Source organism: Urocampus carinirostris, chromosome 8, assembly GCF_059441175.1.
Source record: "Urocampus carinirostris isolate Australia breed hairy pipefish chromosome 8, RoL_Ucar_1.0, whole genome shotgun sequence".
NCBI lineage: Eukaryota > Metazoa > Chordata > Actinopteri > Syngnathiformes > Syngnathidae > Urocampus > Urocampus carinirostris.
The window spans coordinates 23,194,823-23,255,770 of record NC_142356.1 but is presented as its reverse complement, the minus strand read 5'-3'; the positions used below and the strand labels follow the sequence as shown (position 1 = coordinate 23,255,770).

General features: G+C 37.7%; 1 protein-coding gene across 1 annotated transcript; it reads right to left on the bottom strand.

Annotated features, from left to right (window-relative positions):
* Nucleotides 1-356: 356 nt before the first annotated feature.
* Nucleotides 357-28,316, bottom strand: ednraa (endothelin receptor type Aa). The gene is made up of 8 exons (XM_088342016.1): nt 28,085-28,316; nt 24,940-25,418; nt 14,507-14,634; nt 8,374-8,572; nt 7,328-7,477; nt 5,634-5,767; nt 5,412-5,520; nt 357-3,278 (listed from the first exon to the last, which is right to left on the bottom strand). Exons 2-8 carry the CDS (start codon nt 25,372-25,374, stop codon nt 3,141-3,143), a joined length of 1,293 nt encoding a protein of 430 aa, XP_088198142.1. The 5' UTR covers nt 25,375-25,418; nt 28,085-28,316; the 3' UTR covers nt 357-3,140.
* Between the last annotated feature and the right edge of the window lie 32,632 nt (nt 28,317-60,948).

The window sequence follows — 60,948 nt, the reverse complement described above, 5'->3', positions numbered from 1 at the left end:
GAGCTGTTCTCCATGTTGTGTTTGCCTTTTTACCCTAAAATTATCACAACATAAATGAAGAAAACAAACGTGTTCCCGCAGCGTTGAAAAGGACCAAATCTCGAAACCCCATCAATCCCGTTTTTGGCAACACATGACAAACGATTTACTCTTCTCGAATTCCCACATCCTCTGCGAACGGAGATCAGGAAGCCTAAGGGCCTCGCCCGGTCACAGCAGGTCACCGTGTGCTCACAATCGCTCCCAGACGGCGTTTTCTCACAGATGCCGAATAGAGAAACGAGACCCACCAAGCCCCCTCCTCATTTTTGACTCCCCTGATGGAGCCCCTATTAGCACAGGCTGTGAAAATAAACTTACACTGGAACAAGATTTATTTTGATAAGAAGTGATGTTAACAATTCAAAAGCAGTGGCATCATTTTGCATATATTCAGACAGTCCTTTTCTACACAGTGTGCAAAACACCCCAACTTGAGATCATCACGCAACTTTTAAAATACTCTTACAAAAAATACGCTACATACACTGCTCAGAGAAGTGTTTGTATTTGCCTTTTGGGTTAATTACGTTTCCGGTGATTTTACCAAAAAGTGCAAATGGTACTGAAACAGTGAAAAGTTGGTAAGGTGCATTATGTTTAATACATGTTTGTGGGCATCCTCAGCTTTTTTTTGTTGGTATATTTTGATCGCATGCTGAAAAAAATGCGGGCGATAATGTACTATTACACTTCAAAAAATGCAAGCCAGAATAGCTATTTTGTCGCAAATGGTAATGGTATGAGAGATGTTCATGCTATGAAGCTAAAATATCTGATTAAGCTTTCCATGTTCTTTGGCTAACTACCTGCTAGTCAGTGACGTGCTGTCAGGGGAGGCAGAGAGGGCACAGCCTCTCCTAACATCATGGATATATAGAATTTGAATATATTAAAGGTTTATATTAATTCAGTGTTAAAGTTCTTTTTCATTTAACTTCCCAATTTCTGGGTTTGCTTTTTCAAAATAGCTGAATTTTGATATCATATTGTGAATATTAATGATGTTCTGGGCATCTGCAGAATTGGAGTTAGGCACGCAATTCTAATGCCTCGTGACAGAGGGCGATAGGAAGACCAAGGATTCTGATTTGGAACTGACATCCGCTCCAAAAAAATGGAATTAGTGATAGTATTAGAAGGCTAAAAGCAAGTCAACCATCCATTAATCCGTTTCTCATTGCATTGACTTTTTTCATAATCTCCTGATGATACTGATGCTTTTATTTTATTGGGCAGTAGCTCAGGAGGTAGAGCGATCGTTTTAGGATTAAGGGATCCCAGTTCGAATCCCGGCTTGTCCGTGTTACATGCCGAAGTGTCCTTGGGTAAGACACTGAAACCCCAATACCCCCAATAAGCAGGTTAGCGCCTTACATGGCTGCACAGATCACGGCCGCTATTGGGAAATGTGAAGCACAATGTAAAGCGCTTTGGGAAGTCATTGACTCGAAAAGCGCTATATAAAAAATGCAGAAATGCAGAGAGAGATCCAAAATGAGCAGCACATTGACTTGATTTATAAGTTAAGGTAAGACAACAAACCTTTTTTCTATGGTGCAATTTATAGATTGTTTTTTTTTTGCGTTGACATAGGTCCATTTATTTGAAAATCTGTCTGTGCCCCACTAAACACAAGCCTCATCGCACGTCACTACTGTAAACTAAATTCATTGGCTAGTTGGCCTAATAGTTTCTTTGGCTTATGTCGCAAAATCTGCCTGGCATCACACACAAACAGCAATATTGTTAATTCACACTCCAAAAAAACGCCCAATGGTAGCAAATTGTGATTTTGTGGAGGATATATATATATATATATATATATATATATATATATATATATATATATATATATATATATATATATATGCTAAGAATTATACATATCTGATTTAGCTTTCCGTTTGGTACCGCTAACCGCGTGCTAACCAAGCACACTGTCTAGTTGGAAAGACAGTGTTGCAAAACCTGCCAGGCAACACACACAGACAATCACATATTATTTCTCTAACCCCCTAATTACATAAATTGTTTTTTTACATGTGGGTGAAAATTGGCAAGAACTGTTCTAGCTGTTTTCATACATGGGGGCTAAGCCAGGTTACATAGCATGGATCCAGTTCTATTGTCTGTAAATACAGTGAGTAGAAAACAAACCAACAACATGCTCATTTATCCAGTAGTGAGTTAACATATTTGACAGAAAGGATTACTCATGTAGCAAAATGAGTTGCAGGCTACTGCATTTGTTGTTTTACTAATACTGCAGTGATTCACTCAAGAGTGGAAAACTGTAAGAAATCCACTGTATGTCCAATATGCTACCATATTTGCAACTTTGTCCAACTTTCTCTTCACTTTGGTAAAGAGGACTGTGTCAATATTGTATGAGATAAATGATACATGGAACTCCTCACCTTGGTTCAATAAAGTTGCTTTACAAGATGCCATAACATTACGTTAAACTATCTTTGCAATAGACATGGCTTAGTGAGTGTTTGGTGACAATTTCACATACAATGGGGTTAACCTTATTGTGAGTAATCCGCCTTTGTTCTTGATTAATATAATAAATGACAGTCAAAACAACACATCCATATTTTGAGTGTTGTGTGAGCTATAATAATGTAAAAACACAATGTAAATACACTCCTATGTGCCCCCTGCGACCAGTCGTTTGTGACATTTTCAAAGCTCAAAAAGTTGATGACACAATGAGGCTGAATTAATTACGAGTACATTCATGGGGCGTGTTTGACGGAGGATTCATCGCCACTAACACGCTTTCCTGTTTCCCGACTCCTGGGATAGACGCGAGCGCTCGTTTGCCGTCATTTCCTCCGACAGATGCTTGCCTCCCGTTGCGTCGAGTCGGTCTGCCCTTTTCTAACTGGGATTCTGACGTCATTTCACTGTTCAAATGCGACCTGTGACTCCAAGTGAGTCCTCGAGGCAACTTGTCCTGAATCCTTCTGTCCTCTTCTGATTTCATGCAAGGCGGTATCAGGAGTTCGAGTATATTTAAGAAAAAGTGTTGTACTATTGCATATGGAGTATTTTAGAAGAAGAATTGGTGAATAATAGTGTCAGAATGATAATCAGTCGCTGTCTTTTCGTAGGCTGCGGTCCGTGTTCAGGTTGTTGGGCTCGGGGCTTTTACACTGGACGCTAGTGCCGTTCATGGCTCCGATGCTGCTCAGCTGGCTGTCCGAGTAGCACCAGCAACACAAACACGACTGGGGGAACATGTGGAGAGAGAAGAGAGAATGTTTTAAGGATAGATTTGCAAAGAGGCTCATTTGTGTAATAGGGTAGACTTGATATCAGGCATCTTTTGTCCCGAGCTAAGCTGTTTAGAAACTATTTGAATTTGATTTCCAAATTCTCAGAATGTCCGCTTTTTAAAGCATATGAATTCCCCAAAGTTCTTTTATGTTTGTCTTTGAATTGATAAATATTCAAACATTTTGCTGATATATTTACAACAGAGGATGGTAACACATGGCTCGCAAGCCAGGTGTAGGTTTTTACATGAGTACAACTTGCTCAGCATTAAAATTCACATCTTTAATGCATTTAGATCATAAGTGCAACACCATGTTTCTGCCACTATCAGCAGCAGGGCTATAGCTGTTTTCAACCTTTAAGGCTGGTAAAAGGAAATGTCATCAGGATTTATTCCATGTATCTTTGGCAATGAGATGCATTAGAATACGCATGCAAATGTGAAATCTGCAGTCTACCATCCATCCATCCGTTTTCCGCGCCTTATCTCTGATTAATCAGTGGTCAACTCTTAAGCGTTGCGGCGGTAGTTCTACCCAACCGATGTGTCGCAACACCTGTCGTTGGGAGTCATTAGGCGATCAAACCCCGCAATTCCAACCCCAATGGCGAGCGCCAAGCAGGGAGGCAATAGGTACCAATGTTGTAAATCTAAGCTATATCTCGGCAGAGGCTCGAATCAGTGACTTCCCAGTCTCAGGGCGGGCACCCTACCCCAAGGCCACTGAGCTGGTATGACGTCTGCCTTCTACCATTTCCTGGATTTTTTTTCAAGTGTATAGTTTGCATAAATTATAAAAAATGGCAATCAACGATCAGCGATGCGCATGAGTTTTTTTTAAAATGTTTGTAGATTTTAAAGATGTCCAAAAATTTGCATCTATAAAACGGAATGCGAGACAAATAATGTCCACTCGATTACCAAGTTTAAAACTGTGACCATGTTTCAAAGCTGAAAGTAAAAACATCTGTATCTATCTAGATTGCAGTATTTAGTTACATTTTTACAATAAAACTATTCTCCTTCTTCTTTTCTGAGCCACATCGGTATTTTGAATTGTTAATAAGGTCGGTTTCCCATAATATTAGTTTAAACAAATGACCTGTTTTGGAATTGTAGAATAAAAAATAATCACATTCACTGGTCTTGGGGATCAGAAAATACTTATCTTTTTCTGATTTGATCGCTTTTATCAACCAAATACTAAGCATTTAGATGTGGATATAATATCCTTATTATGGACCTGGAAGTTTAACTAAGTTAAATGCATTTTAATCCCTTTGTCAAGCGTAACTTCAGGATGAATGTTCTCTGCGTGTGGTGGCGAGAAAGCTTTACACAAGAAAAAAATAATTGCCATTTCAACAAAGAAAGAATTGCAGCATTATGGTAACCATGAGGTAATGTGAATTGAGGCATTGTCATAGTTTATGGATGGGACCTTATTTTTTTAATAAAAACTGAAGATGCAGATCCAATCATATTGGCCTGGTTCTGTCCTGATACTGCTCCATTGGATAGGATTGGAGCATCCTTTATTGAAATAATAGTTTTTTTAAAACCCAACTTTTAGGACTGGAAGCAAGGAAAGAGCTTGCTGAGAGAGTTGATAAAAATATTCTGAGATGGTTTGGACATATGGAAAGAATGAATGAAGGCAGTTTGACTAAAAGAGTATGTAGTGCAGAAGTTGTTGGAAATAGAATTAGAGGAAAGCCCAAATATGGTTGGATGGATGGGGTGAAACATGCTCTGGATGTGAGGTCGTTTGATTTCCTAGATGCAAGAGTGTGTGGTCGGGATAAATATGAATGATAAATGATAGTTAAGAAAGTCTGATATTGACACATATGATGCGGAGGGGGTAAACCTATGCTGTAAGGCACCTCTGCTGAAGAAGGGTTACATCTCACAGCAACTCACTCACTTGTTGTGCTGTGGGCTTAATGTTCAGCGTCAGGTTGGGAAGAGCAATTAATGTTTGGTATGTTCTGGACTCTAGCTAACTCCCTCTAGAGGGTTTATGGCTTTGGTTTATTGACATTAATTGATTGAACTTTTTGTGTCAGTAGAATTGTTTTACCTTAAAGCAGTTTTTGAACTTTTTGCTGACAAAGTACAGGATGATGGGGTTGATGCAGGAGTTGATTGTTGCAAGGTTGATACTTAGATAGTCCATGACCAACAGGAAGCTGGGGATGTAGTATTAAAAAAACAAAAACATAAGGGTTGCTTCAGGTGTAAATATACTGCGTAATAATAAAAAAAAGTTGCATGCAGTGGTAAATGGTGGTCCTTGACTTACTTGAAAAGTTCACAGCGGGTTTCGTCGTTTTGGTAGTAAACCATCTTCTTCAGGATCCTGCTGAGGTGAAGTGGGAACCAGCAGAGGGCGAAAATCAGGACCAGGCAGAAGACGGCCTTGGCCACTTCCCTTCTCTGCAGTGAATGGGCGGAAAAGCATGAAAGTTTTTATTAGAGTGAAGAGGTCTTTGAAAAGCAAGGATGTTAGAGACAAACAAGTCCATCAAGAGTTTTGTTGAAACACTCCAATGCTTTGACAATCCTGTTTTTAAACTACCAAGATGTCCAAACTCTCTAAACATGTTTTATAGGGCTTTTTGGCTAACCAAACATAGGTATTTTCCGTTGGAGTGCATCCTTCATTTAATTTAGATATAACTATAAATGTCTCAGTTTTGTTTCTACCTGTTGCACCAACTCGGATGCTAGCTACTCCACTCTTCTCCCTTTATTCATCTGTTTTGTGTACTCTTTCTTTCAATGCTAGCTATTAATAATAATAATAATAATAATTTCCTTTGTATTGTCATTCTTTGTAACAATGTACACAGAACGAAATGTCGATACACCTGACCCGTTGTAGCGAGTCGATGCAGCCGCAGCCAGAGGGCGCTGCCATTATACCAATTAGGTATGTCTCGGTCGAGGCATTGAATCTAACATTTTGCACTGTATCTTTTGGAGTTTGAAAATATCTTGTTCTAATGCTTCCATTGGAACTTGATAACAGGCAAGCTAACTCACGAGGTATCTATTTATTTCTACCAAACCATTTTGTGGTGATTCTTAAGATGAATACTCTTTCCGTCTTTCTTTCTTTCTTTCTTTCTTTCTTTCTTTCTTTCTTTCTTTCTTTCTTTCTTTCTTTCTTTCTTTCTTTCTTTCTTTCTTTCTTTCTTTCTTTCTTTCTTCTAATAGTTGCAATCACTATCTGGTGATGTTAGCTGTATTTGTGGGTTATGAACAAAGGCCTGCAGACCGGACCATTTAAAAAAGTTGAAAGTTATCTGGAGGCTGCTTTTTATTCAAAAGATCCATTCCAAAGAGTTACAAATAAGTCTTTAAATAACTTGTGAATTGATTTGGTCTTCATTGGCTAAAACAACCACTTACTTTGGACAAAACTATCTACATGTTGAATGAGCTAAACATAAGATAATTTTAATAATCTATTTTTTTACGCTATCATGTGTAAACCAGGGGTCACCAACGTTGACTGCAGGCACCAGGTAGCCTTCTTGAACACCGAGTATCCCACAGACCATTTCTGAATGTAGCGCACCATTTTTATGTCATAGTAAATTTTAATTTTAACTAGCATGAGACATCAATGATGTGATCTGTGTGTTCAAATACATGATCGATTCTTCCAAAATTCTTTTTAAAAATAGTCTATACTTTATAGATGTTAATCACTCCGTGCCCTTATACAAAGAAGGTATTTTAGTGGTTGACTGGGCCTATTCTAGCCACAGTTTGAATAGTTATAACCTGGTGATAACATAATAATAACATAGTTACAACATTACATGTGGTATTTTAGGAATGCATATCAAACTGGTAGTGCAACATGCTAATCAGTAACAAAAAAATTAGTTCTTATCTGCAATAAGGTTGGTGCTCCCTGAAATGGACCAAACAATAGTTAAGCCAAAATAATTTAGGTGGGAATGAATAATTAATTATTAGACCGACCTGTTTTAAATGCTCGCTCAGGGCGATCCGCAGATTTCCGTTCCGGTTAAGCATTTCACAGGTCATCAAGGTATAGAAGATGGCAGTGCAGGTCAGGGGTACACAAAAGTAGAACCCAAACAGCCACCAGTCTTTTGCTTCTTTGTAAAACTAGGAAAACACACCCATATTAGCCATTTGCCAAAGAAGGCAAACATACTCAAAGGTTATACTACAGTTCAAGAATATAGTTAAACTTTTACATTTCACTTCAATCATATCACATATAAACAATCTTTAACGTTGAGAAACACACACAACTGTTTCATTTGCATACATTTTGTTTATTCTAAAAAACCTGAAACGTGTACGTAACTATTACTATAGAATAGCTACTTAACTTGCATTACAATAAATCAGGGCCAAGGTAAATGTCTGCTTGTTAACACTGTGATTTGTTGTAACCTTAGCTGTTTCTGATCCACAGCAGGTAGCAAAATTACAGTCCAATGAGATGTATAAAATATTCTGATATTGTGATGGTCAATCATGTTCTTCAGTCACAACCTTAATCAGAATGGCATGCTTGGATACGTGGGCCTTTAATGGACATGTGGAAAGTTTTGGGCCGAGTTACCTTTTCTTTACATTAATTATTCTGTCTTTGTACTTTGTTACGTCTTTGTTTATTTTTTACTGAGACGCTGGTGTGTTGTTTGTACTGTCTGAGAGTGATTACTCCATTAGGCTGCATATGGATTGAATCTCCACATGGCCTCAGGTTTTTGTGGATTCAGGTTTCAGGACTTGGTAATTGTCCCCAGCCTGTAATCAATGATATCCTTGGAGAGGAATGAGTTGCTGAGATAGGGACAACTACAATTAACTGAAGAACTACGCCTTTTGAGTACAAATCTAGACGGTCAATAGTAGAAAACAGGTGTGCGTCGAATCAGCTTTTTATTTTGGTTAATAGTCAAAATGAACTTCATGTGACACGTTTTTTTAAGAAGTAGCAAATTTTTGACACCGTTCCGCACAGATAAACAAGTGGTATGACGACCTACCACCATGAAGTCAGACTTCGGTTGCAGCATGCAGGTGTGCAAGCTTTGGTTTCGGTAGTTGAAGCTGACGATGTTAAAGCCCACGGCTTCGGGGATGGCCAGTACCATCGAGAGAACCCAAATTGAAAGAATTTCCATGACGGTAAAGAGTGGGATTCCGACGCCCTGCACTCGACTCCAAGATGCCACAGCTCTGTACCTGCCACACAGGAAGAAACAGAACGTTTATAACTCAAGATCAACAGTATCTAAAACTATTGGGTGCCAAGACCTTGGATCTGTTGTATGCCATCATCTAGAACATGCTGCTTGGGTCAACATTTTGGGTAGAAGGCTGTCAACTGGGCATTCTGCAATTACTTACATTTAATGTTGATGATGAGTGTTTATTATCTGTTGATGCCTTTGAAACATCCATTGCAGCCTGGTCACCCTTGAAATGTCCGTCCCCTTAACAAGCTTTCTTAATGTTCCTTATACTGAGGTTTTCCTAGTTTTTCCTTGCCCTCGTGTAGGGTTCAGATCAGTGGATGTTGTAATAGTTATCTGTGCAGTCCTATAAAACGTTTTGTGCTTAATGCCTACCCAAATAAATACAACTTGACTTGACTTAATATTGTAGTAGAACAACCACCAAAATTGGTTACCGCCTACTTCATCAAAATTGAAAAACAAAAATTATGAAAATGAATTCCCCCCCAAAAAAAACAAACAGACAAAATAAAATTCAGTATTACATATTTGATCATTTGTAAACAAAAAAAAAGAAATAAATAGATAAGTCAAATCAAATTGAGGCAAGTAGTAAAATGGTCATTTTTGACCCAGTTTGGTGTATTTTTGACCCAAGTGTTTTTAATGTGCCTAATGGTTCAGAATCATTTTTGCAGTGACATTTTTGCACACAAGTATTCCTCTGCTAGCAGGCCCCTAATTGCAATGAAATAATTTTATGACACCAAAAATGTACAATATAAGTCACCTGTACTGTTACTAGATATTGCACAACCAATATCCCTTATCAGTGTTGTGCGGTGAGGTTTGTCTGTCGAGGCACTGTCACACTTACAAATAAATGAACATCCATAGCAAATGTATCCATAGATAGGTAATCCTCTATTATGAAAAAAAAGCCCATGCAAGGAGTAAAAAACTAATGTATGGCTCGACTTGCGGTTAGCTTGTAAATACCATTACTAATTCTATTGTTTTGGTTTAGGTGTGCGCCAAATCAGAATATTTAATCTTACTATCACCCCCTGCCATGAGGCACGTGGCTTGCATGCCTCACCTTCCATCTGCAGACGCTTTGCACAGCACACATTACGTACTCACTTTATTAATAATGTGCAAAATATAATGTGAATATTCAGCAATTTTGAAATGGAAAATCCAACAATTGTTAAGTTAAATGAGAAATAGCCTTAACAAATAAATATAACCATTTAATATATTTTTGACTTTAATTTTTTATTTTATGTATTGATTATGATACCTCTTGATATATTCTAATCTTTATTTCTCATATTGGCATCTTGCAGCTAATGTTTTGTTTCACTCTCTTCCCGTTTAAACAACAGCGCACCAAGTAGCACCACATTAAACTGTCGAGTCAGCATGGCGCCCATCAAACTTTTAACGATTCATGTGGGAAGATAATCAATTGTTTATTTAAAATATCTAATATTTATCTACGTGATGCCGCCAAACAGACCCTGGCCCCCGTCTTTGGTTGAGAAGAGGGGTCCGCCCGTCGGCTTGTTTGCTTGTTTGTTTGATTAATAGAAAAGCTTGTTGAAAATGTTTTAGTAAACCAGGCATCAAGATTTTATGGACAAAACAATATATTTTTCATGGCACATTTGAATCTCTCTGTTCGACAACATGGCGGCATGTATATTTTACGAAATGCTAAACGAATCAGTCCTATTTCTTTCATTCTCTAATGTTGCAACTAGGAGTGTGGATATTTATGTAAAAGTAAGTTTAAAAATAACGATTTAACTCCTTTAAGTGAACGTAAACCTAAATAATTTTAATGTTTATATGTCACATGGGCATCTAATAGTTGAAACATGTCATTTTAATTATTATTTTGTTATTGGATATTATTTAAGAAATTAAAGCCAGCTGTCCCTTCCAACCCATTCAGAAGGCGGACATTTTTCTGTCCACCGCAAAAGGGTGGGCACAGTTCTATGTACCTACAAAGTACAACTAAATACAGTTATGATGGCACAGTCTAAAGCACAGAGTATGACAATACAGAAATTCCCCTCATTGAAATATTCTACCAACTGTATATACTTCCAATATTTGCAACTATTAAAAAATAGAAGGGCAACACGGCGCGGCGCAGTGGTTAGCACTTGTGCGGCACAATTCTGAGCTCATGAGATAGAACCTCCTGTGTGGAGTTTGCATGTTCTCCCCGTGCTTGCGTGGATTTAATCTGGGCACTCCGGTTTCCTCCCGCATTCCAAAAACATACATGTCAGGTAATTTGGCCGGTCCAAATTGTCCCTAGGTGTGAATGAGTGAGTGAGTTGTCTCTCTCTGTGTGCCCTGCATCTGGGTGGCAACCAGTTATGGGGTCCCAGCCCACTGCCCGAAGATAGCTGGGATGGGCTCCGGCACCCCCGCGACCATGCTGAGGATAAGCGGTGCAGATGATGGATGGATGGATGGATGGATTAAAAAAAGTATTAACACTAGGGGGTCAGTTTATATATGCATATTTGGTTGTATGGAGGCGTGGCTTATACAACACCGACAAAATCAATTGGGGAAAGTAGGAACAGAATTACGTTGAAAATGTGCTGAATTTTGGGCTTTTTAATTGTAATTTTTTTTTTGCAATAGACCATGCCTGGAGAAAACAGAATTAATATTTAAATGAAGTCGTTAGTAACTGTCTCTTATTACTGTTTTTCAGTAATGCACACAACACCAGTGCTCAGTTACCGACCAATCACAGTTTACCTACTGTATTTCCTGGAGCAGAGCTATGATTGATTATTATCAGCAGGCTGAACAACAGTGTTATCATTTGGACAGCAGATGCCAAAATTGCTGCAAGAAAAAATATTGATTGTTCTGCATACTGTAAATTTAAATCACACACACAGACACAGTAATGTTACATTTAAATGAGTTACAGTATGTCATTTTAAAGAAAATTTATTCGGATTCACTCATTCTTTAAGTACATCAGTGGGCAAACTTCTTGAGTCACGGGCCGCATTATGATGGAACCAAAACGCTATATTAATGCGTGTGTTTCTACGTACCCATAGAGTCTGGAATCTGATACCTCGGCAATACATGAGGAAAACAAGAATAACATAAGCGTATCCAATTTTCAAAGTTTCCATTCACGTGCAAATGTTACATTTTATTTTATATTTGTTTGTAAAAGGACCATTTACCGGAAATGGAAAACATTATAAAAGTATTAATTGATAAATACAATGGTAATTATAATTAACTGAAGCGAAGTTGTATAATATCTCCCTCTTTATGCACTAAATTTGATTATTTGCATTGAAATCCCCAAAATGCAATTGTCGAATTCAGAAGTGTTTCATTATTGAATGGGATTTTATAAATATTTTGATAAATAAATTGTATGAATAATAAAAAAAGTGATAGGACAGAAAGATGTCGCCAGCTATGTGAATGTTGGAATGTTGGCCATGAACGCAATAAAAATATAGTTTTTATGGGGCCCATACGAAAAGATTTTTTTTTTTCTAGCATTTTCCATATGAGGCCTCTGGGTCATAGTCTGACCACCCCTGCTCTAACAGTTCTTAAGTTGTAAAGTAGATGTCTATATTCTCTCAGTCATATACCATTACCTTTTTTGACAGCACAGCAGGGGGGGAAATGTTGGTGCACAACTTGATACTACCTTATTCCTCTTCTGTTGTGGGGGAAAACACTAATGTGTCTGTTGCCTGATTTTTGCTAAAGTTACTTTTTTTGATGAAAAAATCAAGCTAGTCAGTGGTAACCTCAAAATAGTTTTTTAACTGAATGTGTTTCTGATAAGAAAGATAATGAAAAAATATCATCCAAACTGTAGCCAACAACTCGTTTAGCCCTATGCAGGTAACAAACACGTTTTGACAAAATTAATTAAATGCACATGTATAATTTCTAATATATTGATTAAAAGAAAAATCAACCGAAGTGTACGTGTGTGTACACATTACGATACAGACTCAATCTTTAATTTCCTGGAGATTTACAATAACCCTGACCTTAACATAACCTCTTTTTTATCGAACTAAGTTTTTGCGAAAACAAGCTCTCCAACGCATCATAGCTGTTTCCCATAATAGAAGGTCATTAACCGAAAGCCTCACAGAGCCTGTTATCTCCCCGGTTGTGTCTGCCGCACTCGGCCGTCATTATTTTTTCCATGGCGGGGGCTTCTATTAACGATCACAGGGAGAGCGGAACTTGATCTCACTGCGCTCACTCTCAGGACTGCTTTGGATGCTATACATTACATTCGCAATGCATATTTAATGCACTAAATGTTTTAAAAATAGCAAGCCATTAATTGTAATGGAATGCAAAAGAATCATGAATCATCCTCCACATGAAATCAATGGGAACAATTTGTTTACCCTAAAGGAAAGTATGGAATGCATTGGCATGCCGTGGATTGTAAAACTACGCCTTCACAGCTCCATACCGAAATAGTGATGTGTCGTTCGTGAACTAACTAGCTCTTATTTCTTGGAAGTGAAATTTATTGGTGAGTGAGGGAGACATGAATTTGTCGCTTGGCCCCCGCCACACGCTCGGTTCTGAACACGGTCCTTTCGGGGAGCTCACACTAAGCAGGACCAGGGGAGGTTAGGGCAGGGGTATTGGGGGAGGGTCACGCTAAGGGGCCCTCGCGCCAGTCTTTTGTCATGAAGTTTCTAGCATAAACAGTATAAAATAACGCACATTGAGCAGTGATGTAACTCTGTGAGCTACACATATTAAAGAAAAAACCACAACAACAACTACCATTTTGCAAGCACATTTGCATTTGAACATTTATGTGGGGGAAACACTTTTCGCAGCATGAGAGCTAAATCTAAAAAGTAAAAATTATGTACTTATAACAAAAAATGCCCAAACAAAACGTTTTTTTCAACCGGGTGTGAAGCACGACAAACCTGAGCCTAAGCTCCGCACACCTGTCCCTTACAATCGTAAGACTTTAAATTGACTGCTGGGACAGCGCACTGCACCGGGTCATTGCATCTCCATTTCCCATTTGTTTGTTTTTTTAATGTTTGTGTATTGTCAGGTTTGATTTTTTTGGGCTATCTTATTTGCTTTGTGACCCTTTGCATGTTTGTAACTTTGTTCCTGGGTTTGTTATTAAATAGTCAGTTATGCATATTCCCTAAATGTATACTTAAATAGTTAATTTTTTTGCTTATTAAATTATTTTTGCTCTAGTATGGCATTTTCAGAGCTATCAAATACTCCTAACTTACTATGCCAGTTTATAGAAAATTACTCAAGACATATTCTATATTAAAACTCAAATCTAGAAAAAACTCAAGCAATGTTAATTTCTGTAAGAAAAATGTTGATTTTTTACAATAACTTTGATTGTTACAATATTAAACAGCTATATTCATACCAAAACTGTACAATAACGTTATTAATGATCGCTACTTTGTGGTTTGCAGTTTTTTTGCCTAAGAATAGCAATCTTAAATGCTATTAGGGAAAATATTTTACCATAATTAAAAATTCTATTTGGCAATTCTGGAAAAAGAAATTCAATATTTGGCATCTGTGCATATTGATAAACTTCAACGTCTACGATACATACATGGATTAGATTTCATCTGAGCTCTTGATCATCAAATAATGTAGTAAAACATTATTTCAAAAAGTATACGTCCTTTACAAGTTTGGAGGGCTCCAATTAGTTACTGCGCTAATTGTAAAAAAAATATTCATTCAGACATGGTGCATTCGACTGCTAGATAGCAGCGAATCCCAACAAATACAAAAGACAGACAATACTTTCTTGTGAATGACCAGTACTAGCTCTGCAATCGTCGGAAGATAGCGAACGACGTATTAAGCCGTCCTTGTGTTGAGTACTGACCTGTCAATGCTGAGAGCACAAAGGTTCAGGACGGTGATGCCCACTGATGCTTTTTGAAGGAAGGGAACCAGCTTGCACAGGAACAGACCGAAAGTATTGTAGTAAAAAGGCCACTGTGACGCCAGAAGCTGCACGAGAAAAATACAAATCACTGTCAGAAGCTATATAACTCAAAATTTTGAACATCCCTCTAATCCTAGAAGTTGGATTAAATACAATACTTAATCTTAAATCAGTCACTTTCAGTGATGACTGCAGACGTGAATTATTGAATATATATGTGAGTGAGTGAAATGTCAGTTGTTGATATACTTTTTCTTTAACTAGGGTCTTGGATAGACTAATGATAAATAGTTTTGCTGGAATACAGGAAACAGGGAAAAATCAAACATTTTTTATGAAACCAACAGTAATCATTAGGAAATATACCTTTTAATATTTTATTTGTGACAATGCAGAATGTCTTTCAGTTTTCTTTGCATATATAATTTTGTTCACAACAGTAAGATTAATACATACATTGATTACATCCAGGATAAAATACCATTCTATAAAAAAACTAACACAAAAGCTAATAAAGCTAATAAACTCTAAATTAAAATGGTAAATTTGCTTTAAAAGTAATTCACAACATAAAATAAAAAAACACATACCAAAAAAAGAATGCTATTTAAATCTATCACAATTACAATCCTGCAACAAACTATACATTTTCTTCATGCTTTCCCTTTCCTACTCTGTTAAAAACATACTTGAACAAATCGTATGCCTTTGGGAGAGTCATTAGCTTAGTTTAAGTGTTATTTGAATCAAACAAAGTGGTCTTATTGATATCAATATAGAGTATTTCATATACAGTATATAGAAAGATACAGCCATTTTTTCTAGTAGTCTGAGTTTAAATAACAAAAAACATTTTTTCTTGTTTGCCAAATAATTTTGCTCACTTTAAGTACGTTTTTATAATTTAAGTAGAAATTATGTTATTAGTAATTTAAGTACTGTTTATTTATTAAATAAGTCATACTTAAAGATTACTCAATACTTATACTAAATAAATAAATCCTTAAAATAAGCTAAATTATTGCTTCATATTTCATTGAATAAACCACAAAAAATATCTTGAATTAATAAAAAAAAAAAAAAAAAGAAACATTTTCTGCATTTTACATTGTATAAACTGCTCCAACTTCCGTGTACATTTAATTTTACGGGTCTGACTTTCAAAAAGGACATTGTGTGATATTAAGCCCTTCCTAGTGGTAAAAAACAAAATTTCATTCATTTAAAAAGAAAAAAACAACAATTATTTGAATAATAAGCAAACATAAACGAACTATCATATAAGTGTGCATTCTTCTTAAATACTCATAGGTCAAGAGATATGTATTTCTCTATATAATATTAGGCTTACCTAAAGGGTGTTAACGTGATTGTACACCATCTTGCTACTAATCGGTACCCCAAAAAAACAAAATCCTTGTAGAAGGCTGGAGAAAAAATAAGTAAAAAAATGGTGTGGTTTGGTCACTTTGAGTCTCCGTAGTGTTTATTCTTCCTTGTGTTTTGTAACACTGGCAATTGATGGTACAATTTGTTGCAACGACATCAAGCGCTCGATTATTACACAGTGCCCCTTTAACATTTTACTTCATAGTCAAAAATCATTAGAAGCTTTCAAAGTCGGGCAGAGATGCGTACTGCATGTAGTTTTGGGCACTTTCCCTACAAGAGGTAACCGAAATGCATCAATCCTAAGATAAGGCAAGAGAGCGCTATGTTGTAGCTTCCTGGAACTTCACATTGTGTACGCCAGCTGGTGAAGTTTTCCCACAGGCGAGAGGAAAAGCGCTCACGTCACTGTTTTGACTCTGCCGTGTGCTTTGATTATTTTAGGCTTCACCGTTGAAACTCCAAGGAAGAGGACGCAGGAGAAGCTTCAAAGTGGCCTTGGCATTTTGTTTAAGCGTTTTCCGCTTCTTAAGCTAAAGAGCTGCCGTGACACTCCCTTGAGCGTTTATCATCTTGAAAGCTCGAACTTTTGGAGTTTTGTGCTGGTTATTTTGGGTCTTTGTATTGATCTAAATGTTCTTGTTTCCAAGAGCACTTTTTTAAAGAGACACTGTGTATTATTTGACCACCAGATGTCACTGTGTAGTGGACTGCAGAAGTGGCTACTGAAAAGCACAAGGAAGAATCCAAATTACAGTGACCAAAACGCACCATTAGCTTTTCAATTTTTACCCAAGGTTTTTAAGGTTTTTAGGTACCCGCAGCAGCAAGATGGTGGACAATCATGTCAGCTCCTTCTCGGTGAGCATCATGTTATGTAAAATAAATACAACTTTCTTGACCTTTGCGTATTTAAAATAATGCACATTTATACATCCGTTCATGAATCTTGCTTATTAATCAAATCAATCTTGTTTTTAATAGTGAATGAAGGTGTTTTTTTTAACCACTAGGAGGCACTAAATAATAGAAAATGCCCCTTAAAAACAGTATATCAGTAATACAGGGAGTGTAGAATTGTTAGGCAAGTTGTATTTTTGAGGATTAATTTTATTATTGAACAACAACCATGTTCTTAATGAATCCAAAAGTCTCATTAATATCAAAGCTGAATATTTTGGAAGTTGGAGTGGGGCTTTTTTAGTTTTAGCTATTTTAGGAGGATATCTGTGTGTGCAGGTGACTATTACTGTGCATAATTATTAGGCAACTTAACAAAAAACAAATGTATACCCATTTCAATTATTTATTTTCATCAGGGAAACCAATATAACAGCTCAACATTCACAAATATACATTTCTGACATTCAAAAACAAATCAGTGACCAATATAGCCACCTTTCTTTGCAAGGACACTCAAAAGCCTGCCATCCATGGATTCTGTCAGTGCTTTGATCTGTTCACGATCAACATTGCGTGCAGCAGCAACCACAGCCTCCCAGACACTGTTCAGAGAGGTGTACTGTTTTCCCTCCTTGTAAATCTCACATTTAATGAGGGACCACAGGTTCTCTATGGGGTTCAGATCAGGTGAACAAGGAGGCCATGTCATTAGTTTTTCTTCTTTTAGACCCTTTCTTGCCAGCCACGCTGTGGAGTACTTGGATGCGTGTGATGGAGCGTTGTCCTGCATGAAAATCATGTTTTTCTTGAAGGATGCGGACTTCTTCCTGTACCACTGCTTGAAGAAGGTGTCTTCCAGAAACTGGCAGTAGGACTGGGAGTTGAGCTTGAGTCCATCCTCAACCCGAAAAGGCCCCACAAGCTCATCTTTGATGATACCAGCCCATACCAGTACCCCACCTCCACCTTGCTGGCGTCTGAGGCGGACTGGAGCTCTCTGCCCTTTACCGATCCAGCCACGGGCCCATCCATCTGGCCCATCAAGACTCACTCTCATTTCATCAGTCCATAAAACCTTAGAAAAATCCGTCTTGAGATTTTTCTTGGCCCAGTCTTGACGTTTCAGCTTGTGTGTCTTGTTCAGTGGTGGTCGTTTTTCAGCCTTTCTTACCTTGGCCATGTCTCTGAGTATTGCACACCTTGTGCTTTTGGGCACTCCAGTGATGTTGCAGCTCTGAAGTATGGCAAAACTGGTGGCAAGTGGCATCTTGGCAGCTGTACGCTTGACTTTTCTCAGTTCACGGGCAGTTATTTTGCGCCTTGGTTTTTCTACACGCTTCTTGCGACCCTGTTGACTATTTTGAATGTAACGCTTGATTGTTCGATGATCACGCTTCAGAAGCTTGGCAATTTTAAGAGTGCTGCATCCCTCTGCAAGATATCTCACTATTTTTGACTTTTCAGAGCCTGTCAAGTCCCTCTTCTGACCCATTTTGTCAAAGGAAAGGAAGTTGCCTAATAATTATGCACACCTGATATAGGGTGTTGATGTCATTAGACCACACTCCTTCTCATTACAGAGATGCACATCACCTGATATGCTTAATTGGTAGTAGGCTTTCGAGCCTATACAGCTTGGAGTAAGACAACATGCATAAAGAGGATGATGTGGTCAAAATACTCATTTGCCTAATAATTCTGCACTCCCTGTACAGCGTAGTTAATCCAGACTAGGTTAGGTTACATTTATTTAGATTAATGCATTTAAAAAAAAGGATACAAAACAACAGAAGCACATTGAATCATAAAAGTGAAAATAAATAAAATGAAATAAAGTTATGAGAGAAAGCAAGAGCCAAATGTTACATTGCGATGTTCCACCCAGTATTTTTCTTAACCAACAATTGAATTTTGCGGTATCCATTCATCCATCCATTATCTGCACCACATATCCTCAGTAGGGTTGCGGGGGTGCTGGAGCCCATCCCGGCTATCTTCGGGCAGTGGGCAGGGGACACCCTGAACTGGTTACCAGCCAGTTGCGGGGCACACAGAGACGGACAACTCACTCGCTCGTTCACACCAAGGGACAATTTGGACCGGCCAATTAACCTAGCATGCATGTTTTTGGGATGTGGGAGTAAATCGGAGTGCCTGGAGAAAACCCACGCTAGCACCAGGACAGCAAACTCCACACAGGTGGTTCAATCTCATGACCTCAGAACTGTGCCGCAAACGCGCTAACCACTGCACCGCCGTGCTGCCTATTTTTTGGTATATTCTACAATAATAATCTTAACCAAATATGCCAATTGCAAAATTAACTTACAGCATACCGTTTAACTAATGTGGGCAAAAATAGCAGGTTCATATCACTTGATATTTAGTATTGTTTTACACAATCTTGGTTACGCTGAAATACAGTACTTCCTGTTTTATTTATTTTCTTCCAAAATGACATGGGCTGAGCACCATTTAGTGAATGTCAAAATTAGATTAGAATAGAATAGAGTAGTCATTGATTTTGCCATTGATTATGTAGTGTACATTGTTCACGACACGATGAGACAGTTATCTATATTTATCTATTTGTTTATCCATTTATACAATTAACAAAGTTTTGGATGTGGGTTAACGGTCAAAAAATTTAAAATATGTACAGCCTCTTAATAATAATAACTGTTCTACCTTGGTCCTTTTTGGAACATATGCTGATTTCACAATCATTTTAGGGACACTGATTTTATTTTTCTATAATTTGCAAGCCAAATTTGTGACCATAAAGCACCATTTTCCTTCTATTAGTACCCCTAACAGTTATAGAGTGGACATTGATGTCAGCTCCTTCTAAGGTGAGGCTTATTATATTTATCTTATCTGATCTCGTCAATTTAATATAAATTAAATCAAATGTAATTCAATTTTAACTAATCCAATGTAATCTAGTCTAAACTGACCCTATCTAAACTGATTTAATTGTATCCAATATAAAGTGATCCTATCTATCTATCTATCTATCTATCTATCTATCTATCTATCTATCTATCTATCTATCTATCTATCTATCTATCTATCTATCTATCTATCTATCTATCTATCTATCTATCTATCTGTCTGTCTGTCTGTCTGTCTGTCTGTCTGTCTGTCTGTCTGTCTGTCTGTCTGTCTGTCTGTCTGTCTGTCTGTCTGTCTGTCTGTCTGTCTGTCTGTCTGTCTGTCTGTCTGTCTGTCTGTCTGTCTGTCTGTCTGTCTGTCTGTCTGTCTGTCTGTCTGTCTGTCTGTCTGTCTGTCTATCTATCTATCTATCTATCTATCTATCTATCTATCTATCTATCTATCTATCTATCTATCTATCTATCTATCTATCTATCTATCTATCTATCTATCTATCTATCTATCTATCTATCTGTCTGTCTGTCTGTCTGTCTGTCTGTCTGTCTGTCTGTCTGTCTGTCTGTCTGTCTGTCTGTCTGTCTGTCTGTCTGTCTGTCTGTCTGCCTGCCTGCCTGCCTGCCTGCCTGCCTGCCTGCCTGCCTGCCTGCCTGCCTGCCTGCCTGCCTGCCTGCCTGTCTGTCTGTCTGTCTGTCTGTCTGTCTGTCTGTCTGTCTGTCTGTCTGTCTGTCTGTCTGTCTGTCTGAATAAAAATAATAACCAACTTTATAAATCCCTATTTCTGTGTGTGTGTGTTTGTATCTGGTTTATAGGCTCCAAAAGAGATGAACCAGTTTTTGTGAACATTTACACAGTCATACTTTAGGCATCGAGGAGTGTCCTTATCTAGTTTTTATGTCAAGGCACCCCCAATAAATACCACCAGAATCGAAAAAAAACCCCAAAACATTGGCTTTCATGTACAAGTGGCTCTGAAACTGCATGTGATCATACTGCTCTTTGGCATTCCCTAGTGGCTCACTGGTGCTTTTTCAACACGGCCCCAAAAACCTTGGTCAAGTAGAATGTTCAGCAAACTTAAACCGGGCCATTATGCTTGAATAAAATAATTTATCAACTTACGACTTCGAGTATTAAAAAATAATAATGTTTACATGATAGTTCATGTATTTTGCTCAATACATCTAAAAAATCATCAAAAATCAATTGTACTTTTTTGTGTTTTTTTCGAGGAGGCAGTCAACAATACTCACTGTCCCTTTTAAGAAAGTTTTATTTACCAAAAATACAGGCTGTACCTAAATGTTCAGACTCGAATTCTAGATTTTAAAATCAGATTTAATTAGGTCTTAAACTCATGCAACAAACTAGTTGCTTTTGTCGAACAAATTAACGAACTAACTAGTTAGCAGCAGTCGTTTTAACCATCTGCACTTACCACCGAATTTAGTAAACCATTAATGGTGGCAAGTGTCGTTTGGGGTGTCCGTAAAAAGTTGAAAGTAGAGTTTTTTGTATGTTTTAAGAATACCCAACTTAGTTCAAAGATTCTTTATAATTTCTTCCACCACGCCTATTTGCTATTATCTTATTTTTAGCAACACTTTTCCTGGATTTGTATAACACATTAGGTAAAAGGAAAGGAAAGTGGAGGGGGAATTGAAGAGTAACTTTATGCTCGTTCTCACTGTTTTTTCTTAGTGTAGCGTGAAAACGGTGAGAGTAAGAAAAGGCCAATCCAAACCACAAAAAAAGAAAAGAAAAAAGAACAGTTTGGTCAAGGGTGTCTAAGAAATGCATTTAATTGATGAATGAACCGACTAAGGCTCCCATCATGAATTCAAGCCAGGAGATGTTGACAGAGAGTAACACCGTTTTAAAATGAAGACAGCACCTTTAAATATAGGTGAGGCTTGCACATTGTTCAAACTACAATTATAATATTGTTTTTTTGATTAATTCATTTTTTTCTTACCACTAGAAGGCGCTAAATAATAAACACTGTCCCTTTTAAACTGTGCGGTATGTAAGTTCTAAATGCAATAAAAGTTGCAAAAACAGACATTAAAAAATACAGACTAAAAGGTTGCTAAAAAGCCAAAAGGATCATAAAATGTAACTAGACTTGAGGGATCAACAAACCACTTGCTTTTTTTGGCCTTTAAAAAAAGTCGTTTATCTTCCCAGAGTGGCTATTTTCATAAGGCGTCCAGATAAGGATAGTGACTAATGTCCCAGGTCAGCTGGAGGCGACTCGCATGTGCGGCCAATGCTCGATTCCCGTGTTTATTTTAGCCTGGCGTATCCCAGCACCTCTCATCACCCATGCGACCACACGAGGGGGGCGTGCAATAGATAACGCCGCACCCACAGATTGCGCTTTCCCGTCCATTCGCGCCCTTTCCGGTCCCGACTGCGGTATGCCGCCTCACCAGATTGAATTGCTTGTCGAATTTTGATTTTGATTGTGCCATTGACATGTTCAGATTTGATCATTTTTTTCTGTTTTCATTATTGGACACCAAAAAAGGAGATTGTATAGGATACTGGTTTGTTATTTTTGACTGCTATACCTCGCTGTTATTTTGACTATTATGCACTGTTTACATCGTTGTCACTATCGGCCAATAATGTTGCAGTTGATTTTGATTTCTACACCCTTTAGGGAGGATATGCTTTTTGTGAAGTAGATTTACTACAATGAGAATGCTAATGGAAGGACTTTAGGAACACATTTGGAATTTGATATTGAGAGGATTTTTTTTACAGTCCTTTCCTGTTCTCCTTCCAAAATCATACTTAATTGATGTCTTCTCTCTTTATATTAAGTCTCTACTAAACTATTCTAATTTATTTGTCGTTATTGTTGTTGTTATTTATTCTTGATATGCATCTTAAGTAGTGCAAGGCTTCCTGATTATTGATAAAAAAATTCGGGAAATGAAAATATGTAAAAATGGAAAAAATGAAAATGAGGAAGCTACATAAACCACAAAACGAAGTAATAGAAAACAAAAGACTTATTCAAATAGGAGTGAGAAGAAGCATACCTCAAACTTCAAATTTATCAAGACTATATATATATATATATATATATATATACATTTTCAATCGAAATTGGTTGCAGGTGAGTTGATTATTATAATATTATGTATAAAAAATACAAGTTTTGCTTAGTTTTTTAGTGAAAGTTAATATGTAAGGGTTTTGCACATTGTGTATTATTTTACATGTGCTTGTGGTAAAAATAAAACTTATTCATTACAAAAAACAATAGACATTTTAATAATAGGCAAAATACATGAACTATTATGAACATGCTTTTTATTGAATATATTGTATGTCCAAATTTTTTTATTTATTTTACATGACATGGGGCTAACCTAGAGTGAGCTGACATAATTGTCCTACATTTTGCTGCTACAGGTATCCACAAAGACTAAAAACCTTGTGAAAAGCTAGGCAACAAATGAGAATAAAAATTGTTTTGTCCTTTGGAGTCTCCGTAATTTCTATTGTTCCTTGTGCTCTGTAGCACTTGTTTTCGTGTTCACAACACAAAGGGCTCCCCAACATTGTGCCCTCGAGAGCCAGGTAGGCCCGTAAGTGCACCTGAGTAGCCTGCAGAGTGGTTTTGAAATAAGCTTACCTGTGATGTGCCATGGTGATTTTCTAGGAAATGTACTTTGTCAACTGACATGGAAAATCATTGAGATGATTTGTGTCTTGAAAAAAAAATGTTTACTGGTTGACTGTGCTTATTTCAACCTTACGTCTAATAATCACAACCCGGTAATAACATAATCATAACATTGTAATAACATCGTAATAACATAAGTTACTATTTTAGAAATGCATTTCAAACTGCTAGCTTTTTGCGCTATTTAGTAACAATCAGGTCCAAAAAGGTTGGCAATCCCTGCTCTACACAATACTGCAACATTGAGTGGTCAAATATTACAAAGTGTCCCTTTCATAAAACCAATTAATTTGGTGGAAGTTAATAGAAACAACAAATGTACTTTTTTTCATTTTTTTAAAATTAACCAACTGTGGATAGATTGTTTTTTTCATACCAACTCAGTTAAAATCCACATTTGCCGTGTATTTGATTATTTTTGACCATTGTTGCGAATAATGCATTGCAAAGGAACAGGTTCCTGGAACACAATTACTTTATTCGGAACAAGTACTATAGTGCGTTATTGATACAATTTTGTAACTTAATTGTTGTTTAAACATGTGTTACTCTGCTACTTTTTAAAAGCTAAACAGGATTTACAATGCAGTCTGTTAATTGACGGTTCCTTCTCCGCTACTGTGGTAAGACATACCATCATTCCGCCAGCAACACAACAACAACCACATCCACATGGTAAGGCCGGGTTGTGTATAAGTAACTTCAAAATGAATCCAGTTACATTGACGCCATCTTAAGCACAGTTCGAGTGAACGTAATTTCTCCCTGCTGATATTTTGATACTCTCCCTACCGTACGCACATCCAAGACATATTTACAACTATCAAAAATACTGAAATCAGGGGGTCAGTTTATATGCTCATATTTGAGTGTGTCACCAGTGGCAAATGGTAGGCAGTGTGTGTGGAGGGGGTGTGGCTTATAAAGGAACAACAAAAGTAATGGTGGAAAAGTGAACTCAGAATTGATGGTAAAAGAGTGCTGAATTTTACTCTTTATATTTGTAGTTATTTACGCAATACACCAGGGGTGGCGAAACCGGTCCTCAATAACATGCAGGACATGCAGCTCTTGAGGACCCGGTTGGCCACCCCTGCAATACACCATTCTTGGAGAAAAAAGAAAAAGTCTTGGACATTACCCAGAAATTGAAAAGGAAATATTCGAGTGGTTTCAAGGCAAAAGACAGAATGGATATTGAGTGTCTCAACTGTTACTTTGCCAGCTCTCAAAATTGCACAATACTAGAAATATAAAGTCTTCATTGCTGCCTTAGGGTAGTTTAAATGTTCTTCTATTTCTTTTATCATGGGGCTATTTTTAAGCAGTTTTAGGGGGTCAGCCAAGTATATAAATTTGTAACTAAATGGTTACTTTCAGAGTAACGCGCTACTTTTGGATATCAGTAATCTGGGTTATGATGCAATTTCGCCCCCAACACTGTTTTTGACCCAACTGTTTCTCTAGTGTAATTGCTGAACTCTACCTTGTATACGTTGATGGGAATGTCGATAACGATATAGATGAGGTCCCCGAGGGCCAAACTGGCGATGAGGGCGTTGGGTCCGTTCCTCATGCACTTGTGCTGGTAGATGATCCTCAGCAAGGTGGCATTGCCCACCAAGCCCACCACGAACACCACCACGGAGATCAGCGTGTTGATGTATTTGAAGTAGCTATTGATGGAGGTGCTCACTGAGCACATGGGCGGCGCTACCGGCCTCATCACTATCGTTGCATTGGATGACGCTGCGGCCTCCAGGTGGGCCGCCGGGCCCGGGCTGGGCCGGTGGGTAGGAGATTGATGGAGATATCCCGGAACGGCGTCCTCCTTCCCGGCTCCTCCGCTGTTTATCTGGCACATTCCTCTGGCCGCCACGCAGACCATTAGCAGCAGAACACGCAAGGCCGCGTCACCCATTATGGAACGTTGTCTGCGCTTTGATTTTCACTCCCTGGTTATCACTAAAGTACATAGAAGAGAAAAGGTTGTTATTTTTTTCTATTTTTTTCTGTGCAGGATAAGACTGTATCTATGTGTCTCTTGTAAGAATGTTTGGTATAATGAGGTAGTTTCATATTGCAATGTGCATCATCGGATAAAGAGTCGGGCAGAACAAGGTTTCAGTGCCAAAACAGAGCAAAAACTGAAACAATGAGATACATCAGAAATAGTCCTTTGCATTTTTGCAAGGGCATTTGTGCATGTACCTGTAAAAAGTAAATATGAATTCAAAACTAAAACTTAAAAAAAGATTAAAATGGAAAACAAAAGAAAAAAAATAGGCCATCAGTCCTTTAAAGCTTCATACTAACAACAATTTGTAATATTTATTTATTTATTTATTTTTAACCTATTTATTTTTGTATTTATTCATTACTTTTTTTACCCATTTATTTATTTATGTATGTATGTATGTATGTATACATTTCTTTATTTATCTATCGATTCATTTATTCAGTCATTTGTTTGTTTATTTATTTATACTATCACCTAAGTAACCCTTTACCGAAAATGTCCACAAAATTTAGTCGTGTGCAAGCAAAGTAATCACGTGAAGATAGTATTTCTCAGTAACATAAACCCTCAAAGCATCATGAAATATAAATACCTTAATTTATTGGTCACATATATTTAAGTCAATGCTATTTTAGTTAAAGTTGAGAAACAAAATGACCCCTTGTAACTCATAATTTGTCAGTAGTCCTGCACTTAGAGCCAAACAAATGCTGTGAATATAAAACCTTATTAGTGATTAATTTGGTGATGTTTCTTACGCCAGTAATATACAAAAAAGCCAACGGTGGTTTCCAAAATATGATGGAGGGGCCCCCCCTTGGCACGCTGACAATTTTACTCATGCTCACATTTCAATGCATAAGAATATTTTGCTCCTAAAAGAAATTGCGCTTAAAGACTCCACCAATTTTTTCTTTTAGTAACCAAAATTGTCCAACCCAAATTTCCAATTTCTAATCTCTTTCCATAAAAAAAATTACTTTTTGTAAAAATCTAAACCAACAAAACAATCAATTTTGATGAGTTTTATAAATAAATACATACATACACAAATGTGTACATAAATACACACTTAGGGTATGTATACCAAATTATTTTGTATGTGACCCTCAAACAAAATTTAGGAAAATTGCAAACTGTATTTTTTTGTGATCGACATCATAAATTATATTTTTCAGGTTTGATATAAATTAAATTGTATAATGATCACTTCAAAACACTATCTGCCAAGAAAATTGAATTATAGATATACTTCTTATATAACAGGGTTTAAACGAATATTTCTTCAACGATTACTCGCTGCTCACAGGAGATCCAAAACTTTGAAGGCCTTTTCCTACTTTTTTTGCAAGAAAGATAAAATCATTTTTCTAATTTGATTTTGGAAACTGCGTTAAATTTCATGGCAGTTCCAATTTCAATCGTGACCCTTTAGTTTGACACCAGGGTCAATCATCTTTCCAGGAAATGCAGATTAATTTTACCAGTATTCACCGAAACCATGTTCTGATAAAATAGATAGATAGATAGATAGATAAATAGATACTTTATTCATCCCCGTAGGGAAATTCACAAAAATATACCTGATCAACAAATAAACGTAACATTAAAGGGACACTGTGTAATTTTGATGATTAGATCTCACTGTATTGCGTGGTGTCACCGAAACGAGTGCTAAAAGATCAAGGAGGAATCAAAACTACGGACACTCATAGTGACAAAACCTCACAATTTTTCTTCTCATTTTGTTGCCAAGCCTATTACAAGGTTTTGTGTTTTTTTTTTTTGTACCTGTAGAAGCAAGATGACATTAGATCATGTCATGTGAGGCTCATTTTATAAATACAAATTTCTTGACCAATGAGTATTTTAAAAATCCATGTTTATCTGATATCTTTTGATGTATTTTTGCTTTTTATTCAAATCAATATATATATATATATATATATATATATATATATATATATATATATATATATATATATATATATATATAATGTTTTTTTTTTTTAGATAACTGTTTTTACCACTATGAGACACTAGATGATACACAATGTCGCTCCAAGCCAGTTTGCTGTGATTTACAACTTTTTTATGTTATTAACCGAAACTAGTAACTGTACTAGACCCTTAACGAATTGCAAAAAATATATACAATATGTAAACCTATATCTTTTGTATTAGAATTACGCCAGGCTTTGGGTTAAATCACCTGTCAACATTACAAAACAAACACTGATGCTTTCCCTTAAAAGAGCATGTTTCTGATGACTCCATTTCAAAATCAATGCAACGTGTCTACAGGGGAAGAAAAGTGCCATAATCCGTCATTTATCACGTGAAAAGAGCAGGTAAAGTTTTGCGAAGCTGTCTGCTCGACGGTTAAAGCCCTTTTGCATCATGTCGCGTCTCCTTCGCCCCCGAGTCGTTCCTGTTTCAAAGTCCCGCCTGTCACCAAGTACACAAAGAACTATTTAGCAGCCAGCCCTTCAAGTAGCATCACAGTTTAGCATCAACCTCAAACCCCGCCGGGACCCGTCACGGCACGCAAACTGATCCTCATCAATATTAAATACAGTTTTTCCCATTTTTTCCTTCTTCTTTCACCTACCGCTTCTTATCAAATCGTCTGCCGCCCGGCCCCCCTCGGAAAGCGTCAGGCGAACTTTCAGCTGAAGCCCCCAGACATCTGTATCACATCACATGAGTAATTAACGCGCTATCAAAGGCGCAGCCGGATCCCCTCTTGGTTTCAGCAAAGGCGGCCGTCTGCTCCGAGGTGCCGTCGCATTATGGCTCACCGTTTCCTGTGGAGCATGTGTGTGTGTGCTTCAGCGCACCAGTGAGACACTTTGACTGGGTGGGATAGTAAATCTCCACCTCCCTTTGGTAACCGACCGGGCTTCCCTTCGGAAACACTCCCCCCTCTGAGGCAATGCCTGCCGAAACTCATCTCCGAAAGAGAACAGACAATTACACTACAACACACTCATTCGATGGTTTTGTGCCTTTTGCCCTCCTGACAAAGGTAACTGCAAGGCTTGTGCCAAACAAAGATAGAAAGATTAACTCTGTAAACAAAACAAAAACGATAAATAATAGAATGCAGCCGCATGGATGCAATTTTATTTTTGGCGAACAATGTCTACTGGTTGACTGTGTGAGATACCTACTACCCCAGTCTACTCCTGCTTGCAGCAATAGGCAACCGGGGATCATGGATCGCAAGGGTGGTGTTCATTTCATGCGTAAAGAATGGAGAAAAAGCCTCTATGCATGGCTCAATTACGCTTTCTTTGCCCCGCTCTCTGCAATAGCCACTCATTCGGTGTGTTTGGGCCTATGACCTCCTGACAAAGGTAACTTCAAGGCCTCTGCCACACAAAGATAGAGAAATGCACTCTAAAAACATGGGTCTAAAATGGGGCCAACCCAAGACACAAAGCCGCCGGAACTTGGGTCTGGGTGAGGTTGGACTGAAAAAGGTTTTCTAAAAGATAAAAAAAAAATAGTAATAATACAATAAAAAACATAGCTCTAAAAAATCTATACAAAATAAAATTAAAAAAATAAAATAAAAGACAATAATTGAGAATTATTAAGAATATCAATGATTCAATCAATCAGGAAAGACGACCTATTTGAAATTAAAAATTGAACAATCATACTTTAGATTCTAATGTATGTCTTTATCGCTTAATTTTCTGAGAACAACATTTTCTAAACATTGATTCCTGCAAATTTATTTATCCCAATATTTAATTTTGTCACATATGAGGAAGCAAATACAGCCAAGTTGTGTTGTATATCAATTATCAAGCAGATAAAACACATTTAACATTATTGTCTCAAAGGCAGAAACTCACCAAAAGTAATTTGCAAAGTGTTTCCTCTGTCCTTTAAGCTTTAGTTCAACAGCGGTGATGATCTCCCCTCTGGGAGCATCAATATCAAACACTTACAAGGCAGGAGTCTCACAATTTATTACCACAGTCTGCAACTGGCCCTCGGGCCATGTGTTTGAGAGCCCTGGTTTGAATATGAAATACACCAATTCTGCCGAGTGTTATTTTAAATAAAATACTGTAATCCCTTATTTATTGCTGCAAATTGGCAAAACCAGAATCCCCCGCGATATGTGGAAATCTGCAAAGTACTTCCCCCCCATTCTTAACATGTGCTCTTCCAGCCCCCGCAGGAAAAAATAACTGCGGTTGTACAGATGCTTTTCATTTCACGTAAAAAAAAAAGGAAAAAAAGCCACCAGGCCCAACGAAAGTGTTTTTTGTCTGTTCCGGGTTGCTACAAAATATGATTGTGGATAACACTTCGAAGCCACAGGAGTGCAGTTACCTTTTTGTGGACAGAATGGCAAAATAGAGGCGCCGGGCCTGACCAAAGCGCAAAAAGTTGCCCCCCGCTTTCAGCAATAGTTTATCGGCGATAATGGATTGCAGCCACAACTGTGTAGTTTATTTTCGGGGGGCCGGAGAGGCCAGATAAAAGTGTGCTCTGCCCCACTCTTAGCAATTTGCAATTGGGGATATTGGATTGTAGGCGCAGGAATGCAACTCACTTTCCATTGGACAGAATATAAAAGAAAAGAGCTCTCAGGCCCCATCCTTGCAGCAGTAGGCGACTGGGAATGACAGATCACAGCTACCTGAGTGCAGTTCAGTTTAGAAGGAAAACATGGGGAAAAAAAGCCACCACGCAAATGTGCTATCTTGGCCTCCACTTTCAGGAATAGTTGACCAGGGATATTGGATCACTTCCTACAAAAGTGCAGTTCATTTTAGGTGGACCACAATGGCACATTTCAGAAGCCTGAACCGCAAAAAATATGTCTACGCTCTGTGATTGTACATTCCATACACAGGAAGCAAGGCTTAAATATTTGTTTATTTTTTTGCAGAATTCTCTTAAACATAAAAAGTTTCACAATTTAATATTTTTTGACAAATTCTGACCCCTGCAGTTAAATTGTACTTTTGGGCATCAAATAACTTTATATAGTTATTTACTTCATATAAACATAAAAAAGGAACTAATTTTCCTTTTTTAAACTCTTGTTAGGCATAAATTAAATAACAAATGAAGTTTTTTAAAGTAATTTTTCCATTGGTAATTAATTTTGCAACATATGTTATAATAATAATTGAGTTTTTATTTTACATAAAAAATGCATGAACAGGACAGTTTAAAGTGGATTAAAAAACCTGTGAATCGACAAACAACCTGAGACCGGGGCGGATATTTATCTTCCAACAAGACAATGATCCAAAATCATAGGCAGTTGTATGTTGGAATGGTTCACAATTAAACATATCCAGGTGTTAGAATGGCTTGGTCAAAATCCAGACCTGAATTCGATTCAGAATCTAAAGACTGCTGTTCACAAACACTCCCCATCCAACCTCACTGAACTTGAGCTGTTTTGCAAGGTGCAATGAGCAAGAATCTTAGTGTCCCCAAGTGCAAAACTAAATAAGACATACCCCAATTGATTTTGAGCTGTAATTGCTGTGTTCCGCTGGTTCGAGAGCGTTCTCCATCCGGGCACCGGTGCTGTGGAATGCTCTTCCTCCTGAGATCCGATCTACAACCTCAGTGGAAATGTTTAAATCTAAGCTTAAGACTCAATTCTACGCTATAGAATATGAATAACCTATACTTTTCGTGGACAATATCTCTGTATTATTTGTGATTGCAACATCCTTTGCTGTCTGGTAATCCTGGAAGGGGGATACCACATGTGCGGTCCCTTCTCAAGGTTTCTTAATTTTCCTTATGTTGAGGTTTTTTGAGTTTTTCCTTGCCCTCATGTTGGTTCCAGATCAGGGTATGATGTAATAATAGTCTGAAAAAAATAGTCTGTGTAATAACCTGTGAAGCCCTTTGAGACTCTTTGTGATTAAGGTCTATACAAATAAAAATGACTTGACTTGACTTGACTTAAAAGGTGGCGCTACAAAATGTTAATGAATGGGGAGGATTAATATTGCGCACGCCCCTTTTTGTAAGTTGTTTTTGTTAAAAAAACAAACCAACAATTAAATATGCAATGAAATTGAATCCGCTTCACAATTAGGTCTGATTTATTGTTGATTTTTGAAGAAAAAAAGTGCATGTCAAGTCTAGTCATGTTTAATTTTATAGCCCTTAATCACAAGGAGTCTCAAAGGGCTTCACAGACCACAGGCTATTGCAAAGCACAGACTATTATTACAACATCCCCTGATCTAAAACCTACAGGGAAAAACTCAAAAACCTCAACATGAGGTTATTAAATTATATTAAATTAAATTAAATTAAAATATTCTATCTTCATGTTTTTTTCTGAAATATGTCAAAAGGTTGAAAAGTTCAATGGGGCGAAATACTTACGTAAGGCACTGTATAAGCATCCAATGAAGGCAGAAGATGCTCTCAGCATTGACGGACTGCCCGAAAGATGGGCAAAGACACTTTAATGTAAGGTAGCGCGTGGGGGAGGAAAGTGCCTCCACTGCAGGTCCATTATGGATTTGGAAATGGACCGTTTATTGTGATGAGCGCTGAGAGCAGGAAGAGGGCAATCGGAAAAAAAAAACACTTTCCGAATATGCTTAAACCAGTGCCATAGATGAAACATTCACATAAAACTCGACATATATTATGGCATCATCATTTATTAAGTTCTTACTAGATTGGTATTATTAAGGATGAGGCAAACTAAGACCCAGTCAACCACAAAAGTGTCTTCTTTAAAAAAGAGAACTGAGTGAACGAAGTAATAATTCAAAAAAATGTAATGATTTACCCAGGTGTTTTTTTTGGAAGCTACCTAGTAACAGCAAACCATTGAGCTAGACCAGACGTGGGCAAACTGTGGCCCGCGGCTTACACGTGGCCTGTCAATCTTAATAATCCAGCCCGCCAAGAAAATTGTTAAAACCTAATGACAAGTTAGCGTTTGTAAATAAAGTACTAATAATTCAAAAAACGTCGTTTCTGTGTCACATTTGTCTCCAGTGTTCCTTCGTTTTTCCACATGTCTTGCTGAGGTATTGCGTTTGAGACGTTGTATCGGCATATACAAAAAATTCAAATAAATCATTTTTTTTCTCCTTGCCTGGCTCATCTGCCAAATTCTTAACCCAATGTGGCCTGTGACTCAAAAAAATTAGACTGACTATACACATAATATGTGTAACGTTTACACACTGTTGTATGAATGCTCTGTTTGTGATAAGAACTGCAGAAAAAAAAAATGTACACGAGAGCATCCTGGTCACCAACTCTTATATGATTCTTCACAGCAGAACAAATCTCCTAAAAGTTGTCTGAAGATATTTCTGTGCTAACAAAAGCTTTATTAAAAGCCTGCATCAGATTTGTCGATATGTGTGCATCTAAGAGCTGAAGTTGGACGTTACGATTTGGTATCAAAGGATGACTGAAAGTTTGTTAAAACAAAATGAACTCAAAATTGAATTGAATTGCAAATCAAAGTGCTGTATAGATTCATGTAGTACAAACAATAAATAAAACCTCCTAACCACAATAGTTAAAATCAAATTAAAACCAAATAAATAATTTTGAAAACAAAACAATGAAATAAATACAATTATGGCATGGTACGGACTAACCATGTGAGGAAAGGCCCTTTGGGGGAGGCTCATTCAGACTGATAGGGAAGGCAGCAGATGGCTACAGAAAATATTTTAAAGCCAGCTACCCACAGTCTACCATTATTGATAGTTTCTAATCACATTACAACACCCAGGCAAACCAAGTTTTGGCGGCCATACTGGATGGGCTTAAAGTAATTTTACCTTATTATTATTGTGATTAACATTCGAAACATAACAGCAAATGTTCACTTATGTAAGAACAAAACTCATACGCTCAAAATAAAAGTGTATGGTGTAGGTGTTTGGGTTCAAAGACGGTGATGTCTTGGACTCAATTTGGTCAATGAATGCCGCACTGTAATTGACAAGGTGCTTTAGCGTGCCCGGGCCAAACTGAGGGGTTGCATTGCGTTATTTCGGAGCCTATCTATGCCCTACACCCACCGAATAAATGTGCACTCTTTTCGGCTAGTGTTTCAGGGGCACTAAGGACTTTTTTTGAAGCTCATTTCGGGCAGGAAACGGCGCAATATATTTGCCTAGGCTTTATGGCACCTGTCCAAAAGGCGCATTCCAAGTGAAGTTCTTGCTCTGAATGAATGAATGAATCAATGAATGAATAGTCTTTATTATCATTGTACAATCATACAACAAAATTGGAGGGCTTCTCTTTTCAGTGTAAGAGGTGATGTAGATAGCGGTCAGTTAGCAGCGTATTAGCATCAGGGATCCTCTGATAGAGCCAGGTCTCCGTGATGTTTTAATTACGACAGTCACGAATGTTGTGGTTTTCCACAAAGTGTAGCTCCAGGTCATCCATTTCATGGGTAAAAGACCTGGCATTGGTGAGACACAGGCATGGCAGGGGAGGCTTAAGAGAGTTGTTAGCCTAGCTGTAGCAGTACCCTGCCTTGCTTTCTCTCCCGACGCCGCCTCTGTCTTTTCTCGGACCCAATAACTATTCATGGAGCACCCAGTGGTTTTGACAATTTGTCAGCTATGTACTGTATCGATGTCGATAGCTGATGTTCACTAGCTCCTGTCGGGTGTAGCTGTGTATGTGTGGATTATGGTAGACAAAAAGAGCACCTATAAAAGAGCCAAGAAGAGCTGCGCTCATGTGTGCCACCACATTGGATCAATTTTAAAATGTGCCTAGAAATAAACAGCATAGTTAGAAAAAGCAACTTTACACATTCCTCTTTCATTTGAATGTTCAACAAAATTTGTGCAGAACGGTAACAACAATTAACTGAGTCTGTTGGACCCATCCATTATGGCCGACAGTCTACATATGTATATTAAGAAAACTAATAGATTTCCATGCCTACGTGTGAGGGTATTAAAGTACTTTTTCGTTGCTCGTTTCATTTAGAGTTCAACTTCTGCCATCACCCAATGTGAATATATTGGCTAATGCCAATATTTACCGCCATTATATATTAACAGGCTGGTGTCGCCTTTAATTGTACTCATGAATACACCACGCCTACTTAATAAGTCATGGTCAACAGCGGCCAATATTTAATTCATCGGGACGTGATTCACTGAAGGCATCTCAACCCCCTCCTCTTTTTCTAAAGTCCCTCGATTGCTGTGACATTTCAACTTTTTGCGACAGAGCCTTTGTTAGTTGAGCCATTAATATATAAATGATGGAACCTTTACCTGCTCCCCAGCCGACACGGGTGCCACTGCAGCTTTCATGTTGTTGTTGTTGTTTGGATGCTAATCGCGTATTAATGCCATTCCGTGTGAACTCCAAGATGGCAGGCTGCCTGGTAATTCACACGCTTGTTCTCTGATGGCATCTGTCGAAGTGCGCTCCCTTCTCTTTCTCTGCGTATTGGTACATGCCCGATGGGAGATTTCAAGCCAGCCCCAGACTGTAGAGGATGTAAGCAATTTCTTAACTGGGACACTTGCAAGAAGAAAAAAAACAGAAGATAGAGTGGTACTGCTATACTAAGACAGAAGGGAGGGAGGTTTGAGGGCAATTCTACTGTGACAGCCTGTGACAGAAGGAAGAAGTTTCAATATATTGCCGGGCGTCATTAATTTGGGGCATATGAGTGGCACAAACAAGAGTTTAAGCACACAAAAACCAGGGTTTGACGTTCTACTGTTGGGCTGATTGAGATGAATATCAATTAGAGGTAAGATCGGGCCAAAAAAAAGCACCCGAGCCCGACGCAGGCCCGAGGGGTATTAAACCCGACCCGGACCGAGCCCGACTAATTAACTGGATTTGCTGGCCCGGCCCGAAAGGGGCCCGAAATTACATATTTTATTTATAAGGAGGGGTGATTTATGATAACAAATTAAACTCTGCCTTTTGTTACAACATCTAGGCCTAAGTTAAATAAAACTGTATAAACATTTACATCTTTTATATTTCTGTGTCTGCACTGCAGATGTTACATTAAGCGACAATCTGTCATTGACGTTTTTTTTTTTTTGAGGTAGCGAAAACATTTAAGGGCGTCCGTCATTTTGACGACTTGATCATTGGGCCATAATCCACAGCAGCAGTAGTAGTACGTCCTTAAGATTTTAACGCAGCACTTTCATTGAGGGGGTGTTGACGTGTTGTGCCCTTTTCCGACTCCTATGCAAATTCCCCCCCCCCTGATCGTATTCTATATAAAACGCTTATTAAAACAATAAAGCGAGCTAATTATAATAATTGGGAGATCCTAGTCTATATAACGCGTTTATTTAAACAATAAAGCGTGATTTTATTCTGCAAATTGCGTTTTTTAACGCGGATGAAAATGTCACCAACGTCAATGTACGCTTACCAGAGTGCGTATTCCTCGTCAGTTCTCCTCTCTTGAGTTTATCCTTAACTTCTTGTTGGTCCGACTCCATATCGGGGATACCAGGCCAAAATCACGCGAATTTGCGGAGGGGAAGATTATTAAGAGGACAGCATTCACGTCACGTCACGTGCACAGAGCAGAGCATGCTCTGGCTCCGTTAAAAGCAATTACAGCTCCTTCTCCGTTTTATCCAAATTATTTATTTTATAACAAGTATTCCTTGGTCTAGTATCCATACATAGTTTAAGTATATATTTTTAATGAACATATATTTATAATTATTAATTAATTTAAAAAAAAAAAAAAAAAAAAAAAAAAAAAGCAGGACCGAACCCGACCCGACCCGACCGTATGATTGACATTTCAGGCCCGACCCGGCCCGAAATTGCCTCGGGTTCGGGTTCGGGTTCGGGCTCGGGCCATAAATCTTAGGTCTAATATCAATATATTTATAAGCTGTCTTAATTAGGAGACAGCAATAATGAAGATGTAAGAGGAAAAACAGCTAGCGTAAAAGTAACTGTATTCAGTTTTAAAAATTTTGGGACAATTACTTCCAAAAGGAGCCCATCCCAGGGATCTTCAGGCAGTAGGCAGGGCACACCCTGAACTGTTTGCCAGCCAGTCGCAGGGCACACAGAGACAGACAACCTTTCCCACGCTTATACACACCTAGGAACAATCCGGAAACCCCAATAAACCTGCCATGCATGTTTTTAAAATGGGAGATGAAACCGCAGGCAAGGGGAGAACATGCAAACTCCACATGGAGAGGCCAGTAGCTGTACTCAAACCCTGGACTTCCAGTTGTTATGCACCTGTAATTGTCCGTCTTCCAATTGTTTTTTTGGAGGCCATCTGTATGTCTTTTACAAATTTTAAGTCAGGTCAGTTCACATTTATATGTATAGCCCTAAATCACAAGATGACTCAAAGGACTGCACAGGTTACAATTACACCCTGCCTTAAACCAACATGCGGGCAAGGAAAAACTCAAAACCTCAGCATGAGGAAAATAAGAAACCTTGAGAAGTGGCCTCACACGTGGTAATCCACCTTCCAAGATGACCATTACACACACTTTACTTTTACCTGTCACCTATGTAAGACATACTGCTGTGTTATAAAACAAATTTTCTTTATTGGTCAAATAATAATTTTCCGCTGTACACAATTTTAAGGCAGATCTGATGTATCTTTAACATGTTTTAGTCCAGGGGTGGCCAACTCGGCCCTCAAGAACCGCATGTCCTGCATGTTTTGGTATTTTCTCTGCTCAAAAACAGGTGAGTCCAATCACCTGGGGCATTGTCAAGCTCCCACACAGCTTGCTTACAAGCTTGAAATTTGCATTACCTGAGTTGGAGAAGAGAAACCTCCAAAACATGCAAGACATGCGGCTCTTGAGGACCGGGTAAAGGTAAATTGACTAATTAAATCAGTCAATGTTTCTTATCGTAGAATCCAAAAACTCCACCAATGCGATCTGAGCAGAATTTGTCTACATAGGATGATGTTATCAAAATGCCAATCTGATTTATTACATATACCGTAATTTCCGCACTATGAGGCGCACCGGGTTATAGGGCGCACCCCCAAAAAATAGTTTTTGGTCCTATATTTTCCATACATAAGGCGCACCAGATTATAAGGCGCTACAATGGGAACGTCGACAAAACAGTCAGATAGTTCAGTCAAATTTATTACCCCCTTAACATTCCGAAAGCTTGCAAAGAAGCAAATACGTGTCGTAGACACGTGCGGATGCGGTGTCCGTACAATGTCACCAAACAAACATTTCTTAGTTTCCATTTTATTTTTTGCTGGCAACTGTGTGGACAGCAAAGTAAGAATTTTATTGTGCAGGGAAACGGGGTTCTTTACTGTGCATATGACAATAAACACTTTGAATTGAATTTAGTTTAAAAATAAGACTCATCACAGAAACATCAAGATCGTTCTAAAACAAGATACCGGGAAAATATAAATCCGCATAGCTCACCTAAGTTCTCTTGCAGCCTTCACGTTCATTAATGATACGTAACCATGGTCTTCTTACAACCGTGAGTGTAGTAAATCCAGGAGAGTAAAATATTTACAAATACAGAATAGTAGTAGAATGTTTTCTCTATGCCGTAGTGCAACCCAACATGTGATTCACATTCACCGAGCTTGTAAATGATAAAAAGGATCCGCCCCCTTTACCTCCAAATAACTTTAGCCAATAGTGACTGATTCAAATGATGATTGACACATTGGTTAGGAAATGAAACGCCGGTATATAAATCCCAGCATACACCGCTGACTACTTCGCCTTCGGGGGAAAATCTAATCGGCGGCCGCTTGCCTTAAGAGCAAGACTTTGTGACTTAATATTGATCCTTATATAAGGCGCACTGTATTATAAAGCGCGTGGTCAGCTTTTGAAAAAAATAAAGGCTTTTAGGTGCGCCCTATAGTGCGGAAAATACGGTACATAAAAATCATGTTTTTAAATACTGAAATATGCATCCCACACTAACTTTTGGAGATGTCAATGTGTAATTGAAAGATAATTTGCTGCTGCTAAGAATTTGGGGATGCAAAAAAACAAAAAAAAAAACGAACATAGTGAACAATTTATCGTTGTAGTTTATACTTTACATGTATTATTTTTTGTTTGCATGCTCGCTCAGGGAAAAAAATGGTTGTGATCAAATCTTCTGTGTGGTGTCTTTGACGTGACTGCAGGCAAAACACAGACATACTGATAGTGAGTCTTAAATGTGACTCTTGCAGCCTGGATGCATGCCTGTTTATAATCTCAAGCTCATGTTGGACAGACGCTGATAAATTCAACACGCTTTCTTTCCCCAACGCTTTCTCAGATAGCCTATAAATACATATTTTGCCTATCTGAGACATAAGTTCGGGAAAATGTCACGAAATACTCAGAAATGCTATGTTTTTATATTTTTGTATTTGTTATTTTCAAACCTTGGTCAAAGTCTTTTTTATGCTAGCTTCAGTTTTGGAGAAAAACATCTGCAGACTATTTTCAATGTGCTGTTTTTGTATACACAGCTGCAAGGAACGAGTGGCTTGAAACTGACTTGAGACAAGGATGACAAATCGCCACGTGCAGTTTTTTCCTTTAATTAAAAGCAAGTACTGCTCAAAATAAGTGGTTACAAGTTGCCCATTAGAGAAGATTCTCCTGCAATCTTTGTTGTCAACTCAGTCGACCCTCTTGCTTGTTTTCCTGCAACCTGTTTCCAAATCTCCATCAAAGCCAGTTGCTACTTTAATTGGTCCAACCCCTCCTGAGTGGTCCCCGACCACCCGTTCCCACTTGATCACTTAATCCATCTTCCACTTATTCCTCTTTATTACCGCCAGTGGGTTTTTTAACTCCCTTTTTAGCAATCATTTTGTTTGAAGGCAGACTCAGTTTTGCTGTCCACAACTTGTCAGCACTTTGCGCTTGTATTGTTTTCCTTGTGCCATTTTGATGACGCTGAACTGAGTAGCAAGTACAGAGATGAATTATAGCTACCAGTTCAGTGTTTATTTTCTAGCCTCTTTTTCACTCTCTTTTTGCCAAGGATGTACTTAAAATCTCGATTTTTTCCCCAGACGATAATTCAATTCATTGTATGTAATTGTACTATGCCTGAAATGTATAATAAGAAAGAGAAAAAATGTCACACTGTGTTTGTGGCATAAATGCAACCTATTAAATCAGGCTGCAACATTTTTTTGAAAATAGCTTTTTATATTTGGCGCAAAAACGACAATGCTAGTTTTGTAGATGGACAAAATATTTTAAGAAATCAATGCATTGCTGAAGACCAGACAAGATTTCTTCGCAGAAAATAACGATAGTGTTTGGCATGGAAGATGCTTCCTTTAGGTTTAGAAGGTGAGGAATTCTAGATTCCAGTCAAGAATAAGACTCTAGTTTTCAGCGTAGAAGAAGGTAACACTTGTGTGCACCATAGAAGAAGGTAACACTTGCGTATCCGAAGTCATGTGAGATAAATATTTAGCAATAATACATTCCTGTCCGGTTAACAGCAGACATCAGCTAATTCAGTTCAAAGTAGTCCACCGTCTACACTGCTATAAGTCCAGGCTACACAGTTTCTATCCTTCTGTTTCTCCACTGTCTGACCTCTGCAAAATGCCTGAAAGTACGCTATCCCATGCTTTTTGGTCGTGCCCCTCTCTGTCTGGATTCTGGTCCAAAAAATTTGACTCATATGCCAAGGCCAGGGTTGGGTAGGGTTACTTAAACTTGATTACTTTCAATTACTTTTGGATTACTCCAATACCAAATATGCTAATAAAAGACAAAAGAAACTAAATATGAATAAAATTATGACTCACAACACGTGGTAAGCTTTCTCTCCTGGCTTTGATCTCTTTGATCTCCGGCAAAACTAACATAAAAAACGACAGAAACAAAATGAAAATAAATCCAAACAGCTTGCCAACATCATTTTTGCCGTTCCATGTATTCCGTTACTCCCCAAGCCTGCACAAAATTTAGTTATTTTATTCATATTTAGTTTCTTTTGTCTTTTATTAGCATATTTTGTGCATTGCACGTCAAAAATGAGTAAAGTGGTCTGCAAGTTCAACCTTATGAATAACAATTCTTAATGTGACAAGCATTAGAATTGCAGAGAGGATTGCAGTTGGCGTTGAAAATGGAAAAGCTGAGGTTTACAGGGATGGTGTGAACATTACTTGACTGCTTCATCGTGTGGTTAACCGCCAATATTTTGGCCCGCTTCGTCGCATCTTGGGGTAATTATCCATGGATCGCTTATTGTTGCTTTTCTCTTTGGTCCAAAAACGCCTTGATTAAAAGCATAGTTTGGAAACATAACCAAATGTTTACGACATTTTTCAAACAATCTCATGTGGTCTCATCAGACCTTTACTGTTGCGATTTGTTGGGTTTGTGTTCCATAGTGATGACCGAACGCAAAAATAGTGCCCGACACGCTCAAACTTTATCGTAAGTAAAGAGATGTCAAAGGTTAAAGGAGAAAAAGCATCTGGCGGGCGTTAAATCACTGATAAAAAGCTAATTTATCAAACATGACATGTCTTCTTTGTGTATTCAGTGATAACTTTCTCAATCCGTAACAAGTTCTCATAATTAGGCAGCGGGTGACTTTTCTGTGATTAAACAAACAAAACTTTATCAACTGGACTGCAGTCTAGTGGTACTTAACTCAAATCCGTCGCACTCAAAGCAAAAGATAAAACCTTTGAAGGGTAATGGCACTGATTAGCGGCGATTGTGCACATCTAAGCTCCCCTCCGATGGTTTGGCCCCAAGCACCAAAGCCACCTTTGACCCTCCTAATGGGAAACGTATTTCACCCTAAGGCCTGAAGGAAACTTAAGGGGCCCACCTGTGTTGACAATTAAATCCAGGAAGCTCGGAGAAATGCAACAATGAGTCTCTCCTCACTTCATGGACAGGCGAGGGGGAGGGGGTTGAATATTTAATGTTTTTTTTATAACAATTTCATCGGCGTAGAACTTGTTGTAGGATGGGTTGATATGCCATCTCTGAAGTCACACCCTTAAAATGAAGTACTTTCAGTTTTGTTTTGAGTTTTAAAAAGTTATCACTTTGGTAAACATGAAATAACCTCACAGAAAACTATTAGTGATTCTGATTCAGAAAGTAAAGTAAAGAAAGGGAAAGTAAAGTAAAGTAAAGTAAAATAGAATAAAGGAAAGGAATGGAAAAATAAAAAAACAGGAAGAGCAAAACAAAAAGGAATCAAAACAAAACCAAAAAAAAGTAAAAGAAAAAAGAAAGGAAAATAAAGACAGAGTAAAATAACAAGTTAAAAAAAATACATTCAAAGAAAAAAAATTAAACAAAAATTAACAAAAGTAATACCAAAAGCAAATAAAACAAACAAAAAACTACATAAAAAAGAAAAGAAAAAAAGGTAAAAAAAAAACAAATAGATAAAGGAAAAAGAAAACAGAACAACAAACTTAATTTAAAAATGAAAGTAAAATAAAACAAAAAATTAAAGAAAAGCAAAAGGAAATTGATAATAAATAACAAAAAGAAGAAATACAATAAAATAAAACATTTATAACCAAAGGAAAGAATAAAACAAGACAAAAACAAAGGGAAAAAAATGAAAAGAAAAAAGGAAAAATAAAATCAACAAAAATAAACCCCGCAATGATAGAATAAATTGACAGAAAAGAAAGTGTATTTTAGTGTGTTTGTTTACCTACAGTGATGGAGGAGCCCTTGTGTCTTCCCATGTTTCTGTATGCGACGCTCAAAATAAAATTTTTTGGGCCGTAATCCAATAAATAACAATAACATTTTCCAAAAGATAAAACCGTGTATTTGTAAGCTGCAATATTGTATCGAGTCAAAGTTAGCTGCTTTCCTACACGAAAGCGTGGAAAGATTGATAGTGATTTGGCTGCTCTCTGACTCTCTTTTCCTGTGTGAGATGATTAAAGCTGCGGAAATGGCTCCCTAAAAGCTAGCGGGTGGCTTGCTCACTGTACATTGTACGGCGGTGTATCATTAACCGCATCTTGCACAGATTTTTGAAGGGCTGCGCTTTTAGCCCGTCTTTTTAAAAAAAAAAAACTTCTTTTTTTTTGTGACTCACTTGTAATGCCGGATTGGCTAATTGGGAAGAACGGGAGACTTCCTTTAGGGCCGGCTCATGTCAAGGTGGAGTAAGGGCTGGCAGGATAAGATATTTTTTATTAGCATGTATCTGCCACTTGCACACATAACCTTACTCGTGCATTCATTCTCTTGTCAGATATTTGGCCACATTTAGCGCAACCCCCATGTAGCAGATGGAATTAGTTTTACCATATGGGGGAATTATACGCTCCTAGATTTTGGGTTGGTTTGGCCAATCAAGTCAAGTCATGCTAATTTGTATAGCCCTTAATCACAAGGAGTCCCAAAGAGCTGCACAGACCACAGACTATTGCTAACTACGAACAATTATTACACCATACCCTGATCTAAAACCTACATGAGGGCAAGGACAAACTCAAAAACCTCAAAATGAGGAAAATGAAGAAACCTTGAGAAGGGACCTCACATGAGGTAATCTCCCTTCCAGGATGACCAGGATGCAATGAATATTGCCTTAACAAAAAACGCACAGATATTGTCAACATGAAATATAGACCATTCATAAGCTATAGAATATAGGTTTGTTTTAAGTCTAGAGTTAAACAGTTCAACTTAGGTTGCAGATAGAATCTCAGAGGGCCCAAATGGTGAAGGCTCTTGAACCTGCAGATTTCTTCTTGGATCTTGGTAGTAGACCAGCATTTTTAGAGCAAAGGCTCTGGACAGGAATGGGGGAATTAAATATAAAAGACATTAGGGAGCAAGTGCATGCATGATTTTGTATAATACCAGCAGAACATTAAAATCACATCTTAAGCCAACAGGTAGTCAATGCAGGTGTAGGCTCTTCTTCCTCTATGAAATGAAATGTTGCAGTGGTAAAATGAGCATAGGACAGCACAAACGATATGTGTCAGGTTCGATGGAGGGCAGAAAGATGCTAGTTGGAGCGAAAAAAGCCGGGAAAAGAAAGATAAATGCTTCAAAAGAAGAACTGTTATCATTCAGTTTCCTCCTCTTGCACTTTTTACCTGTCATCTGAGTGTCTCCAGTTGTTTGTTTGCTGAATTTAGCAGTTCCTCAAATAAGCTTCTTTTTCGAGATGCGGCTCTTTCGGCTCAGCTCACTAAAAAAGAGCAGTATCTTTCAGCCTCCAAAAGCTTCTTGAGGTTTTTTTTGTTGCTTTTATCCATATAATTAAAATTATCGTGTAACATTATGCATGAAATTACCTTTTGGAGACAAATGAAGCTAAAAAAAGAAGAAAAAAGACAATGAAAAAAGAAATAACAGAAGAAAAAATAAAATAAAGGCAAAAAGAGAGAAAAAAGAAGAAACAATGATAAAGGAAGGAAATATAATAGACTCAAAAGAATACATAGAAAATGAGAAAAAGGAAGGAAAAGTGGGAAAAAGGGGAAACATGGCAAAAAATATGAATTTTTTTTTAAAATAAAATGGAAGAAAAAAACAGATCCTCTCACAATAAAACCTCCTCACAGATGCCTACCATGTCATTGGGCTGGCATATAAGTTCCTGTTGACCCTTTCCTTTACTGGGGTTTGCATGTGAGAGGTGTTTCTCTGCTTTAAAATTTGTAAGAACTAGGATAAGCTCACTGTCTTCATGCTGAAATTCTCATGTCTATAGACAAGGACATTGTCATCAACCACGTTGAAGAGACCAGTGCTTTGCGTAGGAGGATTTTGAGGATTTAAGTAGCCTACTTAAATCTGTGTAGTGAAGCCTCTTCATAAAAGTTCAGTGTTGGGAAGGCTGATGCAATTTTCATTTCAAATGACTGATACTGTACATAGTTAAATATGTTTTCATTTATATCAGAATTTTTGAATTAAAATGCTGAAGTGTTTTTTGTTAACTTAACATAAAACCTGATTTTCTTCCTAATGAAAATGCATCATAATTGCTTGCTGCTGTTACATTAATTCAAATTCCTCCTCCATATCTAAGTAGGTCGGCTCGGGTATAAAACTCTGGCCCTGCTCACTTATCAACATTCATACAGAAAACTACTGGGTGTCATGCAAAAGCACACTTGTTTAAGAGAAAACTACCAGGTGCCTAATAAACATAATTTCCTGTGCTTGTTTACACTATGAGTCCTTGGCAAAGGAAGGCATAATTGTGTCATGGCAAATTGCAATCAAAATTTAATCTGTTTTTAATTTTTTGCTGCAAATGGAGACCAAAATAGGAGTAGCAGAGAAAGAATACTATTAGGCGCAGAGGATAATACAGTGCACCCCCTAAATAATGGTGCTGGACTGGACTATAAGCCGCATGTAATTAAAACTACGGTTAAAGCTACCATTATTATTCGCAGTTTATGGCATGTACTTTTAAAAAGTAATTAGCTATAGTTACTAATTTCTTCCTCCAAAAAGTAACTGAGTTAGTAACTGAATTACACTATAGTAAAAGTAACTTGTTACCTGGGAAAGTAAGTATTTCCGTCTCTTTAAAAATAAATTGTTGTATGTCAAAGAATTTGAAATTTTCTAAACAGAATTTGATTCAGTCAAATAGAGAAGAACAGACGGGAAGTAGTGTTATAGAACCTTTGAAATATTCATGGAACTTCATCAGCAACAAATTTATGAATACATTTGAAGTGCAACAAAAGTAGAACTGTAAACAATATCATAAAATGAAAAGCAGCAGTAAACATTATAAAGTGATTTAAAAAAAAAAAATCTAACTATCACAACCTGAGGCAACTGGTCTAGTAGACATAGCCAACTGTACTTTAAGTATTTTGTTTACAACAAAAATCAAGTTTAAAACAATATAAAGTGAAATTCACTCTATAGCAGGGGTGGGGAACAAGTTTGACGCACAGAGTCGAAATTTTTAACTGTGAGAGTGAAAGAGTTACACCACGCACTGACCTGCCATGACAGACAGACACACACAAACACACACAATTAGAAACACATTATTTCCCATAACAAACTCCTTTCCTTTTAATACAACAAGTATCGTTCTTGTGTTGAGTTCAAGGAAAGTGTCCACCCTCAATACACAAAAAACTAAACTAAACATGAAACAAGGCAAAGAGCCACAGTTTATAGAAAATATGATGGGGCAAAGAGCCGCATTCTTATTGGCCAAGAGCTGCATGGGGCTCTAGAGCCACGTGTTCGCCACCCTTGCTCTATAGAATAAGTCACAACTTTAACAACTGCTAGAGTAGACATATGCTACTGTACTTCAAGTCTGTTCACACAACAAAAGTTAACTGCTCAACAATATAAAGTGCATTGAACACTGCAGTGTAAAATCAATCTCAATTTGAGACAACAGGTCAAGTAGATATAGGCAACTGCCCTTCGAATGTTTTGTTCACAACAAAAGTAAAACGTAGAACAATATAATGTGACTACCCAATCTGTCTCTCTACCTCTCTCACTCCCTCCCCTATCTCCCACTGTTTCTATCCTCCTTTTTTAATCCCTCTCTCTCTTTGACACGCTAAGGCTGGTTGTTACTTCAATTTATTCAAAGTAGCGCACCGCTTTTGGCTGTCAGTGATGATGTTGTAACAGCGGAAAACATAATTACTAGTAATCAGATGAGCACATTGGCAAAAAAATACTGCTGTTATGACACTCTGCTATTTTTAATGGCGTTATTCCCAACACTGTTTATTCATTATACACATACAGTAAATATAAGTGTAATGTCTGAAGAACTGCTGAACATTGTATGCAAGATAACCCAACTTCACAGTGGGGAGAACACCGAAACCTATCGCCTAGACCACTAGCGATACAGACAACATATGAAAATGCATTCGATTTTATATCATCACGTTATTTTTACTCATGAAGCCAGAAACAAATGTTTTTGAGAATGGAGAAAACAGAAAGTTAGCTTAAAAGAGATAAATAAATGCAGAAAATCAAAACGAGGGACACAACTTTGGTGTATCTGATGATGAATCAGACTGCATTTATTTATGTGTCCGTTGAGTAAAAATAATCTAATACTGAGATAAAATCAAATACCTTTTTACAGGTTATCTGTATCACTGGTGGTCTAAAGGTGTCTAAGTGTCCGAGCTTGCGCCATTGCGTCCTAGGTTCAATTCCTGTAACGTACAATGTTAAGTGATTTTGATCAACATTTATCAATGCAGAAATTTCGAAATATACATTAAACCCTTGTATAGTGACGTATATATATATATATATATATATATATATATATATATATATATATATATATATATATATATATATATAAATACTATTTGTATTTCCAATCTTATACTGTCACGGTGGCCATGGTGCCCAATTGGCCCTGCCCGTATGGCGCCAGCTGCGGCTCGTTGACAGATTGGCTTTCCGTCTATTTAAGCTCAGCGCCCTCAATCTTCCTTTGTCAGCCCGTCAACGAACCTCTGCCCGCAAGACGTGGGTTGTGACTTGGTCCTGTTTCCTGTTGGTATTTCCTGTGCGTTATTGTTCCCATTTATTTTGTCCTGTTCGGTTTCCAGTTTTGCTCCCGTCTATTTTCGTCCTGTTTATTATTTTCTCCAGTTTTCGTTCCTGTCTAGCTTGTCCTGTTTAATTTCGATATCCTGTTTCATCATCAATTCTGTCTGTCCGGTCCTGTCCGGTATCGACCCCATCTGTCGGATATCTGCTCGGGAAATTGGTATCGATCTTGACGGTCTATGGCTACCTGTCTTTCCACTTCAGACCGCTGCCTAACGTGCATGACTCCCCATTTCCGGTAAAATAAAAGCTTTAGTGAAAAACGTCACACATTTAGGTCCTGATCCTGTTCCGGTTCATGACATATAGAGCATATTTTGCGGTCTATATAAGGCGCACTACGTTATAAGGAACACTTTCCAATTTCAGGCAAAATTTCGGGCTTTCGAATGCGCTTTATCGTCTTGAAAATACGGTAAATTCACCAATTCAAAACTGGAAATGTACGGTAACCGTTAATTGTTCTCCGAAGTCTGCCTTATTTTGGGCGTTTGTGGCCTGACAAGCTTCCAGGCAACCTCATCTGTTTCTCAAGTTACAGTATTCTGGAGGAGACAATCGGGTTAAACATTGATCCTTGTTGAAGAAATGACTTTAAAAGCAACTGAGCTCGGACTCGTAGCTCCGACCTAATCCACTTTAAGCTTAATGAACATGACTTGGACTACGTAAGCGTGGCCACTTGATGGGCAAAATTGGATACACACAAAATAAAACAACATGCATATGCACACTCATAAACAGGTACACACACAACATTTTGTTAAACTTTTTATCATAAACATTATTTTCTATGGTACAGATTTTTAAGTGTATTTCATATAAAATCGAGAATTTTCCTTAAATGGCAGGTATTTAAGCTCATGAATTCATTTTTAGTGAGATAATGATAAATAATAGAGCATTTGAAATGAGGAAGAATATCTATTTTATTTGAAATGAGCAAGTCAAAATACAGTCAAATAAGAAAAAAATTAAAAAACAAGTTAAAGGGCCATGATGTATTATTTAGTACCTCTAAATAGTAACTAAAAACATAATTTATTGAAAAAAAAAGTTGATTTGAATAATGAAATGAAATGAAATGATAAGGAATATACGATCATAAAATATACATTTTTTAAAAATACTTGTGATACTTTGCCAGTTTGTGGTTCTGAAATTGTGTACGTGTGTTTTGGGTAAGGTTTTCTTCTCTTACGTGATGATTTCAGTTGGAGCAAAGCAACAGGGAGGTTGATTATATATTTATATATACACAATTTAAATATATTTCTTAATTATAGCCCTTAGCTACCTAAAAGGGACTTCGTTTATGACTTGACACATCTTAGTAGTAAAAAAAACAACTTCATTCATTAAAATATATATATATTGATTTGAAAAATAAGCAATAATACATTAACTATCAAATAAATGTCCATTTTTTTCCAAATAATCATGGACCAATAAATTAGCATATATTTGACATAAAATTATCTTCACCTATAGAAAGCTGTCACAATTATATGTTACCTTGCTGATACAGGTACCCCAAAAACTCCAAAAGGTTTCATAAAAAATGAAAAGTAACATTTTGGACAGACAATTTGGACTTATTTATTAAGTGGACAAGATAACATTCAGATGATTCAGATAGGGCGGGACAGCAGCTGAGTGGTTTGTACGTCCGCGGCACAGTTCTGAGGCCATTGGATCGACTTCTCCTGTGAGGAGTTTGCATGTTCTCCCCGCGCTTGCGTGGGTTTCCTCCCACATTCCCAAAAAAACATGCATGTCAGGTTAATTGGCTGGTCCAAATTGTCCCAAGATGTGAATGAGCGGTGAGTTGTCTGTCCCTGTGTACTCTGCGACTGGCTGGCAACCAGTTCAGAGTGCCCCTGCCCACTGCCCGAAGATACCTGGGATGGGCTTCAGCACCCCTGCGACCCTACTGAGGATAAGTGGTACAGATAATGGATGAATGGATGGATGATGCATATATTTTTTAGGCCAACACAGAAGGCCTTGCAGGACCTGATGGCCCACCACCTGTCTATTAAAAAGCAGAAAATGTCTTGCCCGACTTAAGGCAAGGCATTTGGTCGAATTCGGGTCATCCTGTATATGGACTGTGCTACACATTGTCCTGTGGTGTTAGGGTGGAGCTTATATGACCAATATTTTTTTTTCATGTATTCTTTCATCTTACCCCACAAAAATGTTCCACTTCCACCAAAAACTACACAGCAGAAGTTTCAGTCATGTAAGTGGATATTTACAGGTAGCTCAATCACTGCACACATTTGAATTAAGCCGGTTACACACACAAAATAATGATGGCTTAGGTACGTTATAAAAACAATAAGAAAAACTCAGTCCTTTATTGGAGTCTCTTTACGACTATCAGGGAAAGTTTTGCGGTGTTTTTCAGCAATTTGCAGCAGATGCTGCAGATCAGTTTCATCTTATGTGATATGACCACAGTATTCCTGAATCAGCGCCACACCTCGTTCTGCAAGATCATTGACCACACGGATTGCCAAAGCGTGTTTGAAGTCATCCCGTGATTCCCATTCTTGTGGTTCAACATCAAGATGCCAACAGGAAGGTCCATGATTTTGAAGAAAGTGCTAGATCTGGAGGACACAAAGTCTTTTAGACGTTTGCTAGTAACAGTGTCTGAATCTACAGATATCAAGTCTTTTTTCTTTCTCTGCTATTTTTTGTCATTATCCCCTTTCTTCCCTTTGTTCTTTGAACCAACAAAAACTCTTTGTCTTCTGGAATTGTTATAATGTTGAGCATTAGCATGAGCAATGTCAAACAAGTCATCAAGTTCTTCTTCAAACTTACTTTCCTTGGCTTTTTGTGTTGCTGTTTGTCATTTTTTTTTGCCATGCTTAAAAATCATCATCTCATCTCATCTCATCAGCCGTACCGCTTATCCTCATTAGGGTCGCGGGGGGGCTGGAGCCCATCCCAGCCATCTCCGGGCAGTGGGCAGGGGACACCCTGAACTGGTTGCCAGCCAATCGCAGGGCACACAGGGACAGACAATGCATTCGCTCATTCACACCTAGGGACAATTTGGACCGGCCAATTCACCTGAAATGCATGTTTTTGGAACGTGGGAGGAAACCGGAGTGCCCGGAGGAAACCCACGCAAGCACGGGGAGAACATACAAACTCCCCACAGGAAGTCTGGAGCTGGATTTGAACCCACGACAGGTTCCCATGACATGAACTGTGCCGCACAAGCGCTAACCACTGCGCCGCCGTGCTGCCATGCTTAAAAATGTTTTTCAACTTTAGCCTGTGACAATTTTGTGGATCTCAAATTGGAATTCTTGCTTTATTTCAAAATGATGATATTTCTTTCACTGTCCCTGCGGAAGACGCTCTGATGGGCTTGTGCAATTCCAAGTGTTGATAAAGAAAGAAACCAAGAGTCAGGCAGTCAGTCTTGCTTCCAGTGAGTTCAGACACATAACTACCAAGTAGATACACTTCTTTCTTTGATCTAGTTAAAACCTTGTTGTTCATTGGAAGACCGCCTGCAATATGGATGAACATTGATTAGAAAGTCTCGCCATTATGTTCCCTGACTATTCATGCAGATGTAATATCAAACTGTATCATGGTGTGACAAATGCAAGCTGTGGTCAGGAGGATTATGTAAGTGAGACATGTTTGAATGTACTGAATATTTACCTGTTGCTGATCTTTGAATGTCAATCACTTCTTGGAGGACAAAGAAGGTCTGCTGACCTTGTCTTCAAAAGTAGGTCAAGGGAAATTATACTCGTTGAATTAGACTGATCTTGCTGAGCAATGACTTGTGGTTGATAATTGTTTGAGATATAAACTTACACATCTGTGGCTTACCCCAGCATCTATCGAACTCACATTTAAGAAAATTGATAGAAAACGCCGAGCTTCTCAGCCATTGAGCTACCTCTAAAATTAATTTTATTTACACCAAGCGATTGTTCTTTTGTGTAATGGAACCGAATTAGGGGGTAAGACAGTGACTTTTTGAAACTTTGAAAATAAGCTCCACCCTAGTGGTGGTCCTTGCATAGTTGCTTCAACCTCACTCAATATTTTTACGACAAAAGCCGAGTATGTTGTTGATCCAAATCTCACCATGTCATTACGGGCTTTTTCTATAATACATCAGCGGCTCACATAAAAGGGCCCCCTAGGGCCATGTGAATTCCATAAGGCCGCTCAGTGTTGAGCTCTATGGCCCTGAGGACGCGCATTGAATGCTGGGAAGGGTCCAAAGTGGACAACTGCTCTGCGCTTTGGAATTGGAGTCGTCCCGCATATAGCGCAACGTGTCTAAGGGAAACATGGACCCCGCTGACCTGCGGGGGAATGTCAGTGTGGGGCCTCTCGAGGCTCTCCGTAGGGAGTTCTTGCAGGACGATTTAATTACGCTAAGAAAACATACACACTTTGTGGATGTAGGTTTGTGTGTGTGTGTGTTTTCGGTTGAGGTTTGCCTTTCTTGTTCGGCGGACTGAGCTGCATCGAAGCGGCAGGGATGTCAATTAAATGTACGATTTTAATATAAGACCCCAAATTTTCCAGCAATTTGAAAGTGCGCTTTATAATCTTCATATCCTGGAAAATATGGTGGTTACGATTAAAGATCCATTGTAATAAAGAAACGATATTGCATACGGTAACTGTTCTGCCCTTGACAAACCTATAGAGTGGTTTTTGAGTGCCCTCTTGTGGTTAACATGTTCAATGTTTGTTGCTAAGACGCCAACTTCTTCTGTTGTTTCTTTGTAAGATTATTGTCCGTAAGTATAAAACGTGATAAATTCATGTTTTATTTTTGCTAAAATGTTTTCGAAAATTGTCTTGTTTGAATTGTTAACCAATGATACTACATACAGTGACTGCTTTGCCTTTAAAAAACATGTACAGTCGTCTTCAAGTTCCCTTTTGTGGTTAACATATAAATAGTCTGTTGCTAAAATCGGTGAAACCAGATGTCATAATGTTCATTTGTATTCTATGAAATACATTATTTTAATTTAAACATCTTTTTTATATTTTTAACAACACTTGCTCTTACTGTAGTTTTAAGTCCACAAACCTTATAGTCCAGTGTGTCTTGTACAGACGCTCCGCTACTTACGAACATTTGACTTACGAAAAACGGTAGATAGGAAAAAAAATTGCGGGATGTTGAAAAATATCCAGACATCGCTTTAAGTTAGATTTTGTATTGTGTGCACCTTTTTCCGAGTACAGGACATTACTGTAGTGCTTCTTTCCGCCACTACCAGCGTGTGGTGGCGCTGTGAGAGGTCACCCAGCATATCCACCCGGAAGAAAAAATCTGCTTTCTCTTCCTAGTTCGTTTGTAAGAATTCTATACTGTATCGCCAGCGGGCTAAGGACTTTGACATTCTTATTGTTTAATAATAATCCTGCCCGCTGCTATCAATAAACAACAGCTTGCACACCCCAACGGAGCTTTTATCGTCGCCGGCAACTTTAATCAGGCATGTTTATGGACTGTACTCCCCAAATCCATTCAATACGTGGACTGAGCAATTCGGGAAAATACACTGGACTGTGTGTACTTTAAGATCAAACATCCAGTTTGATCCACCATTTCTGTTTGTCCCTCACAATATGTCCCATGTTGTAATAATGACAATAAAGGTATATTCTATTCTATTCTATTCTATTCTATTCTATTCTATTCTATTCTATTCTATTCTATTCTATATCTGGTGCATCCATTCAATATGTTTTGTGTAAAGTGTAAAGAAGAGGTGAGTCTATCTTTTGAAATGAAAGTGGAATAAGAGAGCTTGATACGGTTGAGAAAATGGTAGAATTGCTTTTTTTTCGTCCACTTTCTACCACGGAGGAAGAAGTTGCGTAACTCTTGAAGCTCGTCTTCCAAAATTAAGTTAAACTTAACTTTATTTATCTTTATAGAGCATATTATTTTATGAAATGTTCATTATTTAGTACAAAACAATACAGGTTACTTATTCAAGCCTTAAACATACATTTTCCGCACTATAAGGCGCACCGGGTTATAAGGCGCACCCCCCACAAATAGTTGTCGGTCCTATATTTTACATACATAAGGCGCATCGGATTATAAGGCGCTACAATGGCAACGTCGACAAAACAGTCAGATAGTTCAGTCAAACTTATTACCCCCTTAACATTCCGAAAGCTTGCAAAGAAGCAAATACGTGTCTCAGACATGTACGGAAACAGTGTCTGTACGATGTCACCAATCACTCAAATGCATCGTTCCACATATCATTCGGAAGGTTAAAGTCTTGGGATTCAAGAAATGCCAAACATTTCTTAGTTTCCATTCTATTTTTTGCTGGCAACTGTGTGGACAGCAAAGTAAAAATTTTATTGTCCAGGGAAACGGGGTTCTTTACTGTGCATATGACAATAAACACTTTGAATTGAATTTACTTTAAAAAGAGACTCATCACAGAAACATCAAGATCGTTCTAAAACAAGATACCGGGAAAATATAAAGCCGCATAGCTCACCTATGTTCTCTTGCAGCCATCACGTTCAATAATGATACGTAACCATGGTCTTCTTACAACCGTGAGTGTAGTAAATCCAGGAGAGTAAAATATTTACAAATACAGAATAGTAAAAAATGTTTTCTCTATGCTGTAGTGCAACCCAACGTGTGATTTACATTCATCTTTTTCGGCCAATTGCAGGCTTTGTTTCGCCCCTTTAGCCTATGCGAGCCTGTAAATGATTAAAAGTATCCGCCCCCTTCACCTCCGAATAACTTGAGCCAATAGTGACTGATTCAAATGATGATTGACACATTGGTTAGGAAATAAAATGCCGGTATATAAATCCCTGCATACACCGCGGACTACTTCGCTTTTGGGGGAAATATAGTTGGCTGCTGCTTGCCTTAGTTGCAAAACTTTGCGACTTGATATTGATCCATATATAAGGCGCACTGTATTATAAGGCGCATGGTCAGCTTTTGAAAAAAATAAAGGCTTTTAGGTGCGTCTTATAGTGCGGAAAATACGGTACTTATATAAACCTTCAACATACAAAATATAGCACTGAAGCAACTTACGAACAAATTCAACTTCTTCCTTCCTATCTTCTTCCTCTGTATATCAAAAAACTTATTATAAAATATTAGTTTTTGGGTGTGCGCCTTATAATCCAGTGTGCCTAATAATGCGGAAAATACAGTATCCTTTACCTACATTAAATGAAAATTGAGTATTATTTAAAAGCTCCTATTGTTAAAAGAATACTTTCATCCATTTAAAAAAAATAAATTTATTGATTCACATAATAATCAAAAATACATGAACTAATATAACAAACGTGCATTTTTCCAACAGTCATAGGTGAATACATTTTTTTATTTGGTATAACTTGAGGCTCACCTAGAGGAAGTTGACATGATTGTTTGCTATCTTGCCCCTATGGGTTCTCCCAAATAATAAAAACCTTGTGAAAATCTTGGGTATTTTTGGGGAAAATCATAATTAATGAAAATTAATAACCACATTCAATTTAATTTTAACTTAAATTTCCTCCATTCATCCATTATCTGCACCGCTTATCCTCAGTAGGGCCGCGGGGGCAGTAGAGCGCATCCCAGCTCGTGGGCAGGGGACACACTGAACTGGTTGCCAGCCGGTCGCAGGGCACACATAGACATATTTGCACCTAGGGACAATTTGAACCGGCCAAATACCCTGACTTGCATGTTTTTTGAATGTGGGAGGAAACCGGAGTGCCCGGTGTAAACCAACACAAGCATGGGGAGAACATGCAAACCCTGCACAGGTAGGCTTGTAGCTGAATTTGATACCATGACCTCAGAACTGTGCAGCGGACACGCTAACCACTCATCCGCTGTGCTGTACTACTTCTATGTCAGTGGTTATCCGAGGTTGGGTCGCGGGGGCAGCAGCCTTAAAAGGGAAGTCCAGACGTCCCTATCCCCAGCCACCTCCTCCAGCTCATCCGACGGGATCCCGAGGCGTTCCCAAGCCAGCCGAGAGACATAGTCTCTCCAGCGTGTCCTGGGTCGCCCCCGGGGTCTCCTGCCGGTGGGACATGCCCGGAACACCTCCAAACAGGGAGGTGTTTTTTTTTTGACGAGCAAATAAACATGAAAAACAGTACAATGTTTTTCATGTAGGGCAGTAAACACCAGTGTCTGAAATAATGTCCGCCCGTCGGGCGCAAAACGTCTCCTCCGCCCGGTGGCCGACATTTTCAAGGAAAAAAAAAATCTTACAGGGTTTTTTTTTTTTTTTTTTTTTTTCCAAATCATACGTTTGCTTTTTTCCTATTTCGAAACCTTTGTTCAGTTTGGAAATTTTGGTTCTTTTGGCAATTTGCATACTCGCAGCCAATCAGAAGCCTGCATCGAATAACTTCGTGCTTCCGGACTCTCCCGAGCATTATAAGGTCGTGCATTTGCATATCATTTTTCAAAGTATGCGCACAGAGAACACAAAAAAAGTGGTTAGGAATCAATCCAAAACCTCAGCCCCAGAAGAAATATTAAAAAAAAACTAACAAAATTTATGACGCTACAAAACGTAAACGTACATTAAAAGCATCGTGGAAAAAGGAGTTCACGTGGCTTGTAGCAGATGACGCAAACATTGAATAAATGAAGATGAATAAGATGAATAAGTACAGGTACATACTGATGGCAGATGGAAAAGAGAAATGCCATATACATGCAAAGAATGTTCTAAGTAGATTTATAATAAACTTAATTTTAAAGTGTTGTTCTGTTATATATTCTGATTATCAATCCTTAATACTTTGTTTTTTTTTGTGATTAGTCGTCTTATTGCGTTTCAAGTTGTGAAAAACGTTATGGCTAGGCAGGCAACTTTTCAGAGAGCCATTTTTTGCATAGGTGTTTAGACACTGTAAACACCTATGCAAAAAATGGCCTGGAGAGGAATGGGCGCCGCCAGGCTGTACTTGCCCAAGATACAACACAGGAAGTGGTACCCTGACAACACTGGCGGTTAGGAGATCTGTGAACTGTGAACCGTCCATTTCAGATCTAATCGGATCTGATATCAGCAGAAATTCTATATTTATTATTTTCATTGTCTTGTATGGAGATATTTAAAACCTGGCCGGCACTGAAATATAAGGGGTGAGGGATCTGTTTTCCATACTGCTTTTGACCCCTCATCTTTCTGCTTTGGCAACGAACAGCTGATGTGTGATGATACCATGACGGACCCGCAACAGCATTCAGACAGTTGTCACTGCATTAAAAACCCCGACATGTATTTATAGCGTCTCGACCGTCGTCACCCAGAAAAAAAAAGTTCCCCACGGGGTTTGTTGTCGAATGCACGTGCGCTGCCATAAGACGGTTTTGATTGAAAAACATTTTATTACATTCATTTAAATTGTCCTTCTAAAATGTGTACATTTAATTGCTTGAAATTCTAACCACCCCCACATTTTCAGGGAGTATTTATATTGCTGAAATCTTCCAGTGGCTTACTGTATGGTGTGTATGCATTTCAAGGCTGTAGCATGAGAAATGTGTGACTGCTCGCAAAGTTCAGCAAAGAGTGGCTCAGTGCCTAGACTCTCTCATGCAAAAAAAAGGAAGAAAATAAACAGGCGAAAGAAGTGCTTCAGTATTTTACTTTAGTTGTAAACATCACCCCATAACTAACATGCAAAGCACGAGGAGAGGCCTAAAATTAAATGCATGTTTCCTGTGATACACTTGGCTTCCGAATCGTGTCATTTTGTTGAGACAACAATTGAAAATAGTCAATTGTGTTATTCGTGAACAAGAGAAAATACAATAAAATTAAATATTAGTTGCTTAATATAACAGTGAATGTTATTATTATTACGATTAGTTTTTTATTATTCTCAAGGTTATTATTCATTATTATTATTATCAGTGTCTGAAACTCATGCCAAAATGTTACCGGACCCCAGGGCAGACAACTCTGAAAATTTGCTTGCCCCATTTTTCATAACTTGAAACACAATAAGACGACTAATTGCAAAAAAACCCATTGTTGCAAAGTATGAACTATTGATAATCAGAATATATAACATAACAACATTTTAAAATTAAATGTATTATATATATATATATATATATATATATATATATATATATATATATATATATATATATATATACATCTGCCATCAGTATGTACCTGCAATGTTTGCGTTGCGTCGTCTGCTCTAAGCCACGTGAACTCCTCTTCCACGATGCGTTTAGTGTACGTTTACGTTTTGTAGCGTCATATATTTTGCTAGCTTCTTTTAAAACTTTGCTCTGGGGCTGAGGTTTAGGCTTGATTCCTAACCACTTATCCACTTTTCTTGTGTTCTCTGTGCGCCTCCTTTGGAAAAGGATATGCAAATGCACGACCTTATAACACTCGGGAAAATCCGGAAGCATGAAGTTATTCGATGCAGGCTTCTGATTGGCTGCAGAGTATGCAAATAACCAAAAGAACCGAAATTTCTAAACCGAACAAAGATTTCGAAATCGGAACAAAGCATGCGTTTCGATTTTTCTTGTTTTGTTTTTTTCATGAAAAAGTCGTTGGCCACCCGGGGGCAGGAGACCTTTTTGTAAGTTGTACGCCCGACGTAAAAGATGTACGCCCCAGGCGTCCGGGCAGACGTTACTTCAGACACTGTTATTATTATTCAGAAAATAATTGTGGAATAAAAAAAGTATTTTCTTTATTTTCATTTCACTTCTCGCATTGCTTTTTAGACTAGAATAGAATAGAATATACCTTTATTGTCATTGTTACAAAATGGGTTATCATATTGTGACAACGAAATTGGGCATGACACTCCAGTTTCACACATTCACAGTGAGGTAAAGAAAGCAAGAAGATAAGGAACAGAGAAGATAAGGTTATAAAACAAGGTTTTATAAGTATAACTTAAAAGCACAGTACGTATTAGTATTATTATTTGACCGAATTTGAGTGCTTAAAAGCACAAAGTAAATTAAAAACTGAGGAGACTCAAAGTAACTTTTTTTTTTTTTACAAAGTAGATGCTTATGATCGGGGCGGCACGGCGGATGGGTGGTTAAAGCGTAGCTCCAGGGTGAGGAAGTTCAGGGTTCAATTCCAGCTACTGCAGCCTCCCATTGTGGAGTTTGCATGTTCTCCCCGTGCCTGCGGTTTCTTCACACGTTCTCAAAAACATAGATGTCGGGTTAATTGGCCAGTCCAAGTTATCCCTAGGTGTGAATGAGCGAGTGAGTTGTCTTCGACTGGCTAGCAACCAGTTCAGGGTATCCCCTGCCCATTGCCCGAACATAGCTGGCACCCCTGCAGCCCTACTGAGGATAGGCGGTGCAGATGATGGATGGATGGATGTTTATGATCAGTATTGCGCTATTTTTTTCTGCATATTTTTAGAAAAAAAAACAAAAAAAAAAACAACCCTTCCCCTATGAAACCTGTTCAAAAATATGGTAAAATTCAAAATTATTCATAAATATTAATAACCTGTATTACATGTGGAAACATGGTGACCACACTTCCTAATGAATACATATACTATCAATTTAGGCAGCATGATCATTTCACCTAAAAACATTAGATACAATTGCTGTCAGTAATTGATTTTTGAATAGTTTTGATTGCTGGTGTGCCGTAAGATATAAATTTAACACACACAAAAAAGACCTTCGCTTTGGCATGAAAAAAAAAGGTTGAAGAACACTGAATAAAGTACAATACACAGCATGTTAAATTTAACATTGCTTTTACAAACGTTAGGGAAACTCAAAAAGTTTTTTATCCTTCCAAAAATTCCAGAAAAATGTATTTCAGCCAGATCTGAGCAGATTGTATAAAACATTGTTTTAGAGCAGAATTCACAAATAGCGCAACACTGATGGGTCATTATAATTTTCCAGGAAATTTGACTTCTAAATGGCAGGATGTTCTAGTGGTTGACTGGGTCTATATTACGTTTCCTTTACTTTTAATTGGGTAATAACAACATTTATATTTTAGGAACACGTATCAAACTAGTGCACCTTCCAGCTAATTAAGCTACTCTTCAAAGTAATCCAAACTGGTATTTCTTTTGCCAGTACTGTATGAACAGCTCGTTTTAGCAAGTGTAATTTTGAAATACGACCACTAGATGTCAGAAATGCGTCATTTTTGGGAAGCATCACTGCTTTACACCACCTAAGAAAACCACTGGGCCAAGCGCATAGATTCTTTTATTTTTTTTATTTCATCAAGGTTGGGAGGGTTACTTCAAAAAATGTATCCAGATACAGGTTGTAGTTACCTGATGAAAAATGTAAAAATTAACGTAATCCAGGTACCATAATATTCAGGGCCGGCCCGAGCCTTCATGTGGCACTAAGCAAAATTAGATTTGGGGGCCTTTTATTACTTGGTAATTTCTATACTTACTAGAACTCATTCCATGTTCTACTCCAGGGTGTGAAACTATTTGGAGACAGGGGCCGCATCGGGTTCAAAAGATCTTGGAAAAGATCATTTTTTTCATCTGGGAATAAATAAATGCAAACATTTACATGGTATAGTTCCTTTTAAACTATATTAGTCTCATCAAATTGGTTTTGAAACAATTACTATTAAAGCAAACAGTCCCTCTTTTAAGCACTTCATTTAATATATTGTTTTCAAACATTACAGTAGTTCTACTTTTTAAAAGTATTTTTTAGTATTTCTGTTGTCGAAATTTTAGTTGAAGTTTGCTAGTTTTTTGTTGTTGTTGTAGTATTACTCTAGTTTTATTTTGTACTATTTCTGCAGTCGTTTTTTTGCGTTTTTTTCCATAGTAGTAAATTATTAGTATTTCTGTAGTATTTTTGTTGTATCACAATAGTAGATTTTTTTGTTGCATGTCAGCAGTATTTTTGTAGTATTACAGTACTTTAATGATTTAGGTGTTTTTTCGTTATTTTTACTATTTCTGTTATATTTTGTAGTATTCCCATAGTATTGTTTTTGTCATAACACTTTAGTATTTTTTCATATTACTGTAGTTGTGTTTTTGTAGTCATTCTGGGGTAATATTTTTGTAGTATTTTGTATCATGGTATTTTTGTAGTATTTCTATACTAATTTTTCCTTTCTGGTTGAAAGCAAAATAATATACGAGTTCCCTGTTTTTAAAAATTATATTTGATATTTAGTTTTGTAGTGCTTCTATAGTGATTCTGTAAAAGTTGTTTTTGTTGTTGACACACAAAATAGACAATTGGGACAAAGTTGGTACCCAAAAAGTTCTTTGGGGCCCACTAGCGGTCGAGGGGCCCTAAGCAGCCGCTTAGTTCGCTTATGCCTTGGCTCTGATAATATTTCAGTAATGTAACTTGATTACTTTTAATTAGTTTTTGATTACTCCAATGCCATGTATGCTAATAAAAGACAAACGAATTAAACATAATTAAAATTACAAAATTCTGTTCATGATAAATGAACAATGTAACCTTGAAAAAGAAAATAGTGGTACCCAAGGTCAGGTAGTTGCTTGTAGTCCTACTCACATTTTAACAACGTATAGTTTATTAAGCAAATATAAAGACTAAAAAACAAGTTTTGTTTTAGTTCACTCTACAAGCACATTAAGGACCAAATATTGTTTTAAACACACCAAGTGTTGACTCTGTAAATTGCCAACAAACTCTGGGATGTGCTTTGTCCAACATCAAGTTTTACCTGTTTGAAGGGAGCATGCTGACCTCTTGACAATATTCAGATTTACTAGGCTTAGTTAAACATTCTCACAAAATAACACTACAGTGATCATTTTTTGGATTTTAAACAACAATTAACTGCAATATACAAAAAGAAGATCATCG

Bases quoted from the DNA above. Each gene is read 5' to 3' on its own strand.
- ednraa (XM_088342016.1), bottom strand. From the start codon at position 25,374: ATGGGTGACGCGGCCTTGCGTGTTCTGCTGCTAATGGTCTGCGTGGCG. The intron at 8,573-14,506 runs GTCAGTACTCAA...CCTGTGTGGCAG, and splicing joins TGTGCTCTCAGCATTGACAG to GTACAGAGCTGTGGCATCTT. The intron at 3,279-5,411 runs GTAAAACAATTC...ATGTTCCCCCAG, and splicing joins AGTTCAAAAACTGCTTTAAG to TCGTGTTTGTGTTGCTGGTG.